Raw genomic sequence first — 72,089 nt, forward strand, 5'->3', positions numbered from 1 at the left:
TTTACTTTGCTCTTTTGCGCTCAGCCAGATCTAGACCATTCCCTGCACTTTTGCGCCTTCTATAAAGTTCAGCCTGGGCCGAAATCCTAAGCCACATACTCTATTAATGAAGATCAGATGTTGACACTAATATTTGGGGGGGTCTCTCCCCCCCCCCCTCCACCTAGATCACATATCAGTAGCTGCTACGACACATTCCCGGCATTCTGAAATAATTCCATCCACGCTCTCGTATGTGAAACCACAAAGATTTATTTACTTTTTTTTTTCGTAAATTTTTTTTTTCGTAATGAAAATATTACTGAGAAGAGTGTGCGCCAGTGTCCACAGTTTTTTTCTTTTTTTTTTTTTTTTAGTACAAACATATGTATTTTGGGACATAAAACTCCAAAAAATATGTAGAAAAATGAATACGGTTTTTAGATTAGAAAAAAAACCATTTCAATAAAAAAAAAAAAAAAAATTATTAGTAAAATTAAATAGAAAAAAAAATAAATGAAGAAAAAACCCCCAGAAAAATAAATTAAATAAAACTATGAGATTTATTAATAATAAGCTAGAATGAGGCTGCGATAGTCTGAAGCTTTTCGTAGTTTTGAATCTGAATACAATCCTACAGTTAATGCGGCTCTCAACTGCGTTCCGGTCGTCTCACGCCGTCGCCGGGCGGTGAAAACGTTGCGTTTGTCTCCCGTAATGCCTAAAAATCACCTAAAAAGATGTTAATGAGGTTAGACTAGTGTTTGGCAAACAGGGTTTCTCCAGCTGTTGCAAAACTACAACTCCCGGCATGCCCGGACAGCCAACGGCTGTCCGGGCATGCTGGGAGTTGTAGTTTTGCAACAGCTGGAGGCACCCTGGCTGCCAAACACTGGGTTAGGCACTCGCATATACATACTACACGCTGTATCAGGCAACTATGGAAATGTCTATTGCTATAATGTATGGAATCAACAGGGGAAAAGGAGGTGGGTTAAAAGGAAATTATGAAAAGAATAAAGTGGTTATCCAGGAATACAAAAACAGAGCTAATTTCTTTAAAAAGAAAATGTCTCCATGTTGGGTGTGGTTCTACAGCTCAATTCCACTTAAGTGAATGGAGCCAAGGTAACTTTTTTTTTTAAATGCACTGGTGCGAGAAAAGTTAATAAACAGATTTGTAAATGACTTCTATTAAAAAATCTTTACCCTTCCAGTACTTATTAGCAAGCAGTATGCTACAGAGGAAATTCTATTATTTTTCAATTTCTTTTTTTGTCTTGTCCACAGTGCTCTCTGCTGACACCTGATGTCCGTATCAGGAACTGTCCAGAGCAGCATAGGTTTGCTATGGGGATTTTCTCCTGCTCTGGACAGTTCCTGACACGGACAGAGGTGTCAGCAGAGAGCAGTGTGGACAAGACAAAAAAGAAATTCAAAAAGAAAAGAAAAAGTACTGGAAGGGTTAAGATTTTTTTTTTTAAATAGAAGTAATTTACAAATCTGTTTAACTTTTTGGCATCAGTTGATATATGTTTTCCACCGGAGTAACCCTTTAAAACCAGATCCAACCTGGAGACAGACGTGGAGCTTTTTTTTTTTTTTTTAATAAAAAGAAATTAGCTCTGTTTTTCCTATTCCTGGATAACCCCTTTAAGGTGCGTTCGAGCAACTAAAACAGAAAACATTCGGACATGCATCCAGGGCCGGAGCCTCCGATGCCTCGTACAGTCTCAGGCGCCTCCTATAGTTCATCTACACCTAGCTTGTCTTCATCGTCCATCTGGCCGTCTTTGTATAAGAACGTCAGCAGGAAGAGCGCCACGTCCATGGAGGACCAGTATGCCGTGTGCGACGTCATGGCTGACCAGTATCTGCTCTCTACCAGTCCTTCTCGTAGCTCAAAGTCAATGCGGTGCTCCAGATCCACTGCAAGATCAGTATAAAGCAAAAAAACAAACAACAATCATATAGTCGCTCTGTATCGTATGTAACACAACCACGTACTGGCACGGGATTAGTCTACACGTATGTACTGCTCACCTATAACGGCGTTGTGATGCGCATTCGCACTTGACACCTTTCTGCTTATATAGTGCAGCGTAGACTATTATAAGAGAATAAAATAGAGGTTCCTGTGTATGCATTGTGTTCACCTGTTTTTTGCTGATGTGGCAGGCGCATTTATTTTTTATTTTTTTTAGCCATAGTCATTGCAATTTCATCACTGAAAAGATTTCTCAATGCTGCCTTCAAGTCCCATTAAAGGGGTACTCCACCCCTAGCCATCTTATCCCCTAAAGGATAGGGTATAAGGTGTGTGATCACGGGGGTCCCGTGGCTGGGAACCAGCGATTTCTCCTGAGGCACCACAGTCATTCGTTGCACGGAGCACACTTCGCTCCGCTCCTGATGACTAGCGAAGAGGTGTTGACGTCACGACCACGCCCCTCCCATAGACTTGCATTGAAGGAGGTGTGGCAGTGATGTCACAACGATTGCCGGGTGCGGCAGGAAGATCACAGAGTGGGGGTGGAGGGGGGTTGTGTCCCAGAGGCGGGACCCCCGCGATCAGACATCTTATCCCCTATCCTTTGGATAGGGGATAAGATGTCCAGGGGCGGAGTACCCCCTTAATACTGTAGATTTGCAAAAAGAGGGTGCGGAGTCTCATCGCTGCACCTGGTCATGTAATTAGGCTGCTAGTACTGGAGAGCACCCAGGTGAATTGATTAGACTCGTAGGTTTGTTGGGGTCACTGCAGTTTTGATGCACTTTAAGTGTTTATTTAGAGAAATATTTCAAGTGAGGCTATCCGGGCATGCTGGGAGTTGTAGTTTTAAAACAGCTGGAGGCAGCATTGGTGAGAAACACGTGCATAAAGTGGTGAATATTGAGTTAACTCCCCTTGCAAAACTACAACTCCCAGCATGCCCGGACAGCCGCTGGCTGTCCGGGCATGCTGGGAGTTGTGGTTTTGCAACAGCTGGAGGCACCCTTGTGGGAATTGGGAACCTGTGTTGATTGGGAACCGGAGCAGGACACCGGAGGCACCATGGGACGCAATCAATGCATCTAGAGGACAAAAAGGTCCATAACAAATTATACAATATAATTAAATGATAACAAAATAGTGTAAGACAGATCCGCACTACAGCCATGTGTCCCTACATTACACTGTAATAGCCCAATAATTAGGAGATGATACATGAGTGGGGGTCAGGGTTAAATATAATAGACCTAGTAACCTTTTATTTTCCTGAAGTTTGACACTTAAGTGCAAGTGGCCCTATAAACCCTATAGGAACCTAAGAGGAAGGAAGCAGGGAATTCAATTCCCCATTTGTCTGTACTTTCTCACACAAGACGTCTCGCACAACGGTCTGGACAAATGACGAGTGTCTTTAATAGAGAGACAATATTGGTGAATGTCCAAGGGCTGAGATCATTTCCTTCACTAGAAGAACAGGCTGAAAATAACAATGGGGAGAAGCCAACGCGTATGTTACGGGAGGACGTAATGCAAACGGCTGCCGCGGCGCCAATGTGAGGAGCGGTAAGAGCATCAAAGGGAAAGAGGAGATTATGTGAATGACATCGGAACTGAGGGGTAAGACCCTAATGTTATCCGCACTGAGGGGTAAGACCCTAATGTTATCTACACTGAGGGGTAAGACCCTAATGTTATCTACACTGAGGGGTAAGACCCTAATGTTATCCACACTGAGGGGTAAGACCCCAATGTTATCTACACTGAGGGGTAAGACCCCAATGTTATCTACACTGAGGGGTAAGACCCTAATGTTATCCACACTGAGGGGTAAGACCCCAATGTTATCTACACTGAGGGGTAAGACCCTAATGTTATCTACACTGAGGGGTAAGACCCTAATGTTATCTACACTGAGGGGTAAGACCCTAATGTTATCCACACTGAGGGGTAAGACCCTAATGTTATCCGCAATGAGGGGTAAGACCCTAATGTTATCCGCACTGAGGGGTAAGACCCTAATGTTATCTACACTGAGGGGTAAGACCCTAATGTTATCTATACTGAGGGGTAAGACCCCAATGTTATCTACACTGAGGGGTAAGACCCTAATGTTATCTACACTGAGGGGTAAGACCCTAATGTTATCCGCAATGAGGGGTAAGACCCTAATGTTATCCGCACTGAGGGGTAAGACCCTAATGTTATCTACACTGAGGGGTAAGACCCTAATGTTATCTGCACTGAGCGGTAAGACCCTAATGTTATCCGCACTAAGGGGTAAGACCCTAATGTTATCTGCACTGAGGGGTAAGACCCCAATGTTATCTACACTGAGGGGTAAGACCCTAATGTTATCCACACAGAGGGGTAAGACCCTAATGTTATCCGCACTGAGGGGTAAGACCCTAATGTTATCCGCACTGAGGGGTAAGATCCTAATGTTATCTACACTGAGGGGTAAGACCCTAATGTTATCTACACTGAGGGGTAAGACCCTAATGTTATCCACACTGAGGGGTAAGACCCTAATGTTATCTACACTGAGGGGTAAGACCCTAATGTTATCTACACTGAGGGGTAAGACCCTAATGTTATCCGCACTGAGGGGTAAGACCCTAATGTTATCTACACTGAGGGGTAAGACCCTAATGTTATCTACACTGAGGGGTAAGACCCTAATGTTATCTACACTGAGGGGTAAGACCCTAATGTTATCCGCACTGAGGGGTAAGACCCTAATGTTATCTACACTGAGGGGTAAGACCCTAATGTTATCTACACTGAGGGGTAAGACCCTAATGTTATCCACACTGAGGGGTAAGACCCTAATGTTATCCGCACTGAGGGGTAAGACCCTAATGTTATCTGCACTGAGGGGTAAGACCCTAATGTTATCCACACTGAGGGGTAAGACCCTAATGTTATCCACACTGAGGGGTAAGACCCTAATGTTATCTACACTGAGGGGTAAGACCCTAATGTTATCTACACTGAGGGGTAAGACCCTAATGTTATCTACACTGAGGGGTAAGACCCTAATGTTATCTACACTGAGGGGTAAGACCCTAATGTTATCTACACAGAGGGGTAAGACCCTAATGTTATCTACACTGAGGGGTAAGACCCCAATGTTATCTACACTGAGGGGTAAGACCCTAATGTTATCTACACTGAGGGGTAAGACCCTAATGTTATCTACTAGGGGTGTGAATCGCCAAGAATTTGGCGATTCGATTCGAATCGCGATACCAGTGTGGCGATTCGATATATCGCGATATATCGCGATACCGTCTAGGTGACGATACATCGCGATATATCGCCCACCTGGGAGCATTCATAGATCCCAATAGACGCCGCTGTCAGCTTTGACAGCGGCGATCTAGTACTCCGGTGCTGCAAAATAAAATAAAACGCACTTTATCTTACCTGCCAACGAGCGCGCGGAGCTCCGGTACACTCCGGTACAGGTGTTCGGTCCCCGGGCTGTATTCTTCTTACTTCCTGTTAGTCCGGCACGTCACATGGAGCTTCAGCCTATCACCAGCCGCAGCGATGTCCCGCCTCCGCTGGTGATAGGCTGAAGCTCCATGTGACGTGCCGGACTAACAGGAAGTAAGAAGAATACAGCCCGGGGACCGAACACCTGTACCGGACTGTACCGGAGCTCCGCGGGCTCGTTGGCAGGTAAGAAAAGTGCGTTTTATTAAAAATTCCACATCCCTAAAAGAAATCGATTCAAAAATATTTTGAATCGATTCTGTATCGGCAAATGAAAAATCGCGATTATCGCGAGAATCGATTTTTTCTTACATCCCTATTATCTACACTGAGGGGTAAGACCCTAATGTTATCCGCACTGAGGGGTAAGACCCTAATGTTATCTACACAGAGGGGTAAGACCCTAATGTTATCCGCACTGAGGGGTAAGACCCTAATGTTATCCGCACTGAGGGGTAAGACCCTAATGTTATCTATACTGAGGGGTAAGACCCCAATGTTATCTACACTGAGGGGTAAGACCCTAATGTTATCTACACTGAGGGGTAAGACCCTAATGTTATCCGCACTGAGGGGTAAGACCCTAATGTTATCCGCACTGAGGGGTAAGACCCCAATGTTATCTACACTGAGGGGTAAGACCCTAATGTTATCTACACTGAGGGGTAAGACCCTAATGTTATCTACATTGAGGGGGTAAGACCCTAATGTTATCTACACTGAGGGGTAAGACCCCAATGTTATCTACACTGAGGGGTAAGACCCTAATGTTATCTACACTGAGGGGTAAGACCCTAATGTTATCTACACTGAGGGGTAAGATCCTAATGTTATCCGCACTGAGGGGTAAGACCCTAATGTTATCCGCACTGAGGGGTAAGACCCTAATGTTATCTACACTGAGGGGTAAGACCCTAATGTTATCTACACTAAGGGGTAAGACCCTAATGTTATCCGCACTGAGGGGTAAGACCCTAATGTTATCTACACTGAGGGGTAAGATCCTAATGTTATCCGCACTGAGGGGTAAGACCCTAATGTTATCTACACTGAGGGGTAAGACCCTAATGTTATCCGCACTGAGGGGTAAGACCCTAATGTTATCTATACTGAGGGGTAAGACCCTAATGTTATCTACACTGAGGGGTAAGACCCTAATGTTATCTACACTGAGGGGTAAGACCCTAATGTTATCTACACTGAGGGGTAAGACCCTAATGTTATCCGCACTGAGGGGTAAGACCCTAATGTTATCCGCACTGAGGGGTAAGACCCCAATGTTATCTACACTGAGGGGTAAGACCCTAATGTTATCTACACTGAGGGGTAAGACCCTAATGTTATCTACATTGAGGGGGTAAGACCCTAATGTTATCTACACTGAGGGGTAAGACCCCAATGTTATCTACACTGAGGGGTAAGACCCTAATGTTATCTACACTGAGGGGTAAGACCCTAATGTTATCTACACTGAGGGGTAAGATCCTAATGTTATCCGCACTGAGGGGTAAGACCCTAATGTTATCCGCACTGAGGGGTAAGACCCTAATGTTATCCGCACTGAGGGGTAAGACCCTAATGTTATCCGCACTGAGGGGTAAGACCCTAATGTTATCTACACTGAGGGGTAAGACCCTAATGTTATCTACACTAAGGGGTAAGACCCTAATGTTATCCGCACTGAGGGGTAAGACCCTAATGTTATCTACACTGAGGGGTAAGACCCTAATGTTATCTACACTAAGGGGTAAGACCCTAATGTTATCCGCACTGAGGGGTAAGACCCTAATGTTATCCGCACTGAGGGGTAAGACCCTAATGTTATTCCAGGAGATCCTCTATTTCATTTCTTACTTTTACTAGTTTAGTATTAACAAGGCTCAGTATGTGTTGTGTTCACCGGCTTCCATTGGAGGGATCGGCCCTTCAGGAGCCTGGGACAGATGCATTATCCACAAGGCTCGATTCTTTATAAAACATACGGCATTATACTTTATCTCCTATTTGAAAGGATAGCAGCCTGACAGAAGAGAAAGGATTAATATACACTAAGGAAACCTGTAAATGTGGCGTCCTCCCAGCCCTACAAATACAACTGCAAGGAATCGGAGGCACAATGGTCATTACCAGTACTTAAATGGGTTATCTACCATTACAAACAAACGGCACCACCCCTGTTCTCAGCTTGTGTGTGGTATTGCAGCTCTGCTTTATTCACTAATGGAACTGAGCTGCAATACCACAAACAAACTGAGGACTAGAGTGGCGCCATTTCTGTTACTAATCAGCTATGTTTTTCTAATATGGATTAAGTGTTTATAACCCTTTAGAGTACACACATAATCTACGATGGAAAATTCTGCTTTGGTGACGTCCAAAAGTATAGGGGACTATATATATGAATACGGGGGTCCGACTGCTGGGAGCCCCTGCACGGCACCACGGCTCTACCTAGGAACGGAGCATGTCAATATCTGCACAAAGCGACGACCCATTCGTGCGGGGGTTGACATGCTTCATTCCTGGGGAGAGTCTGGGTGCCGTGCAGGAGATTATGGGGGGGGGGGGGTCCTTTGGATAGGGGATAAGATGTACGGCACCACAGTACTCCTTTACAATCTGCTGCAAATCAGCACGTGTGAATATATATTTAACAGTGTTATTCCAAGATTAAAGGGGTACTCCGGCCCTGAAACATCTTTGGATAGGGGATAAGATGTCTCACCGCGGGGGTCCCGCAATCTTGCATTCTCCACCCACCTGTTTGAGCTGCACGCCGCGGTGTCAGCTCACAAACAGCCGGGTGGCGACCACGGGGCCGTCTCAGGGCTGGAGTACCCCTTTAAAGGGGCCCCCTTGTCCCCAATAAATGTATCTTGTATGCTGTGCAATCGCTCCATTCATTCCCTATGGGACTTCTTAATACTGGCAAGCACTATACTCCATTATATTCCGGTCCCAAAGAGTTAAATGGGACAACTAATTTTTGCTGTTGAACTCCTTATGGTAAATAAAAAAATCTTTCTAATATACTTTGTTTTAAAAAAAAAATGAAGTTTTCAATGTCTTATTTGTGCCTAAAAAAAGCTGCCACTAGGTGTCTCCCTACTTGTCCAGAACACATCCCCCCCCCCCCCCCATCTCTTGCACAGACTTTGGACTCCTGCTGGCCTGGCAGAAGTCCAAAATCAGGAAATGCAGTCTGGAGTGCTGAGGGGGGTGTGTGCAGCCTTAGCCAATCATAGCTCATCTCACACTGAACTGATCTGGGCTGTATGTAGCAGAGTGAGGGAGGAAGTTCTCTCCTGTATGGCTTCAGATGATGTCACGCCTGCTGGGGAACGCCCCTTCCCAGTCTGGGAATGTGACAGACTGAGCAGAAAATACGGAGCAATATCAAGGTAGAGAACAAACAAATAATATAAATAAAGGCAAGAGGTGGTTTATCATGATGGGGGCAGTGACCTGGGAGGATTATAACATTTAACAAGATCATGAGAGGTACTCTTTAATGGAGTGGTGGCTGAGCAAGCAGTGTGGATCGGGGGCTGATGTTTAATATAGTGTGCTGTATTACACTTTATATTTGGGGACACCTGTCATGACTCTCACCTGGGTCCAGTGAGCCTGAGATGCTGTGTGGAATGGTCTGGGTCGTCCCAGTACTTTGACTCTGGACTGACTTCTTGTCTTCCCCATCCGCCGATTCTTTGACTTCATAACCTTGAGATGAAGTTGCACTAGAACGTGCAAATCTTGAGAACAACATTCCCCCTAGACCTTTCCCGATGCTCGCGGCACCTGAAGAAGAGCGGCGGATACGTTAGAAAGATTATTTAACCTTTGCTGACCTCTAGTGGTTGTTTTTATGTTGACATCTTTAAAGCCAATGTCAAAATCATGCAACATTTACAGTCTTGTGTCTTATTATTTCACCAAAAGTGCACTAGCTTTCATCAGCTGTTGCAAAACTACAACTCCCAGCATGCCCGGACAGCCAACGGCTGTCCGGGCATGCTGGGAGTTGTAGTTTTGCAAAAGATTACCTTGTAGCTGACCCAAAACTACTAATTTTCAGTCTGCTGCAGAGAACTGGGCTGTGTCAGGGAATGTTAGGAGTTTCAATTAGCTACTAACTACAACTCCCAGCATCTCCTGATAAAGCCTATGGCTCTGCAGCTGACCCAAACCAAAACTACAACTCCCAGCCCAGCATGTTGCACGATAAATTATATTGTATTGCCATATAGTGGTGCAACATGCTGGGAGTTGTAGTTCTGGTCTGGGTCAGCTGCAGAGCACTGGGGCTGTGTCAGGGAATGCTGGGAGTTTCAGTTTGCTACTAACTACAACTCCCAACATCTCCTGATACAGACTATGGCTCTGAAGCTGACCCAAACCAAAACTACTACTCCCAGCATGCTACACTATAACTTAAAAGGGGGAGAATTATCAAAACCTGTCTAGAGGAATAGTGGGGCAGTTGCCTAATGCAGATCGCTTTCATTTTTCCCAGGGCTCTCTAAAAATGAAAGAAGCGATCTGATTGGTTGCTATGGGCAACTGCACCACTCTTCCTCTACACCGGCTATGATAAATCTCCCCCCCCCTATATTGTAAATCTATATAATGCAACATGCTGGGAGTTGTAGTTTTCGTTTGGGTCAGCTGCAGAGCCATATGCTGCATCAGGGCATGCTGGGAGTTGCAGTTAGTTACTAACTACCACTCCCAGCATGCCCTGACAGCCTATAGCTCTGCAACTGACCCAGATCTCTATGCACCATGTACTCTGGGGGGAGAGGCCCTGACCCGGGCGTGCAGCAAAATGTAGAAAATATTCCCTCTATAGGAGCTAAACCTAGATAAGGATTTCACAGATGCAATAAAAAGGATAGTAAACATATAGTTTATTCAGCAATGACGCGTTTTGGGTTGGAGCACCCTTCTTCAAATTAGTAACTGAAGAAGGGTGCTCCAACCCGGAACGTGGCTTTGCTTCCTGGACCCCTAGGCTGTAGTGACAGGGCATAAGGCAGACATGAGACAGGAGGAGACGACACAGCTGATTCGATCAGCTGCAGCCATGTCCTGCCCGGATCTTCCACCGTCTGACAAAGCCCCGCCCACTACTGTAAGCCACACCCCCAATAGTATCAGACCGCATTTTCCTTTTGGCAAAAATGAGGGAAGCACAATTTTCGGCTGCCTATACGTTAGAAATTTTCACTCTACACCACTGTTTCCCAACCAGTGTGCTTCTAGCTGTTGCAAAACTACAATTCCCAGCATGCCCGGACAGCCATCGGCTGTCCGGGCATGCTGGGAGTTGTAGTTGTGCAACAGCTGAAGAGTCACAGATTTTCAGGGTGTCAGCCTGTTCGCCCACACAAAACCCAATACACTGGGTGAACAGGAGTCCAGGGAGGGGACACTTCAGTAGATACTGAGATATGTCCCCTAGAAGATCCCCTGTTGAATTCAGTGAATCGTGCGCAGGGGGCGGGGCTTTGTGACTCCACATCCTGGTGAAGTGAAGTAACAGACAATGAAAATGTAAATTGAGCCGGCAAAGCCCCGCCCAATGTGCTCAATTCCCTGAATTCAGCAGAGGATAACTTAAAGGGGTACTCCGGTGGAAATTTTTATTTATTATCATCATTTTTTTATCAACTGGTGCCAGAAAGTTAAACAGATTTGTAAATTACTTCTATTAAAAAAAAATCTTAATCCTTCCAGTACTTATTAGCTGCTGAATACTACAGAGGAAATTATTTTCTTTTCGGAATACAGAGCTCTCTGCTGACATCACGACCACAGTGCTCTCTACTGACATCTCTGTCCATTTTAAGAACTGTCCAGAGCAGCATATGTTTTCTACGGGGATTTTCTCCTACTCTGAACAGTTCTTAAAATGGACAGAGATGTCAGCAGAGAGCACTGTGGTCAAGATGTCAGCAGAGAGCTCTGTGTTCCAAAAAGAAAACAATTTCCTCTGTAGTATTCAGCAGCTAATAAGTACTGGAAGGATTAAGATTTTTTTTAATAGAAGTAATTTACAAATCTGTTAAAACTTTTGCAAAATAAACACAGAAAATCCTGTTAAAAGGTTCTAATAGAACACTCCCCAACTTTTGGGGTTTCTATCTGTTGCAAAACAACAACTACCAGTATGCCTTTAGCTGTCAGTGCAATTGTAGTTTTGCAACAGCCGGAAAGCAATAGGTTGGGGAACATCGCAGACTTTACCTAAGATACTGGCTTTGCCTATATTTGTTATAGACTCTCCATAGTGTCTTCGAGGCAGGACCGGTGAAGTGCTGGGGCTTGGTATGCTTTCGGTATCGGACATTGAGGTAGTATCTTTGGACGGGTTGATGAGACAGGGTCTCATGTGTTTGTACAGGATGGGATTTGTGGTGTTGGACGAGTGGATCTGGACAGGAGCAATGTTGCTGTAGTGCTTCAGTATTAATGGCTCGAGTCTGTAGGCCTAAAAAAAAAAAAAGACAAAAGCAGAGATCGATTTTAAAGGGGTACTTTGCCCCTAAACATCTTATCCCCTATACAAAAGATAGGGGATAAGATATCTGATCGCCGAGGGTCTCCGGCGCAGCACTACAGTCATCTGGTGACCACAGCCGTCACGCCACTTCCATTCATGCCTATGGGAGGAGGCGTGACGGCTGTGTACTAGCAGTAACACCCCTTCCCATAGACATAAATGGAGGGGGCGTGGCGTCACGAACATGAAAGCTGTCCCAGCGGCCAGGCTCCCTGCGATCAGACATCTAGAGGCGGAGTACCCCATTAAGTTCGCTAAATAGTTACTTAGGCTGAGTTCACACCACGTTTTTGCAATACAGTTTCCCGTATCAGGTTTTTAATGAAAAAACGGATTCCTCAAAACCGGACAAAACTGTATCAAAACGTGTGTACAAATATTAACCCGTATACGGTTTGAAAAATGATATTCGGTTGCATCCGTTTTTTAAGAAAAAAAAAAAACGTATACGTTTTTAACTTTTCATTCCATTACGAATAAAGATTCACTTGTTTGATTGAAGTTCAGAGAAAAAGAAACAAAAACAAAAAACGTGCAAAGTCAAAAACCATATGGTGCAAACCGGATGAAACCGTAGGCACATGCGGTTCCCATTGACTCCCATGTTGAAAAAAAAACGTAAACGATTTCAATAGGGTATTTTTTCACCCGGACAAAAAAAAAAAAAAAAAAAAAAAAACTATGGTAGGCTACGGTTTTGGGTACAGGAGAAAAAAAGAAAACAAAACCGTACAAGACGCAAAACGGACACAACCGGATGCATCGTTTGGCGTACGGTTTTCAATGGAGAGTCAATGCATACGGTTTTCAATACGGTTCTTTACGGTTTTTAAATTGAAAACGTATACGAGGACTGTACTGCAAAAACGTGGAGTGAACCCGGCCTATGTTTGGTTTTAAATTTATAATCTTCTTCCTCTAGATAACTGTTTCCCAACCAGGGTGCCTCCAGCTGTTGCAAAACTACAACTCCCGGCAAGCCCGGACAGCCGTTGGCTGTCCGGGCGTGCCGGGAGTTGTAGTTTTGCAACAGCTGGAGGCCCCCTGGTTGGGAAACCCTGCTCTAGATCAACCCGGCCCAGCCTGAACCTCCATGATTGTCTACAGCCCAAGTCTACGTAAGGAGAAGACACTTACCACAGGATCTGCGGGGTGGAATACATTAAACAAATGGTTACAGATAGCTCTAGGTAAAATATGATCTTGAGTCCCGCGATTTCCAGGACGGATTCCACGCAACGCCAAGAATACTGCTAGGGGCGAACCCATGCAGAAAAAATTCTCAACCTAAAGGGTTCAAGCAGGTAAATCAGATTATGTTGGGTTGTGTATCGCCCTTAAAGGGGTACTCCACTGGGAATTTTTTTTTTTTTTTTTTATATATCAACTGATGACAGAAAGTTAAACAGATTTGTAAATTACTTCTATTAAAAAATCTTAATCCTTCCAGTACTTATCAGCTGCTGTATACTAGAGGAAGTTCTTTTCTTTTTGAATTTCCTTTCTGTCTGACCACAGTGCTCTCTGCTGACACCTCTGTCCATGTCAGGAACTAGGGATCGACCGATATCAATTTTTTAGGGCCGATACTCTGTGGAGGTTCGGGCTGATAGCCGATAACTTATACAGATATTGCGGTATAAATTATCGGCTATTTATCCCCCCCCTCTGGCGACACCGCGGCAGATCATTGATTTAAAGCGGGCGCTTTAAATCAATGAACTGCAGCGGCTTTTGCGGTGCCATAGACTGCCGCCGCCGCCACCCGCTTCTCTCCCCCTGCCTGTCCTGGGGTCCTCCTGAGTACTATCACCGACACCACCCCCCCCCCCCACCACCGCGCCGCCCAGAGACCACTGCAGCCGCTGCCCCATTGCCTCCCCGGTTTTATAATCACCTGTTCCCCGGGGTCCGCGCTACTTCTGGCTCCAGCGGCGTCCTCCTGAGCTGTCACTGTGCGCACTCACGGTGACGTAGCGTTGAGGACGTCACTCGTCATTGCCCAGCGCACAGCGTAACACAGGACGCCGCAGGAGCCAGAAGTACCCCGGGCCCCGGGAATGGGTAATTATAAAACCTGGGGGAGGCAATGGGGCAGCGGCGGAGGTGGTCTCTGGCCGGGGCGGTGGGGGTGCGGTGCGGTGGTGGGGGGTGTGGCGGGGTGCGGTGGGGGCAGTGCGGGGGGCATTATCGGATTATCGGCAAGGTAATTGCCGATACTGATAACGTCCAAAATCGTGAAGATCGGCCGAACCGATAATCGGTCGATCCCTATCAGGAACTGTCCAGAGCAGGAGAGGTTTGCTATGGGGATTTGCTAGTTCCTGACATGGACAGAGGTGTCAGTAGAGAGCACTATGGTCAGACAGAAAATAACTAAACAACTTCCTGTGGAGCATACAGCAGCCGATAAGTACTGGAAAGATTAAAGATTTTTTAAAAGAAGTAATTTACAAATCTGTTTAACTTTCTGGCACCAGTTGATTTAAAAAAAATAAAATCCAGCGGAGTACCCCTTTAAGGAGGCACTTTCGTCTTTTCCTCCTCGCCTTCTCATAGACATAACGCTTTAAATTTGCCGTCTACAGGCCCATAGGAGGGCTTGTTTTATTAGCCACCAATTTTACTTTGCAACAACATCACTTTTACCACAAAATGTACACTGAAACCTTGAAAATAATTTTTTGTGGGGCAAAGTTTTTAGAAAAAAACACAACGCCCCCATTTGGCAACTTCTGGAGGCTTCCATTTTTAACGCAGTCCACTTTATGGTAAAAATGACACTGAGGGAGATTTATCAAAACCGGTGCAGAGGAAAAGTTGACCTGTTGCCCATAGCAACCAATCAGATCGCTTCCTGCCCATAGCAACCAATCAGATCGCTTCCTGCCCATAGCAACCAATCACACCCCTTTTCCTCAGCACCGGTTTTGATAAATCTTCCCCATTATCTTTATTCTGTAGGTTGTACGATTAAAATGATGCCCAATTTATAAAGGTTTTGTTTTATTTTAATTTTATACTTTAAATTGTCCTCTTCTAAACCCTATAACACTTTTTTTTTCCATATATGGGGATGTGTGAGGGTCATTTTCTTGGACAAATGTTTTTCCTTTTTTTTATGTTTACACCATTTGGCCATGCAGTTCCATTAATGTTATATTTTAATCGACATCTCCGCACGACTGTACCATAAATCTTTATTTTTGTTTACAATATTTTATTTGAAAAATAAGAAAGGGGGGTAATTCAAAATTTTATTAGGGGAGGGGGTCAAAAGGGTACTCCACTGGGGTAAAGGGGTACTCCACTGCTATACATCTTATCCCCTATCCAAAGAATAGGGGATAAGCTGTCTGATCGTAGGGGTCCCGTCGCTGGGGCCCCCAAGCGACCTCCCGCAGCACCTAAAAAAACGCCGGGTTTCTACGGCAGTGGTCGTGACGTCACACTACGCCCCCAACATTCACGTCTATGGGAGGGGGCGTGTCAGACATGAATGGAGGGGCGTGGTGACACGTCACTAGGGGGCGTGGTCGTGACATCACCATCAAGGCCTCCAGGCTCAGAGCGTTCTGAACAAAAATTCTCATTTATGAACTTTTTAAACCTTTTAATTACTATTTTTTAGCCCCCATAGAGTACAATGACCTTTAATCTTGCAATTGCATACAATGAACAATGTTATGAACTAGCACAGCATTGATCAGTGTCATCGGCTGCCTGCACCGTAGGAGCGCTGATCAGACGGGATGGAGGCAGGTAGGGACCCTTCGCCCGTCCTCTCAGCTGATCGGGACCCTGTGATTTTTTTTGCAGAGGTTTTCATAAGCAAATTAAGCAAACGGGAATTATATGTCTTATTGAGAAGCCACAATCAACTCTGATTGTGACATCTATAGGGTTAATTCTGGACATTAGCCCCATCGGCAAGTGGATCCTGGCTGTTGTACGTGCGCAACTACATAGACGTTCAAGGGAGCTGCGTGCAAAGCACCGCACGATGTTCACACAACCCCTATTAACATTTTTGGGATTTACACAAACTGCACCCAGGTCGGATGAGGTTTGGTTTTGCCCCATTTATATAATATTTGTTATGTTTTACTACTTAAATTATTAAAACAAATAAAAATAATAAATTCTTTGAATCACCATATTCGGACCCCTATAACCCTATAAGGCTGTATGAGGGCTTTTTTTTTTTGCACCGTGACCTGGATTTTTTTTTTATCACTACCATTTTGGTATTGATAGGACTTTTTCATCACTTTTTATTCACATTTTTTTGAGGTGTAATCAAAATTGAGTAATTCTTGCATTTGGTATTTGTTTATGCTGTTCACAGTGCGGTATTATATTTTAATAGTCCAGCCATTTCTGAACATGGTAATATCAAATAAGTCAAAATTATTATTTTTTTTAGTTCGGGAAACAAGGGCTGATATTAATTACAAATTTATTTATACTTTAAAAAAAATTATATATAAAAAAAAACACTTTTTTTTAGTACAATAAAGAGACTACTATAAGCAATCATCAGATTGCTTTTACAGTTGCCTGCCATACTACTGTAAACCCCTTTTCCCCAGAAATGCACTTGCCTTAAATTTTAACACAGGGGTATTGGAATTATTCAGTCCGTACAACCTGTCTTCCAGTTCTTTTAATCTGTAAGAAACAAATAGATTACGGTAATAGATTGACTATTTCTCCCAAGGACAAAAATCTTTTATTGGGCAATGATACTTTCTGACCGAGAGGAGAGTGTTCTGGGTCTGCAGCTTGTTACAATGTCGCCTGAATTACGGAATGCAGATTATGTCGCTTCTCACCCACTGAAAGAGAAACTGCTGACCCGGAAAAAAAACTTTAGCAGGCTACAACTTTGTACTACGTGACCGCAGAGATTTAAAGGAGAACTCTGGCGAGAATAAACGTATTCACTATCCACAGGATAGGGGATAAGTAGCTGCACGGGTCTTTTCGGCATTCCCATAAAAATTAACTGAGCGTGTGCCGGCTATAGCATGAGCTCCTCACTGAGCGCTGGACCCCCCACGATCAGCTACTTATCCCCTATCCTGTAGTTAGAGGATAAGTTAATTGTTTAATATTTTAATACATTTTTTTAAGTTAGATCCTTAATTTATGGCAACCTGTAAAGCAGTGTTTCTGGTTGGTTGCGGAGTGCGGACGATTATAGTAGCTGCTGCTTTTCCCACCCTAGGCTTATACTCGGGTCAATACGTTTTCTCAGTTTTTTTGTAGTAAAATTAGGTGCCTCGGCTTATACTCCAGTACATACGGTAATACTTCACAGTACTATAATAAAGTAAATGAGAAGGTTTTTTTTACCGCTGTTTGGTCGAATAGATCTCTCTTATGAGATGCTCTTCTTCGTAACTAATCCAATGGTCCTCGGGCTCCTCCTCCTCGTCCGGCTGTTCGTGGACATGGACTGGATTCCACCCAGTCATGATATCGTATGTGATCACGCACCCCAGGGAGTGGGACACAATAGATACTTTGCCGCCTCTGTCTTCAAACTCAGGGTTCCGGGAGCAGAACAGGTTGTACAGACGGTTCAGCTCCTGCCGTAATCCTTTCACTAACTGGAAAAAAAAAATAAAGTATAAAATTATCAATGAAACCTGCATAACATAAGACATAGATATGTACTAGGTGTATTCGCAGACGGACGTTCCTAAGCAGACGGAGCAGAACGATGACGCGAGCCGGGGCCACGGCCGCAGCGAACAGAACTGGTAAGTATAAGTCCCAACCCAGGGGACTACTTGCTGGGAGGGACTTTATAACTTAATATGCAAAAAGTTCAAGATAGAGACAAGGCAACGTCCGTTTCGCGCCAAATGACTCTTCTTCACGTCTTTTGACGTGAAGCGGACGTTGCCTTGATCCCACACCTGTTCATTTCATTTGGGGTGAAACGGACGCTGGGCCTTCGACGCGAAACGGACGCCGGTCCTTCGACGCGAAACGGACGCCGGTCCTTCGACGCGAAACGGACGCCGGTCCTTCGACGCGAAACGGACGCCGGTCCTTCGACGCGAAACGGACGCCGGTCCTTCGACGCGAAACGGACGCCGGTCCTTCGACGCGAAACGGACGCCGGTCCTTCGACGCGAAACGGACGCCGGTCCTTCGACGCGAAACGGACGCCGGTCCTTCGACGCGAAACGGACGCCGGTCCTTCGACGCGAAACGGACGCCGGTCCTTCGACGCGAAACGGACGCCGGTCCTTCGACGCGAAACGGACGCCGGTCCTTCGACGCGAAACGGACGCCGGTCCTTCGACGCGAAACGGACGCCGGTCCTTCGACGCGAAACGGACGTTGCCTTGTCCCCTTACCTGTTCCACTCTCCCTCCCCTTCACGATAGCGTGTCAGCATGGACTTGTGATTTCTGCTCAAGCATAATCCAACAAACCACTGCTTTACAGGCATCAGCTTTGGCGAGTTGCCTTGACTCTATCTTGAACTTTTTACATATTATTGTACTATTATAGACATTGAGCACCACACTGACCTGTGCTACCGATCGTTACCTTTACCTCATGTGGCTGTTAAAGTGATTTATAAAGTTGCATACACACTTGCAGTGCCTGGTTACTTTTCTTCTTTGTACGGGACTTTTTATAACTTAATATCTTCACCACCCCTGGGGGGCACAAACGTCCCCCGGGGATGGTGAGGATAAGGATTTTAGCATATAAAACAAACTGCCAACTATATATATATATATATATATATATATATATATATATGCTAAAACATGCTGACTGGTTCCCTTTAAACAAGTAGCTTTATTTTATTTGAGATGCACGCGCTATAGTTTGTTCAGCTGATCCTGAATATAATCTGGGTCTTACTGATGATCTAACATAAATGTTCTTCACCGACAGGATCTATTTTGAATTCCTGCCAATATAGAATAAGATGTCCCCATAGGTGTCTGAAAGTAAAAGTAAGAGCGCTCCACGGTTATATAAAAGATATAAAACAATATAAAAAGGCATGAAAGCCGCTCACCCTAAATAGTTGTGTAACAACATACACAACAATTGTAGACATATGTAAGAAAGTGAGAAATCCGCTGCCCTCCGGCTGTAGTGTTAAGAGGTAAGACTTCAAGCAGGACGCCGGCTCCACTCAAGGAGAGACCATGTAAAATCCAATAGGTAGTTTATTCCCAGGATGCAACGTGTTTCACTGCAGTTCCGCAGCTTCATCAGGCATGGCAAGAAGCAAGTGAGTAGCTTCTTTATAGGGAGAACAATTAACCCTCAATATAGAGACAGGGCAAGAAGCAATACAACTTTTTAATGTATTGTTTGACGTATGTGATGTATTGTATTACTTCTTGCCCTGTCTCTATATTGAGAGGGTTAATTGTTCTCCCTATAAAGAAGCTACTCACCTGCTTCTTGCCATGCCTGATGAAGCTACGGAACTGCAGTGAAACACGTTGCATCCTGGGAATAAACTACCTATTGGATTTTACTTGGTCTCTCCTTGAGTAAATCCTGCGCCTCGTGGAGCCGGCGTCCTGCTTGAAGCCTTATTGATCCCCATAGGTGTCTGGCAGCCTCCCTCATCTTTCTCCCCTTATTGATGCCAGTTTAGTTCTGGGCTGAATCTTCTGTGCATGTATGGAAGAGCCCGCCAATGACGACAGACACGTCTCAGCCGCCCTGCGAGGTCTCTGTGACTCAGTGAGGCTTTTCCCAGCTTTTCAGGCACATGAGGCTTAAAGCTCAATAATTGATGAAGTACACGGCTGGTGATACTGATCCTCTCCTTAATAAGAAACTGCATTGTATTTGTCTATCCAGCAGAACAAGAGCAAACATTATTGACACGGGCTTTCCAGTCCACTTATTATACTCGCCGTGTAGTGAATGTCAGCGCTCTTGTATATAAAAAAATCCAGATCCCTTCTCTGTGCCGGACTCTAGCGGTGACAGTACAAGCCAAGGCCATGTGGACTGAGGGAGCAAATAACTGAAAAACTACATTGTTATAATATAATACATATATCTCATATCTATCTATCTATCTATCTATCTATCTCATATCTATCTATCTATCTATCTCATATCTATCTATCTATCTCATATCTCATATCTATCTATCTCATATCTATCTATCTATCTCATATCTATCTATCTATCTATCTATCTCATATCTATCTATCTCATATCTATCTATCTATCTCATATCTATCTATCTATCTCATATCTATCTATCTATCTCATATCTATCTATCTATCTATCTCATATCTATCTATCTATCTATCTCATATCTATCTCATATCTATCTCATATCTATCTCATATCTATCTATCTATATAGTGTAGGCAGCCAGTAAAGTGGTGGAATGTAGATATGTGCCAAATCGGTTGCAGTATCAGCGAGTTAACGTCTGCTGCTCCTAGACCTCAGGTGAGGAGAGTGTGAACCTGAGGAGTTGATTTCTTGCCATTTCTTCCATTATGCTACAAGCTGGAGCCAGTACAAAGAAGCCCTGGGAATCAGGATGGACATAGGCTGGTGTCAATGCACCAGGACTAACCACCCCTACATGGTTGTGTAAGGACTTTAAGCTGGAGTCAGGTTTTTGTTTGTTCTGAGTTTGTTTTGAAAGCCTGTCTGCCTCCTCCAGAGGATCCACACTGTTGCTGAAAGGTAAATCACAGCTTCCCTCTCATTTCATTCCTTTGTGCAGTGGTCTTCAAACTGCAGTCTTCTAGATGTTGCAAAACTTCAACTCCCAGCATGCTAGGAGTTTATGTTTTGCAGCATCCGGAGGGCGACCGTTTGAGACCACTGCTGTAAGGCATCGGAGGATAAGTGATGTTAAAGGGTAGCTCCCACCAAGTACTATATAATCTAATATGTCCCTACCTAGGTTAGGCCTGGGGCGGCGGAGGATCAGCGTAGCAATGAGTGTGGGCGCTGCCTCCGGACAGGGTAACGGGGGTGGGCGGGCGAGGCCGTGCGCGAGGCCAGTGGAGCTGGCCAATGCGCGCAGCCCCAGCTATCAGCGTGCTCGCTCTCGTCTGTTTGATTGACAGGTGGGGGGAGCGCGCACCGCAGTGACTGAATTTCGACTCATTGCCAGGCTTAAATGAGACGAAATTCTGTAGTGACGTCACTGCCGAATGCATTCGGCCACTAGGAGGGCGACCCCTAGTGGCCGAATTTAAAAGTGATTTTAAACTGGTTTAAAATCACTTTTTTTTTTATTAAAGTATATTAGAGATATGTTGTAGTACTTAAGTACTACAACATATAAATTTTTTGATATCATGACAGTGCCCATTTTAAGCCTTCTGCTAAACTGTTCTGTTCCTGCTGGTTTGTTTTTAATAAACCCTTTTGTTTTTGCCCCAACACCCTGCTTGTTTGCCTACCAATTGTGCAGCTAATTCCCACTATATATATATATATATACACATACATACATACACACACACACACACACACACGGGTGTGTATTTATTTTTCTATATGTATACTACAATAAAAGCAAAAAAAAACTAAAAGAAAAAAAACAAAAAACACAAAACAGAACAAGCTTACTAGATAACGCGTAACTCCTAAGGACAATTTACATACATGTACGTCCTCTCGCCCTGGTACTTAACACACAAAGACGAACAATTACGTCCTGAGCGGCATTCAGTCTATGAAGCGAGTTCAGGAGCTGTCAGCAGCCGTACACTCGGTCAACGAAGAGCAGCATTAAGTGCTGTGATCAAAAGTGATTATGGCACTTAAAGAGCCGCCATCAGTGTCCCCCTAACCGATCGGCACCCCAGTAACATATATGTGGGGGTCCGATCAGCTTGAATGATCGCTCACCTGCTCCGATCTGCTGATAGAGCCTGCCTCAGCGATAGCATCATTTAGTGTTCGGGATCTGAAGAGTGTAAAAGTACCTTGTGGGGGCTTATAAAGTGTAAATAAAATAATGTATTTATTTAATTATTTAAACACACATCAGGCTCCCCCCTCCAATAAAAAAAATGAAAACCACTCATTTTTCCCATACTAAAAAAAAATAAAAATATATATAACAACAACAACCCACCCTGTTTGGTGGGTTGTTATTTTTTAGTCTGAATGTCTGAACTGTTACAATATAATGTTCATGATTCCATCGAGTCCCCCCATAAGTCTAAAATTAGCTGATCGAGGTCCCTTCTAAACATAAGAGTTGTCAAAACCCTTTTACATTAGAGCAGTGGTCTAAAAATGTGACCCTCCAGATGTTGCAAAACTTCAACTCCCAGCGTGCCTGGACAGCTGAAAGCCTGTCTGCCTTCTCCATAGGATCCACACTGTCCCTGATGGTAAATCAAGGCTTCCCTTTCATCCTATTCCTTTGTGCAGTGGTCTTCAAACTGCAGTCCTCCAGATGTTGCAAAACTTCAACTCCCAGCATGCCCGGACAGCCGTTGGCTGTCCGGGCATGCTGGGAGTTGAAGTTTTGCAGCATCTGGAGGGCCACCATTTGAGACCACTGCAGTACAGCATCGGAGGATAACAAATTGAGAGCAAAAGCGCCTCTAACCTACATCTCAGAGAATCCAGCAGACGCTCCCGATCCCCAAACCAATGCAGATTCTAGCCCAATATGAAAATGCAGGATAATCCTCTCAATCCCGATATACATGTATATTTTACAGACACCAGCTCAGTATGCGTGTGCTGCGCCAGCTGTATGTAAGTCACTGCCTCAATGTTATGGAGACCAGGAAGACAGCTGTTACCTAAATCTACAGGGAACGGCCAATGGAGCGACTCAATAAACCGGCTCAGGTGTTCTATAAAATCTATGTACGTTGTTGAGTGTTTGAAGACTTTTCCATAGTGACAAGAAACACAAGCCGGGTGGTGCAGGAGCGGGTATCACTTACCTCATCTCTGTACAGAGGGCTGGTGTAATACATAATGTCCATGGCGCTGCTGTTCAGCATGTCCCGAATACCACGCACCTTATCTGGAGTTATAGAATCTACCGTATCTACACACGGGAAAGAGTATTCTCTGTTTATTATACCTTACATACACAAAAAAAAAAAAAAAAAAAAAGTATATATATATATATATATATATATATATATATATATACACACACACACACACACACACACACATATATATATATACATACATACACACACACACGTGAATGTGTATAGAAAAAAATATAAAAATATACATACATTAATATATGTATACACAAAGATATTTTTTCATTTAGATCTAGTTATATCCGTTTGTGTGAATATATATATATATATATGTGTGTGTGTGTGTGTGTGTGTGTGTGTGTGTGTGTGTGTGATATATATACACACACATATATATATACACACACACATACACGGATATAACTTATAACTAGATCTAAATGAAAAAATATCTATATGTGTCTAACTATATACACACACAAAAAAATTACATACATATATATATATATATATATATATATACATACACATGAAAATAAATATAAAAAATTATATAAAAATATAATATATACAAAAAGTATTATATATATATAAAAAAAATATATAGTTATTAATAAAAAAAATATATACAAACTTAGAGCAGTGTTTCCCAACCAAGGTTTCTCCAGCTGTTGCAAAACTAAAACTCCCAGCATGCCCACTGGGATTTGTAGTTTTGTAACAGCTGGAGGCACACTAGTTGGGAAACACTTTCTTAGAGATTAGACTGCAATACGCCATCACTTACTATGGCAGGAATATCCCTTAAAGGGGTATTCGAGGAAAAAACTTTATATATTATACTGGCTCCAGAAAGCTAAACAGATTTGTAAATTACTTCTATTAAAAAAAATCTTAATCCTTTCAGTACTTATGAGCTTCTGAAGTTAAGGTTGTTCTTTTCTGTCTAAGTGCTCTCTGATGACACCTGTCTAGGGAAACGCCCAGTTTAGAAGCAAATCCCCATAGCAAACCTCTTCTAAACTGGGCGTTTCCCGAGACAGGTGTCATCAGAGAGCACTTAGACAGAAAAGAACAACCTTAACTTCAGAAGCTCATAAGTACTGAAAGGATTAAGATTTTTTAATAGAAGTAATTTACAAATCTGTTTAACTTTCTGGAGCCTTTTTTTTTTATATAAAAAAAGTTTTTGCCTGGATAACCCCCTTTAAGGCTAGGGTGACACAGAGCGCATCCACAGCATATTTCCACTACCCTTAGGGTCTATCTAACGTGCATTTAGGATTAATGCGGCTACATTTTTATAATCCTGTTTTCTTCATGTAGCCGTCAGGACTATAAGCCCTGAAGTTCACTAAGCCTGACGGCAATGAATGCAAAAAAAACGTTTGCCCCTTATATTTAAAAAAATAAATAATAATCTTAAGGATCACAAAATAAAAGCAAAATGAAATAAAAACTCCTGTAGATATGGAAGAGGGGAGCGGTGCACTACAATAACCAGGTAAAACCTTTCTTCTGCTCCACTGGAAACATGAAACCAATGAGCGATAAGCGAGGGCTCCACTAGTTTAACCAGATGAGACCCCATCAAGGATGAACGATTAAAGGGGTACACCGGCTATGTAACACTAATCCCCTTATATACAGGACAGGATATAAGTGCCTGAGTGCGGTGACACCTATATAACACAACAGCAGAAGCCACATGATCGGATGTTATCCACAGGACAGTAGCTACCATGGCAACCCCAGAGCGAGCAGATATTTCCATTATTGCAGCAATAAGGACATTTCCTTCTTTTATTATGTTACCTCCATCCAGAGCAAGTTTGGAACGCCATTCCACAGGAAGGAACTCAACGTGCTCTGAAATCTGATTGGAAAAGTGCTTCTCTTCTATCTTTCTTGCAGTCTCCCGCATCCTGTAACCATATACAGACAAGTATTGGCCTAAGATATACAGTATATACAAATAAATATCAGACTAAGATATACAGTATATACAAATATCAGACTAAGATATACAGTATATACAAATAAATATCAGACTAAGATATAAAAATATCAGACTAAGATATACAGTATATACAAATAAATATCAGACTAAGATATACAGTATATACAAATAAATATCAGACTAAGATATACAGTATATACAAATAAATATCAGACTAAGATATACAGTATATACAAATAAATATCGGACTAAGATATACAAATATCAGACTAAGATATACAGTATATACAAATAAATATCAGACTAAGATATACAGTATATACAAATATCAGACTAAGATATACAGTATATACAAATAAATATCAGACTAAGATATACAGTATATACAAATAAATATCAGACTAAGATATACAGTATATACAAATAAATATCGGACTAAGATATACAAATATCAGACTAAGATATACAGTATATACAAATAAATATCAGACTAAGATATACAGTATATACAAATATCAGACTAAGATATACAGTATATACAAATAAATATCAGACTAAGATATACAGTATATACAAATATCAGACTAAGATATACAGTATATACAAATAAATATCAGACTAAGATATACAGTATATACAAATAAATATCGGACTAAGATATACAAATATCAGACTAAGATATACAGTAGATACAAATAAATATCAGACTAAGATATACAGTAGATACAAATATCAGACTAAGATATACAGTATATACAAATAAATATCAGACTAAGATATACAGTATATACAAATAAATATCAGACTAAGATATACAGTATATACAAATAAATATCAGACTAATATATACAAATATCAGACTAAGATATACAGTATATACAAATAAATAGATATTCACTATATACAGATAAGTATTATCCTAAGATATTCACTATATACAGATAATTGTCCTAAGATATTCACTATATACAGATAAGTATTGTCCTAAGATATTCACTATATACAGATAAATATTATCCTAAGATATTCACTATATACAGATAAGTATTATCCTAAGATATTCACTATATACAGATAAATATTAACCTAAGATATTCACTATATACAGATAAGTATTATCCTAAGATATTCACTATATACAGATAAGTATTATCCTAAGATATTCACTATATACAGATAAGTATTATACTAAGATATTCACTATATACAGATAAGTATTATCCTAAGATATTCACTATATACCGATAAGTATTATCCTAAGATACTCACTATATACAGATAAGTATTATCCTAAGATATTCACTATATACAGATAAGTATTATCCTAAGATATTCACTATATACAGATAAGTATTGTCCTAAGATATTCACTATATACAGATAAGTATTATCCTAAGATATTCACTATATACAGATAAGTATTATCCTAAGATATTCACTATATACAGATAAATATTATCCTAAGATATTCACTATATACAGATAAGTATTATCCTAAGATATTCACTATATACAGATAAGTATTATCCTAAGATATTCACTATATACAGATAAGTATTGTCCTAAGATATTCACTATATACAGATAAGTATTATCCTAAGATATTCATTATATACAGATAAGTATTATACCAAGATACTCACTATATACCGATAAGTATTATCCTAAGATATTCACTATATACAGATAAGTATTATCCTAAGATATTCACTATATACAGATAAGTATTATCCTAAGATATTCACTATATACAGATAAGTATTATCCTAAGATATTCACTATATACAGATAAGTATTATACTAAGATACTTACTATATACAGATAAGTATTATCCTAAGATACTCACTATATACAGATAAGTATTATCCTAAGATATTCACTATATACAGATAAGTATTATACTAAGATACTTACTATATACAGATAAGTGTATATACCAGTGACGTATTTTGTTAACCCAACAATGTCTGTCTGATCTGTCAGCTATCAGGATGGAGGATAGGAAGAGTTTTACTCTTGCCAAATATTACAGATCCTCCAGCACAGGCGTCCACCGGCCAAAATGGCGAATCAGACAAAACCATGAGCTCATGTCTGGACACGATAAGTTCTGACATCAATTATAAGAGTAATCGGAAAAATAAAATACAAAATAAATAAACTTACATGGCTGTATTTTTGATAATTCTCCCTTGATCCATTTTTTGGCCGATACCGTGGACAACAAAGACGATGTGCGTGGTGTCTACAGGTTTGTCCTCGTACGTCGCCTCCTCCACGTAACCTCTATGGAGCCTGGTACCGCTGCTAGAGGCTGCAAAAGATTTAAAAAAGGGGTTAGCCAGTAAAAAAAACTTCATATATCAACTGGCTCCAGAAAGTTAAACAAATTTGTAAATTACTTCTATTAATTTTTTTTAATCATTTCAGTACTTATGAGCTGCTGAAGTTGAGTTGTTCTTTTCTGTCTAAGTGCTCTCTGAAGAAACCTGTCTCGGGAACTGTCCCGAGTAGAAGCAAATCCTCATAGCAAACCTCTTCTACTCTGTGCAGTTCCCGAGACAAGCAGAGATGTCAGCAGAGAGCACTGTTGCCGGACAGAAAAGAACAGCTGGTAAGTACTGGAAGGATTAAGATTTTTTTTAATAGAAGTAATTTACAAATCTGTTTAACTTTATAAAGCCAGTTGATATATAAACATTTTTTTTTTCCTGGGATACCCCTTCATGTGAAAGCATATATGGTTTTATTAGATCAGTGCTCTCCAACCGCTGCAAGACTACATGCTGTCCCGGGCATGCTGGGAGTTGTAGTTTTGCAACAGCTGGAGAGTCACAGGTTGGGGAACACTGGATTAGATCTTGGGCTTGTGCTTTGATTTCCTCCTGCACTGAAGGAGCCACAAGTCTTATATTCTTTCATGGTCTTAGATCAGTGTTTCCCAACCAGTGTGCCTCCAGCTATTCCAAAACTACAACTCCCAGCATGCTCGGACAGCCTTTGGCTGTCCGAGCATGCTGGGAGATGTAGTTTTGAAACAGCCTTCCCATTGATCACATTTTGATATCCTATCCTATAGATCGACGTTTCCCAACCAGGGTGCCTCCAGCTATTGCAAAACTACAACTCCCAGCATGCCCGGACAGCCAACGGCTATCACGCCTCCCCATAGACATGAATGGAGGGGACTGCAGCTGTAGTCGCCAATCATCCAGCACGGAGCGGAGTTAGCTCCGTGCGCGGATGACCGGGGTGCCATGCCAGAGATCGCGGCGGGACCCCCGCGATCAGACATCTTATCCCCTTCGGATTTCGGATAGGGCATGAGATGCTTTTTGCCATACTACTCCTTTAAGGGGGTATTCCAGGGAAATTTTTTTTTATATATATATCAACTGGCTCCAGAAAGTTAAACAGATTTGTAAATTACTTCTATTAAAAAATCTTAATCCTTTCAGTACTTATGAGCTTCTGAAGTTAAGGTTGTTCTTTTCTGTCTAAGTGCTCTCTGATGACACCTGTCTCGGGAAACGCCCAGTTTAGAAGAGGTTTGCTATGGGGATTTACTTCTAAACTGGGCGTTCTCCGAGACAGGTGTCATCAGAGAGCACTTAGACTGAAAAGAACAACCTTAACTTCAGAAGCTCATAAGTACTGAAAGGATTAAGATTTTTTTAATACAAGTAATTTACAAATCTGTTTAACTTTCTGGAGCCAGTTGATATATAAAAAAAAAAGTTAATTCCTGGAATACCCCTTTAAGGACTCAGACAATTTTATTTTTAACATTTTTGTTTTTTCCTCCTCGTCTTCTAAAATCATAACTCTTTTATATTTTCATCCACAGACAGGTATGAGGACTTGTTTTTTGCGCAACCAGTTGTCCGTTGTAATGACATCACTCACTTTACCATAAAATGTATGGTGCAACCAAAAAAATACTATTTGGGAGGGAAAATTGATAAGAAAACCGCAATTTTGCTAATTTTGGAAGGTTTCGTTTTCATGCTGTACACTTTACGGTAAAATAGACCTGTTTTCTTTATTCTGTGGGTCAATACGATTAAAATGATTCCCATGATTACATACTTTTCTATTATCATACCGCAAAAAAAAATAACGCAAACTTTTTAGCCAAATTAGTGTGTTTAAAATCCCTCTATTTTGTTGACCTATAACTTTTCCGTATTAGCGGCGGTATGAGAGCTCATTTTTTGCGCTGTGATATGTAAACTTTTTTGACACCAAATTACCATTTATAAAACTTTTAATACATTTTTCATCAATTTTATTTGGATTAAAAGGTTATAAAAAAAAAAAAGCAGCAATTTTTTACTTTTTTTGCCGTTCACCGTACGGGATAATTAACATTATATTTTAATAGTTCGGATATTTACGCACGCGGCGATACCAAATATGTTTATTAATTTATTTATTTTTTAACACACTTTTTGGGGATAAAATGGGGGGGGAACACAGACAATTTACATTTTTATTGGGGGAGGGGATTTTTCAAATTTTTTTCTTTTATTTTTACACTTTAATAGTCCCCATAGGGGACTACCGGTATCTATAGCAATCATTCGATTGCTAATATTGTTCAGTGCTATGCATATGGCATAGCACTGATCAGTGTTATCGGTGATCTTTTGCTCAATCTCAGACCAGAGCAGAAGACCAGTGGAAGGCAGCGAAGGCAGGTGAATGGGACCTCAGTCTGCCATTCTAGATGATCAGCGGCAGTGCTGCGGGCGATCCGATCATCCATTTTAGTGACCGCAGATTGCGGATGTCGGCCATTACCGGCAAGTCCCTGGCTGCTATCAGCAGCCGGAACCTGCCGTGCATCTCTCCGATGCTCGCGGTCATGTATAGGATGTAAATGTACGCCCTGGTGCGTACATGTGCGGTATCCTGCGCATCTTGGATGCACAGGATTTGAAGCTGCAGATTTTAATGTAAACGAAATTACTTGACACGGCTTTAAATCTGCAGCTTCAAATCCTGCACATCAAATATGCGTAGGATACTGTACGTGTGATTACATCCTTAAAGGGCAATATGTGATGCAGCTGACTAGGTCCCCCATCTCAAAGACGCAGGTTGGGTGCAGGTAGCGCCGCAGCGGACAGCTTACCTTTTGAGAATCCCAACTTTTGGGTAACAGTCCTTGCTATCTTAGAAGTAGTGGCGTCGCTGTACAGATAGACTTCCTCCACGCTGTGCCAATCCACGTGGCTGCGGCTCAGCTTCAGACTGTGGACAGCTGCAAAATGGCATAAAATAGGTCAGAACACAAATCGTCTCTAATAAAACCGTGAAAAAACTACGCTGGTGTGATTCCTTTACACTCGATATATGGAGGAGTAAACGTGCAATGTGCAACCACTAAATATCCTTAAAGGGGTTATCCAGGAACAAACTTTTTTTTACATATCAACTGGCTCCAGAAAGTTAAACAGATCTGTAAATTACTTCTATAAAAAAAATCATAATCCTTTCAGTACTTATGTGCTGCTGAAGTTGAGTTGTTCTTTTCTGTCTAAGTGCTCTCTGATGACACGTGTCTCGGGAACCGCCCAATTTAGAAGCAAATCCCCATAGCAAACCTCTTCTACTCTGTGCAGTTCCCGAGACAAGCAGAGATGTCAGCAGAGAGCACTGTTGCCAGACAGAAAAGAACAACTCAACTTCAGAAGCTAATAATTATTGAAAGGATTAAGATTTTTTTAATAGAAGTAATTTACAAATCTGTTTAACTTTCTGGATCCAGTTGAGATATAGATATAGATATAGATATATATATAAAAATAAAAAGTTTTTTTCCTGGAATACCCCTTTAAATAACACTTATTCTTCACTGGTTCTTTTTCAATGGCCAATGCTCTGCAGGACGTCCTATGATTATAACTGAGGAGTTTACAAATTCCAGCTATATGTATATGTGCATCATGTATGTAGACTAGTGGTTTGTGACCTGTAAAGGTCCACCTTTTGCAGAACCACAAGTCCCATCATGCCCGTAACAGCCTTCGGATGTCATGACATGATGGGAGTAGTAGTTTTGCAATAGCTTGAGACTTACAGGTTGGGTAAGGCAGTGTTTCCTAAAACAGTGTGTCTCCAGCTGTTGCAAAACTACAACTTCCCAGCATGTCACAACAGCCTTCGATAGTCATGGCATGATGGGAGTTGTAGTATTGCAACATCTTAAAGGGGTACTCCGGTAGAAAACCTTTTTTTTTTTTTTAAATCAACTGGTGCCAGAAATTTAATCAGATTTGTAAAATGACTTCTATGAAGAAATCTTAATTCTTCCAGTACTTATTAGCTGCTGAATACTAGAGGAAAATCTTTTCTTTTTTGGAACACAGAGCTCTCTACTGACATAATGAGCACAGTGCTCTCTGCTGACATCTCTGTTCATTTTAAGAACTGTCCAGAGTAGCAGAAAATCCTCATAGCAAACATACGCTGCTCTGGACAGTTCCTAAAATGGACAGAGATGTCAGCAGAGAGCACTGTGGTCATTATGTCAGCAGAGAGCACTGTGTTCCAAAAAGAAAATAATTTCCTCTGTAGTATTCAGCAGCTAATAAGTACAGGAAGGATTAAGATTTTTTAATAGAAGTAATTTACAAATTTGTTTAACTTTCTGGCACCAGTTGATTAAAAAAAGAAAAAAAAAAGTTTTCCACCGGAGTATCCTGGGTAACAATGTTGTAAGGCATTGTTTTCTAAACAGCTTGTCTCCAGCTGTTGCAAAACTACAACTCCCAGCATGCCCGGACAGCCGTTGGCTGTGCGGGCATGCTGGGAGTTGTAGTTTTGCAACAGCTGAAGGCAGAATCTTTGGAAAACACTGCTGCAATATGTCTTCCTAGAGGACTCGTGCGCCGATATCAGACAGACGTCAGGACACAGTCTACAGGCCAGCGCTTTGTAAGTAGCCTCGGGTAAGTGGGTGACTGCAAATACATTTAGTCTATTGAGCAGAAAGCGGTTATTATTAACTAAATAAACAGAAAAGAAGCGATCAGACAAGAGCCAAAAATAGCGTAAGGACACGGTGATACACAGAAAGAACAATGGGGTTATATGAACAATACAATACAAAACCTCGGCCGCCTGCACCTGGGCAGAGAAGGTTGTGGGCTGCCCTGGAACCTGCATAGAAAATAACTCACATAACATGAACCTCGGCACAAGCACCAACTGGGCCGGGTTCACACCAAGTTTTTGCAATACAGTTCCCGATGAAAAACGGATTCCTCAAAACCGGACTAAACTGTATCAAAACGGGTGTACAAATTTTAACCCGTATACAGTTTGAAAAATGATGTCCGGTTGCATCCGTTTTTTTTTTTTTTTTTTTAAAGAAAAAAAAGTATACATTTTTAACTTTTCACTCCATTATGAATAAAGTTTCACTTGTTTGATTAAAATTCCCCCCAAAAGATAAATAAATTAATTTTCGGTGTGCACTGCGCATGTGCAAAGTTAAAAACCATATGGTGCAAACCGGATGGAACCATAGGCACATGCGGTTCTGTATGGTTCCCATTGACTCCCATGTTTAAAAAAAAAAAAAAAAACGTATACGGTTTCAATACGTTTTTTTAACCCAGACCAAAAAACATGGTAGGCTACGATTTTGGGTACGAGGAAAAAAAAAAACGGACAAAACCGTACAAGATGCAAAATGGACACAAACCTGATGCATGGTTTGGCGTACGATTTTCAATGGAGATTCCATGCATACGGTTTTCAATACAGTTCCGTACGGTTTTCACATTGAAAATGTATACGGGAACTGTACTGCAAAATTGTGGTGTGAACCCGGCCTATGTTGGTTTTATATTTATAATCTTCTTCCTCTAGATCACTGTTTCCCAACCAGGGTGCCTCCAGCTGTTGCAAAACTACAACTCCCAGCATGCCCGGACAGCCAACGGCTGTCCGGGCATGCAGGGAGTTGTAGTTTTGCAACAGCTGGAGGCACCCTGGTTAGGAAACACTGCTCAACCCTGCAAAGCCGGAACCTCCATGATAGTCTACAAAATTCCAAGAAAAAAAAAATAAATAAAAAAAATCACTTTCGGAGTGCACTGCGCATGTGCAAAGTTAAAAACCGTATGGTGCAAACCGGATGGAACCGTAGGCACATACGGTTCCCACTGACATATACACACATTATATATATATATATATATATATTTTTTTTTTTTTTTTTTTTTTTTTAAACATACGGTTTTTCACCCAGACCAAAAACCATGGTGGGCTATGGTTTTGGGTACGGGAAAAAAAGAAATTACACAACCGGATGCATGGTTTGGCGTACGGTTTTCAATGGCGAGTCAATGCATACGGTTAACAATGCGGTTCCTTATGGTTTTCAAATTGAAAATGTATACGGGGACTGTATTGCAAAAACGTAGTGTGAACCCGGCCTAAGTCTAATATCAGACACTTATCCCCTTATCCTGTAGATACTAGAGGGGTAGTCAGGAGAACTAAATTTATCTCCTTCTCAGAGGAAAGGGGATAAGTGTTTGATTGCAGTCCGATCGCTGGGGCCCCCCCCGTGACTCTCCTGTACGGGGTCCATCCTACTTACCGCTCCTCGGTGCACTCCGGCCCCCACTTTCCTGGACGCGGGCAAGCGGCGGCCAGCTTAGCCAATCACCAGCCGCAGTGATGTCCCGCCTCAGCTGGTGATTGGCAGAGCGAGCCTTCACTTGCCCACCTCCAGGAAGGTGGGGGCCGGAGCACGCCAAGGACAGATAAGTAGTGGGGTCCACTACAGAAGATCACGGGGCCCCCCCCACAACAGTAGAAACCCCCCCTCCCCCAGTGATCACACTTATCCCCTTACCCAGTGGAGTTTCCCAGAGTACCACTTTAATAAATAAAAGATATCCATAATCTACAGGGAGTCACAGGCTGAGCAAAAGGATCCCCCATCATCAAACCTGAGACTTCATGGGGTTGTTCCAAAATGATAAGGATTTATAAGCCAAAGGCTGTCCGGGCATGCTGGGAGTTGTAGTTTAGCACCAGCTGGAGGCATGCTAGTTGAGAAACAGTGGTCTAATCTGAGAATAGGGGTGGTAATTAAAGGGGTATTCCGCCACTAGACATCTTATCCTCTATCTAAAGGATTGGGGATAAAACGGTCCAATCTCGGGGGTCCCACTGCTGGGGCCCCCCCTGTGATCTCGGCTGGGGCAACCCACACATCCGTGCATGGAGCGAACTTCGCTCCATGCCGGATGACTGGAGAGGTGGGGGAGGAGGCTCGTGACGTCATGGTTACGCCCCTCAATGCTAGTCTATTGGAGGGGCCGTGACTAGAGATGAGCGAACTTACAGTAAATTCGATTCGTCACAAACTTCTCGGCTCGGCAGTTGATGACTTATCCTGCATAAATTAGTTCAGGTGCTCCAGGCTGGAGACTCTTTCCTAGGACTGTATCCACCTTTTCCAGCCAACGGAGCACCTGAAAGCTGAACTAATTTACGCAGGAAAAGTCATCAACAGCCGAGCAGAGAAGTTCGTGACGAATCGAATTTACTGTAAATTCGCTCATCTCTAGCCGTGATGTCACAAGCGTGGCCTGGTAGTGACGTCACGAGCCTCCAGCGCTGCACCCAACACTCTAAACATCGGGTGCAGCAGAAAGATCGCGGGGGTCTTCAGCAGCGGGACCCCCGCGATCATACATCTTATCCCCTATAATTTGGGTAGGGGATAAGATGTCTAGGGGCAGAGTACCCCTTTAAGTATTGCTGACTGCAAAACTGCTAATTTTGATTAATTCCAGATTGTATTGCTGCAGCTCTGTGTCCCCCATTTGATGAAAGCCACAGGGGTCAATATATTCCGGGGTCCCTGTGGTTTAAATACACAAAAAACTACAAAACAATTCATAGAAAACTATACAGATCAGTGCAGGTAAGAAAAATAAATAAATAAAATGAGTGAAGACCACCGTAACCTCAGGATCGGCACAAAGCATATGGCGCTATATCTGCGCTACTTCTATGGAGAGCCTGCCCCTCTAGAGAGAGCGTCTAAAGCCAGAGAGAGTCTCATCTACAAGGGCGCAGCGGGGGTACCGTACCTTCGTAACGCTTTCTCTTGGCGCATGGGGCGCCTGTGCTTTCGTTATATCCTCTCCAATTGAACAGGAAAGGGAGGGAGAAGGGAGCAAGGTGGTGGGTAACTAGCAAAGTGAAGACAGGGAACTTTTTTTACTTTGGCTTTCATATAAAAACAAAACAAACAAACAAAACAACTAAAAAAAAACAACAACAACAACAAATAAACTCAAAATCACAGAGTAAGGCTGGGTTCACACTACGTTTTGTCCCATACGGGAGCGCATACGGCAGGGGGGAGCTAAAAGCTCGCGCTCCCGTATGTGACCGTATGCGCTCCCGTATGTCATTCATTTCAATGAGCCGACCGGAGTGAAACGTTCGGTCGGCTCATTTTTGCGCCGTATGCGCTTTTACAACCGGACCCAAAACCGTGGTTGACCACAGTTTTAGGTCCGGTTGTAAAAGCGCATACGGCGCAAAAATGAGCCGACCGGACCGAACGTTTCACTCCGGTCGGCTCATTGAAATGAATGACATACGGGAGCGCATACGGTGACATACGGGAGCGCATACGGTAACATACGGGAGCGCGAGGTTTTAGCTCCCCCCTGCCGTATGCGCTCCCGTATGGGACAAAACGTAGTGTGAACCCACCCTAAGAATGGTTAGAATCGTGAAAGAGCAAAGCAGCATGCATGTCACATTTAGGGAACCTTTGCATGGGCGTATTTTGCTGCAGATTGGCAAAATGCGCAGCAGAAAATCTGCAGCAAAATACACATATGTGAACATAGCCTTACATTACGGTTTTTCCATCCACTTGTCCTGCAAAGTCTGTATAAATGACTGGCATTCCAAATGCCGGTCGGGTCAGATGCCCCCTCAGCACTACTGGGTCGCTGGTTATTCCCGAGGTTTGCACCGACTAACATTCTGAGTGATTTTCCGGCTATTGATTACTTACTACCGGTGTCCGATCAATAACGACTAATGAAAATCCACAGCGTCTGGTAAGATGGATGGACACGTTTCCATTAGTCAGGAGAGATTGTTCTATGGAAACGCACTCCCCATTAATCTACGTCAGGCCCGGCTGCCTAATGTGTATGGGAAACTAACAAGGAGCACTGACAAGACAGAGACATACTGCATTGTAGTACCTGGCACAGCCACTAGAAAACGTATGGCGCTGGGTGCATCGTACAAATCTGATATTGATGCCTTATCTCATCAGATATCCAGGGTTAAAGAGGTACTCCGCTCCCCAGCGTCTGGGACATTAAGTTCCTGGACGCTGTGTGCGGGCTTCCGTGTTCACGCCCGCCCCCTCGTTACGTCACATCCCGCCCTCTCAATGCAAGTCTATGGGAGGGGGCGTGACGACTGTCGCGCCCCCTTCCCATAGACTTATTGATGGGGCAGGCCATGACATCACGAGGGGGCAGGCATGAACACAGAAGCCCGCACACAGCGTCCAGGAACTCAATGTCCCAGACGCTGGGTAGCGGAGAACCCCTTTAAAGGGATATCTGATCTGTCACGCCTCCTCCCATAGACTTGCATTGAGGGGGCGGGGCTATGACGTGAAGAGCTCCCATCGCCAGCTCCAGCGTTCGGAACAGTTTGTTCCAAACGCTGAGCAGCGGAGTACCGTGGGACCTAATACAGTGGGGCCTAAATCTGTTGCAAAACTACAACTCCCTTTGGCTGTCCGGGCATGCTGAGAGTTGTAATTTTGCAACAGCGAGAGGCACCCTGGTTGGGAAACGGGCATGCTGGGAGTTGTAGTATTGTAATATCTGGGGGGTTTAGCTTGGAGAACACTGCATTAAAGGGGTACTCCGGTGAAATATATATATATTTTTTTTAAATCAACTGGTGCCAGAAAGTTAAAGAGATTTGGAAATTACTTCTATTAAAAAATCTTAATCCTTCCAGTACTTATTAGCTGCTGAATACTACAGTGGAAATTCTTTTCTTTTTGAAACACAGTTCTCTCTGCTGACACCTCTGTCCATTTTAGGAACTGTCCATAACAGCATATGTTTGCTATGGGGATTTCCTTTTACTCTGGACAGTTCCTAAAATGGACAGAGATGTCAGCAGAGAGCACTGTGGTCATGATGTCTGCAGAGAGCTCTGTGTTTCAAACGGAAAAGAATTTCCAATGTAGTATTCAGCAGCTAATAAGTACAGGAAGGATTAAGATTTTTTAATAGAAGTAATTTACAAATCTGTTTAACTTTCTGGCACCAGTTGAAAAAAAAAAAATTTGTTTTTCACCGGAGTACCCCTTTAACCCCTTAAGGACTCAGCCCATTTTGGCCTTAAGGACTCAGACAATTTAATTTTTACGTTTTCATTTTTTCCTCCTCGCCTTCTAAAAATCATAACTCTTTTATATTTTCATCCACAGACTAGTATGAGGGCTTGTTTTTTGCGCGACCAGTTGTCCTTTGTAATGACATCACTCATTATATCATAAAATGTATGGCGCAACCAAAAAACACTATTTTTGTGGGGAAATTAAAACGAAAAACGCAATTTTGCTAATTTTGGAAGGTTTCGTTTTCACGCCGTACAATTTATGGTAAAAATGACGTGTGTTCTTTATTCTGAGGGTCAATACGATTAAAATGATTCCCATTATTATATACTTTTATATTATTGTTGCGCTTAAAAAAAATCACAAACTTTTTAACCAAATTAGTACGTTTATAATCCCTTTATTTTGATGACCTATAACTTTTTTATTTTTCCGTATAAGCGGCGGTATGGGGGCTCATTTTTTGCGCCATGATCTGTACTTTTTTTTGATACCACATTTGCATATAAAAAACTTTTAATACATTTTTTATAATTTTTTTTTAAATAAAATGTATTAAAAAAGTAGGAATTTTGGACTTTTAAAAATTTTTTTCGTTCACGCCGTTCACCGTACGGGATCATTAACATTTTATTTTAATAGTTCGGACATTTACGCACGCGGCGATACCAAATATGTCTATAAAAAATGTTTTTTACGCTTTTTGGGGGTAAAATAGGAAAAAACGGACGTTTTACTTTTTTATTGGGGGAGGGGATTTTTCACTTTTTTTTTACTTTTACTTTTACATTTTTTTTTTTACACTTGAATAGTCCCCATAGGGGACTATTCATAGCAATACCATGATTGCTAATACTGTATAGGACATAGAACAGATCAGTATTATCGGTCATCTTCTGCTCTGGTCTGCTCGATCACAGACCAGAGCAGGAGACGCCGGGAGCCGCATGGAGGAAGGTGAGGGGACCTCCGTGCGGTGTTCTGAATGATCGGATCCCCGCAGCAGCGCTGCGGGCGATCCGATCGTTCATTTTAATCGCGAACTCCCGCAGATGCCGGGATCTGTATTGATCCCGGCACCTGAGGGGTTAATGGCGGACGCCCGCGAGATCGCGGGCGTCGGCCATTGCCGGCGGGTCCCTGGCTGCGATCAGCAGCCGGGATCAGCCGCGCATGACACGGGCATCGCTCCGATGCCCGCGGTTATGCTTAGGACGTAAATGTACGTCCTGGTGCGTTAAGTACCACCTCACCAGGACGTACATTTACGTCCTGCGTCCTTAAGGGGTTAAGCCATCCCCCAGTCCCCATAGGACTGAGTCAGTCAAAATACCTAGATGTCCTATACTTTACAGAAAACAATCAGGGCTCGTCCACCGTGAGTCTACTAAATATTAAAGCCCAAACCTGTCAATTTAGGGCAGTGATCTGGTTCTCCACAGCAGTTACAAAACTGAACGTCAGGGCATGCTGGGAGTTATAGTTCTGAAACTGTTGGAGATGACAGATTTAAGAGACACGTGTGATTTGTAAAAGATTATATCCAAGGTTGTAATTTGTAACATTATAATCAGGTTTTATTTATTTCTCTTATGGGACACAAATGCATTTAAATAATAAACTATGGGCCCATTCTCACTCATAGTCCGTTTGCACACTTGGCGCTTATTTAACGTGGAATTTTTTCCTTGAAAATAACCCTTGGAAAAAAAAAAAATCAAATTGAAGGAATGAGATTCCGCCGAAAGAACATGTTAATTTTTCCAGCAGAATCTGGATTGTGGAATTTCCGCAGTGTCAACAAGTCAGGGAAATCCCATTGACATCAATGTAAGGCCAAGTTCACACCACGTTTATACACTACAGTTCCCGTATCAGGTTTTTGATAAAAAACGGATTCCTCAAAACCGGACTAAACTGTATCAAAAGGTGTGTACAAATTTTAACCCGTATACGGTTTGAAATATGGTGTCCGGTTGCATCCGTTTTTTTAAGAAAAAAAAACATATACGTTATTAACTTTTCACTCCATTATGAATAAAGTTTCACTTGTTAATTGTTTGATTGAAATTCCAAGAAAAAAAAAGTCAAAGTCAAAGTAAAAAAACCGTATGGTGAAAACAGTTCTGTACGGATCCCATTGACTCCCATGTTTAAAAAAAAAAAAACGTATACAGTTTCAATACTATTTTTCACCCAGACGAAAAACCGTGGTAGGGTACGGGAAAATAAAACGGACACAACCGGATGCATCTTTTGGCATACGGTTTTCAATGGTTTTTAATACGGTTCCGTGCGGTTTTCACATTGAAGCCGTATACGGGAACTGTATTGCAAAAACGTGGTGTGAATGCAGCCTTTGTTTCATGCAGAGGAATTCTGTAGGGCGAATGGGGCCAAAGAGTTACTTACCCAATCCGATCCTGTGCCATTTCCCCCCATTCAGGCTCTCATCGGCACCCTTGTCGTCAGGTGACCATCACAGCCAATCAGCAGCCACGAGCTGTACTCAAAGCATCATGGCAAAGTGACAGGTGCCATAAAGGCCGGAGTAAAAGCTGAGGCAAATGATTGGCAGTGGCGGTCATGTGACATCCATTCCAAAAATAAGACCAGGGTGCCGAACAGAGTCTTATCAGGGGGATCAGTGCAGGATCGGAGATGTCGGTAACTGTTAGTTTAGGATTTTTATGCATTTGGGAACAAAAAACCCGGATAACCTCCTATAATTACTGTAAAAAGGTGATGCCCCATCTCATTACTATTGATTTTTCTGGCTCCTCCGGCCTGTTTGCAGGAAGTAATGTAAACAGCGAGGCTTAAAGGGGTACTCCGATGGAAAACATTTTATTTTTTTTTTAAATCAACTGGTGCCAGAAAGTTAAACAGATTTGTAAATTACTTCTATTTAAAAATCTTAACCCTTCCAGCACATATCAGCTGCTGTATGCTCCAGAGGAGTCCTTTTCTGTTAGAATTTTCTTTCTGCCTGACACCTCTGTCCAGGTCAGGAACTGACTGTCCAGAGTAGGAGCTCCAGACAGCTACTGACATGTACAGAGGTGGCAGCAGAGAGCACTGTGGTCAGACAGAAAATAACTACACAACTTACTGTGGAGCATACAGCAGCTGATAAGAACTGGAAGGATTATGATTTTTTAATAAAAGTAATTTACAAATCTGTTTAACTTTCTAGCACCAGTTGATAAAAAAAAATAAAATAAAATAAATTCCACCGGAGTACCCCTTGAAGGAGTAAAGCACTTTGCGCAACTCCCATTGAACTATAAGGGAGTAACCTCATTGCTTAACTTCTCCGCTTCAGCTGCTTTCAGCTTGCCCAACCCCCTCAAACAGGCCAGAGGTGGCTGGAAAACCTGCAAGTAACAAGTTGGGACAACCCCTTCACAACACAAAAAGAACTGGGCTGAAAAACTCGAAAGAATTGGTGGAAACTTTTACTTAAATGGGCGCTGTCAGATACAAAAACTTTAGATATGTTGTAAAGCATGTATAACCAATAGGTTTTGAAATTGCTTTTTTTAGAAAAATTTCAGTATTTCATACAGAAAAATCCAGTCAAACAACTGCCCCCCCTGCCTGCTTGGACACATACTAGTCCTGTTGTGTCCATGAGTCATCACCTATGTCATGGACACACTTCCTTGATTGACAGCTGTGAGCGCAGGGCTCCTCCCACTGTCAGCTTGTGTCCCGCTACGGTCAGTGAGGACAAGCTGGGAGTTGTAGTTTTGCCAATGCTAGGGGAGATGTGAGCAGACAGAATACTGAGGGAGGGGGCGGAGACCTGTACAGTGAGGCCACGCCCCCTCCCTCTGAGAGGAATTCAGACTAGTGAGCTAAATTACAAGTGTAATAAAAAATAAAATAAAGGCGCTGGACACATAAAAATTACATGTACAAGATCTGAGTGATGTATTAAAAAATATGTTTTTTGTGTGATCTGATGGGTACGCTTTATTTTAATTTTAATAACGTTGAAAATTCTAAAAGATTTTCAGAAAACCTAGCAGGACATTCGAGATGATTCTTCAGGATTATCTGTAGTTTCTGCTTTAGTGCATTCTGATAAAGGATACACTTATAAAATATCATTATATATCTGGACCCTTTGTAAAATATTCTATTATTTATAATAATCTATCTATCCATCCACAGGGGTCAAGTCCTGGTAAAAAAAAAAAAAGTGAGAGAACTCACCCAAAATGTATTTCCACCCCGGGGCTGGTCCTGCAGGACTACTGCTAATAGAAACAGACTACCTGCTGTAGAAAAAGTGCAGGAACTCTGTTCCCATGCGTTCCTGCAGGACTTGAGCCATATATATGTGACCAAAAACTAATCTAAAATAAATTCAGCCGAGTTGTTTTTGGAAATGATCTAGGGGGCATGGGCGCTCACCATCCTTGTGGTCCACGGGCTTGGCCACTTCCAGGTCAAAGGTGTCGTGCATCTGATACCCCCTGAAGCAGGAGAGATGTTCCTGTTCTATCAGGTTGCTCTCGTCTTCGTCCAGCGGTTGCCAGGTGCCGTCGATGAACCATTGTCCTCGCATCACGGGGATCTTATCGCTCTCTGAAAGGAGAGAAAACAGCTTGAGAAGCCATGGACGCAAGCAATGACCGGATATACAGTATATACACAATATGTCCTCACACCCCTCTTGACTGTCTAGTTGTTTATTCAAGGGATAGATTACCGTATATACTCGAGTATAAGCCGAGTTTCGTGCTGAAAACACCCCCCCCCCCTTATACTCGAGTGAACTCTCCGCCCTCAGTGGTCTTCAACCTGCGGACCTCCAGATGTTTCAAAACAAACTCCCAGCATGCCCGGACAGCTTATGCGCTTCTTTACCGGTGTGCTATCTGCCCCCGCTGTGAGCCCTTGTTAGGTGACCCATGGGTCCACACTATCCTTTGGTCCTCTGGGTAGCAGTCTCTTCCTAAGGTTCTCTTGTCCTTTATCTTTTACGACTTCCTCAGTCTCTCTTCCTTGACCCCTTTCCTCTTGTGTATTTGTCTGTGAGTGTGTTGTCTATCCTCTTCTTGCTCATAGTTTTATCTTTCCATTGTATCCTTGCTACTAGAGATGAGCGAACTTACAGTAGATTTGATTCGTCACGAACTTCTCGGCTCGGCAGTTGATGACTTTTCCTGCATAAATTAGTTCAGCTTTCAGGTGCTCCGGTGGGCTGGAAAAGGTGGATACAGTCCTAGGAAAGAGTCTCCAGCCCACGGGAGCACCTGAAAGCTGAACTAATTTATGCAGGAAAAGTCATCAACCGCCGAGCCGAGAAGTTTGTGACTAATCGAATTTACTGTAAGTTCGCTCATCTCTACTTGCTACTTACATCTTGTACATCTAGCGAGTCGCCTTTCTACATACTCCCTTTATTTTCTGGTTATTCGAGCAGGATCTAATTGAACCCTATACAATGTACGCTCTTTGCATTTTGCTCATTGTTTTGATGCATTTGGACTCCAATATTCGTATGTATCAGTTTGACTTTATGCCCCTTGTATTTTGGGTCTCTCCAGATCGACGGGCTAGACTGTTGTTGGTTCTTTTTATGTACATTTGTTAATCCTCTGCTAATAAAATATCTTTTGAATTTGAAAAAAATAAAAATAAATAATGAATCCAGTGTTTTCCACCAGGGTGCCTCCAGCAGTTGCAAAACTACAACTTCCAGCATGTCTTGACAGGCAAAGGCTGTCTGGGCCTGCTGAAAGTTGTAGTTTTGCACAGATCCTCACTGAAACATGCACAGAGCCTGAGGTCTTCTATTCATCACAGCTCTGCAACCATGTGAGGGCGGAAGTGGTCCCCCAGCAGGCTTCAGTGATGTCATACCTGCTGGGAAACGCCCACTTTCTCCTGCTGGGAGATTGCACTATGTATCAACTGATCAACAGATTTGTAAATTACTTCTATTTAAAAAATCTTAACCCTTTCAGTGCTTATGAGCTTCTGAAGTTAAGGTTGTTCTTTTCTGTCTAAGTGCTCTCTGATGACACCTGTCTCGGGAACCGCTCAGTTTAGAAGCAAATCCCCATAGCAAACCTCTTCTAAACCGGGCGGTTCCTGAGACAGGTGTCATCAGAGAGCACTTAGACAGAAAAGAACAACCTTAACTTCAGAAGCTCATAAGTACTGAAAGGATTAAGATTTTTTAATAGAAGTAATTTACAAATCTGTTTAACTTTCTGGAGCCAGTTGATATGACAGTATATAAAAAAAAAAAAAAAAGTTTTTTTTCCTGGATAACCCCTTTAAAGGAGTACTCCCCTGCCCCAGCGTTCGGAACATTTTGTTGACGCCCCCTCTCATAGACTTGCGTTGAAAAGGGGGTGGCCGTGACGTCACGATCCCCGTAGCCAGCGCTCGGAACAAAATGTTCCAAACACTGGGGCAGTGGAGTACCCCTTTAAAAATGTTTTATATAGAAGTAATTTACAACTATATATATATATATATATATATATATATGTATATATAATCTTTCTGCCACCGGTTAATTTCAAAAACTTTTTTTTTCTTCACAGGAGCACCCCTTTAAGGGGTTAACATATACATAAATGTCGCTTCTATATACAGCACTATGCTGGCTGGACCTGATTGCGGTGGTTTTATCCATCCCGTAATTAAGCACATTAAGAAGGAAAACATAAAAAACACTCATTTCATCATGGCGACCGATTTCCAAAATGAAGCGTAGCGTGGGAGGAACAAAGGACGCAAGATTGTGGTCGAACGCGGCGTTCACGTCACATGACAGTCAGAAGATTATGTATCATCAGGGACATGGTGTCATTCTAAGCCAGTGCTTCCCAACATGAGGCTCTCCACCTGTAGCAAAACTACAACTCCCAGCATGCTCAGCTGTAAGAGATAATAGAATCAGCCACAGGCTGTCTGGGCCTGCTGGGAATTGTAGTTTTGCAACAGCTGGAGACACACTGGTTGGGAAACACTGTATTAGATGGTTGGTTAATTCAGTGTGTCTCCAGCTGTTGCAAAACTACAACTCCCAGCATGCTCAGCTGCAAGAGATAATAGAATCAGCCAACGGCTGTCCGGGCATGCTGGGAATTGTAGTTTTGCAACAGCTGGAGACACACTGGTTGGGAAACACTGTATTAGATGGTTGGCTAATCTTTCCATTAGCCAGGAGGCATCTAGATACACTGTAATGCTGCCAATGACTGTCCAGGCATGCTGGGAGTTGTAGTTTTGCAACAGCTGGAGACACACTGGTTAGGAAACACTATATTAGATGGTTGGCTAATCTTCCCATTAGCCAAGAGACATCTAGATACACTGTAATGCCATGTTTCCTAAACCAGTACGTCTCCAGCTGTTGCAAAACTACAACTCCCAGCATGCCAGGACAGCAAACAGCTGTCTAGGCATGCTGGGAGTTGTAGTGTTGCAACAGCTAAAAGTACACTGGTTAGGAAACACTGACCTAGGGGAATAAGGAATAAGCCACAGGCTGTCAGTGCATGATGGGAGTTGTAGTTTTGCAGCATCTGTAAAGCAACAGGTTGGGGAACCCGGCTGTAAGAGGTCAAAGATTCAGCCTAAGGCTGACAGGCCATGCTGGGAGTTGTAGTTTTGCAATAGAGGCAGACGTTGTGAAACAGATTAAGCCCTGATTTCAGGTACCTGGGCAGCTGACGGAGCAAAGTGATAAAGTCCAAGGACATTATACAAGTAACATGAACGTCAAGACATCTGACTGTCAAATCCCATAAATTACAGGAGGACGCAGATTAATATCCAGCACAACTACCACTCCCATCTATATGTAAGGATCCAATTATAGGGACGACCCTCTATATGTAAGGATCCAATTATAGGGACGACCCTCTATATGTAAGGATCCAATTATAGGGACGACCCTCTATATGTAAGGATCCAATTATAGGGACGACCCTCTATATGTAAGGATCCAATTATAGGGACGACCCTCTATATGTAAGGATCCAATTATAGGGACGACCCTCTATATGTAAGGACCCAATTATAGGGACGACCCTCTATAAGTAAGGATCCAATTATAGGGACGACCCTCTATATGTAAGGACCCAATTATAGGGACGACCCTCTATATGTAAGGACCCAATTATAGGGACGACCCTCTATATGTAAGGATCCAATTATAGGGACGACCCTCTATATGTAAGGATCCAATTATAGGGACGACCCTCTATATGTAAGGATCCAATTATAGGGACGACCCTCTATATGTAAGGATCCAATTATAGGGACGACCCTCTATATGTAAGGATCCAATTATAGGGACGACCCTCTATATGTAAGGATCCAATTATAGGGACGACCCTTTATATGCAAGGATCCAGTTATAGGGACGACCCTCTAAATGTAAGGATCCAATTATAGGGACGACCTTCTACATGTAAGGATCCAATTATAGGGACGTCCCTCTACATGTAAGGATCCAATTATAGGGACGACCCTCTATATGTAAGGATCCAATTATAGGGACGACCCTCTATATGTAAGGATCCAGTTATAGGGACGACCCTCTACATGTAAGGATCCAGTTATAGGGACGACCCTCTACATGTAAGGACCCAATTATAGGGACGATCCTCTACATGTAAGGACCCAATTATAGGGACGACCCTCTACATGTAAGGATCCAATTATAGGGACGACCCTCTATATGTAAGGATCCACTTATAGGGACGACCCTCTATATGTAAGGATCCAATTATAGGGACAACCCTCTATATGTAAGGATCCAATTATAGGGACGACCCTCTATATGTAAGGATCCAATTATAGGGACGACCCTCTATATGTAAGGATCCAGTTATAGGGACGACCCTCTATATGTAAGGATCCAATTATAGGGACGACCCTCTATATGTAAGGATCCAATTATAGGGACGACCCTCTATATGTAAGGATCCAATTATAGGGACGACCCTCTATATGTAAGGATCCAATTATAGGGACGACCCTCTATATGTAAGGATCCAGTTATAGGGACGACCCTCTATATGTAAGGATCCAATTATAGGGACGACCCTCTATATGTAAGGACCCTATTATAGGGACGACCCTCTATATGTAAGGATCCAATTATAGGGACGACCCTCTATATGTAAGGATCCAGTTATAGGGACGACCCTCTATATGTAAGGACCCAATTATAGGGACGACCCTCTATATGTAAGGATCCAATTATAGGGACGACCCTCTTTATATGTAAGGACCCAATTATAGGGACGACCCTCTATATGTAAGGACCCAATTATAGGGACGACCCTCTATATGTAAGGATCCAATTATAGGGACGACCCTCTATATGTAAGGACCCAATTATAGGGACGACCCTCTATATGTAAGGACCCAATTATAGGGACGACCCTCTATATGTAAGGACCCAATTATAGGGACGACCCTCTATATGTAAGGATCCAGTTATAGGGACGATCCTCTATATGTAAGGATCCAGTTATAGGGACGACCCTCTATATGTAAGGATCCAATTATAGGGACGACCCTCTATATGTAAGGATCCAATTATAGGGACGACCCTCTATATGTAAGGATCCAATTATAGGGACGACCCTCTACATGTAAGGATCCAGTTATAGGGACGATCCTCTATATGTAAGGATCCAGTTATAGGGACGACCCTCTATATGTAAGGATGCAGTTATAGGGACGACCCTCTATATGTAAGGACCCAATTATAGGGACGACCCTCTATATGTATAGGATCCAATTATAGGGACGACCCTCTATATGTAAGGATCCAGTTATAGGGACGACCCTCTATATGTAAGGATCCAATTATAGGGACGACCCTCTATATGTAAGGATCCAGTTATAGGGACGACCCTCTATATGTAAGGATCCAGCTATAGGGACGACCCTCTATATGTATGCATTTGTTTCCCCATTAAATATAATCCTCGAATAAGAGGATATGGGCTGCCGGCACTTTCTGTGTTAATCCTCGACATATGGCGCAAAAGTGAATTCTACGTAACCTGTGTAAATAAAGGGACTCCGACGCTGCAGTCCTATATATAAAAAGGATGGTTAAAGGATCTGAGGCTAAAGGGATTAAAGCTTAGGGGATAAAGCGGCTCAGAGAACGGCCAGAGCAGGGGAAGGGCTAAACCCGCTGATCTACGGCCGCCGCTGCCTGACGTGTGTCCCCGTCTTATCACTGAAACTATCAAAGCATCATGGCGTCCGCGCTGCATAGATGATGCCATGGGACAGCGTTTTCTAACCAGAGTGCCTCCCGCTGTTGCAAAACTACAACTCCCAGCATGCCCGGACAGCCTTCGCCCGCTCCCCCGGTAGCCCTGCCTACGCCCGCTCCCCCGGTAGCCCTGCCTACGCCCGCTCCCCCGGTAGCCCTGCCTACGCCCGCTCCCCCGGTAGCCCTGCCTACGCCCGCTCCCCCGGTAGCCCTGCCTACGCCCGCTCCCCCGGTAGCCCTGCCTACGCTCGCTCCCCCCCCCCCCCCCCGAAGTTCTCCCTATGCCCGCTCTCCCCGGTAGTTCTCCCTACGCCCGCTCCCCCCGGTAGTTCTCCCTACGCCCGCTCCCCCCGGTAGTTCTCCCTACGGCCCGCTCTCCCTGGAGTTCTCCCTACGCCTGCTCCCCCCGGAGTTCTCCCTATGGTGTATGCTCACCTAGCTGTAATAGGATCTAACACAGATGCTGATAAAGCTGCAGACAGAGCGCAGCAGCGTCACCCACAGCAGGGAGACATTTCCTTCACTGCCCCTGACTGGTTCAATGAGGTTTTATTGGCACAGGGCATCTACTGGAAATTTCCACCCTACGCCACCTGCCGCTAATGGAACAAGATTTTATATATTCTGTAATATAAGGCTATGTCTGGGTGAAGCATTTCATGAGGATCAGCATGACATGTCGGCCCCTTCATTGTAGAACTGGCACAGCGCTGCCCCCTTGTCTACATGGATCTGTCTGGTACTGCAGCTGAGTCTCCCCCAACCCCCCCCCCCCCCCCAATCCTGTTGCAAAACTACAACTCCCAATAATCCTGACAGCTGACGGTTGTCAAACAACTGCTGTTGAGCCACACTACGAGCTGTCAAAGCATGATGGGAGTTGTAGTTGGGCCACGGTTCTATGGATCCTTCAACCACTATTGGCCATATGCATTGTTTCCCAACTAGTGTTCCTCCAACTATTGCAAAACTACAACTCCCAGCATACCCTATCCTAAGGATAGGGGATAAGTTTCAGATCGCAGGGGCCCATACAGGGCCCCCAACCGCTGGGACCCCCCCGCGATCTCCCATACAGGGCCCCCGACCACTGGGACCCCCCCCGCGATCTCCCATACAGGGCCCCCGACCACTGGGACCCCCCCGCGATCTCCCATACAGGGCCCCCGACCTCCCATAGAGTTGTATTGAGGGGGAGCTTCAGCAGCTGCCTCATGCTGTGGTCGACACCGCCCCCTTTCCACAGGCTGCCGGGGCCCTGTACTGGAGAGCGCGGGGAGTCCCAGCAGTCGGACCCCCTCTGATCTGAAACGTATCCCTTATCCTTAGGACAGGGGGTAAGTTTTCCAGTGTTGTAATACTTATTTTAAGGTGAACTCCAGTACATAAGTTGTTATCCCCTCTCACAGGATAGATAATAAGTGTCTGATGGTAGCGGGGGTGGTGGTCTTCTGCGGGGCACCCCGGCTCCCCTCATGCACAAAGCGGTGGCTGACATGCCCTCTCCATGTATCTCTAAATTTCCCCTTTAAAGGAGTTGTATAGTGAAATATAACGTATCCTGTATCCAAAGCCTAGGGGATAAGTTATAGAATATAAAAATAACTGATCCCCTATCCAGCGCTCGGACCCCTCGCGATCTCCTGAACAGGGCCCTGGAAGTTGGCTGGAAGGGGGCGTGCCAACCCCCCCAATAGAGATACATGGAGGCGGTGTGCTGGCTGCAGCTTCCCATGGGGGTCGGACGGCCGCTTCCGGCAAACTCCTGGGGCCCCGTGCAGGAGATCGCGAGGGGTCCGAGCGCTGGATAGGGGATCAGTTATTTTTGACTAGACTACTCCTTTAATCCGAGTAATGAACGTATGCAGGGTGGGGTCTATGATAGCTATCCCTGGCCACATCAGACGATCATTTTGGGGTTAGAGACCCCTCCCCCACAAGACACACTGGACAACTCCTTTATATACAGTAATATCCGTGAAGAGATTACAGCAGGATGCGGAGAGCGGGGGCAGGGCAGCCTTGGCATATGATGTCATCGCTGTGTAACAGATGCCAGGGCTGCCCACCCAGCCGCGGGTCACATAAGATCACTAAGATCTGCCAACACGTCTGTGTCCTGTGAGAAGGAGGAGACGGAACCGGGGACAACAAGGGGACAAAAGGGAAGCGAAGGAACAACCATAAAAGTCCAAAGTATCGATGTGACGGGTTATCGAGGGTTTAGATTTATAACCAGCACGAGATGAGGAGGGCACTGTGGTATACGGGCCGGCGAGCACTGGGTGGAGTGGGCAGACATACTGGGGGGCACTGTACTGGGGAACCTGTGGGTATAAGGGGTAGTGAGTTGTGGGGGCAGTAGACATTAGGGGCACTCAATATTGGGGAAGAGACATTGGGGGGCACTGTGTTTATAGGGGTGTCCTCATAGGGGCACTGTAGGAATTGGGCGGCAATGTGTATTAGTGGGCTGCTAGATACATTGGGGGGCACTATATAAATATTGGGGGGCACTATATATATTATATAGTGGGGGGCACTCACGGTTCCAGTAGACTGGGTAGCACTCCCCTCAGGCCCTGAATATAGTGGGGGGGGGGGGGGCACTGTGTGTGTGTATATATATATATATATATATATATTGGGGGGCACTGTATATATAGTGGGGGGCACTGTATATATTGGGGGGGGGGCACTCACGGTTCCAGTAGACCGGGTAGCACTCCCCCTCAGGATCTGTATATATAGTGGGGGGCACTGCATATAGTGGGGGGGGGGCTTGTATATATATTGGGGGGCACTGTATATATGGGGGGGCTTGTATATAGTGGGGGGCACTCACGGTTCCAGTAGACCGGGTAGCACTCCCCCTCAGGATCTGTATATATATATTGGGGGGCACTGTATATATAGTGGGGGGTGCACTGTGTATATATTGGGGGGCACTGTATATATAGTGGGGGGCACTGTGTATATATTGGGGGGCACTCACGGTTCCAGTAGACCGGGTAGCACTTCCCCTCAGGATCTGTATATATAGTGGGGGGCACTATATATATGGGGGGCACTCACGGTTCCAGTAGACCGGGTAGCACGCCCCCTCAGGCCCTGTATATATATTGGGGGGCACTGTATATATAGTGGGGGGGCACTGTATATATAGTGCGGGCACTGTATATATTGGGGGGCACTCACGGTTCCAGTAGACCGGGTAGCACCCCCCTCAGGATCTGTATATATTGGGGGGCACTATCGGTTCCAGTAGACCGGATAGCACTCCCCCTCAGGATCTGTATATATTGGGGGGCACTGTATATATTGGGGGGCACTCACGGTTCCAGTAGACCGGGTAGCACTCCACCTCAGGATCTGTATATATTGGGGGGCCCTGTATATATTAGGGGGCACTCACGGTTCCAGTAGACCGGGTAGCACTCCCCCTCAGGATCTGTATATATAGTGGGGGGCACTGCATATAGTGGGGGGCACTGTATATATATTAGGGGGGCCAGTATATAGTGGGGGGCACTCACGGTTACAGTAGACCGGGTAGCACTCCCCTTCAGGATCTGTATATATATTGGGGGCCCTGTATATATTTGGGGGAGCACTCACGGTTCCAGTAGACCGGGTAGCACTCCCCCTCAGGATCTGTATATATTGGGGGGCACTGTGTATATATATTGGGGGCCCTGTATATATATTGGGGGCACTGTATATATTGGGGGGCACTCACGGTTCCAGTAGACCGGGTAGCACTCCCCCTCAGGATCTGTATATATTGGGGGGCCCTGTATATATTTGGGGGGCACTCACGGTTCCAGTAGACCAGGTAGCACTCTCCCTCAGGATCTGTATATATTGTGGGGCACTGTGTATATATATTGGGGGCCCTGTATATATATTGGGGGGCCCTGTTTATATTGGGGGGCACTCACGGTTCCAGTAGACCGGGTAGCACTCCCCCTCAGGATCTGTATATATTGGGGGGCCCTGTATATATTTGGGGGGCACTCACGGTTCCAGTAGACCAGGTAGCACTCTCCCTCAGGATCTGTATATATTGTGGGGGCACTGTGTATATATATTGGGGGCCCTGTATATATTGGGGGGCACTCACGGTTCCAGTTGACCGGGTAGCACTCCCCCTCAGGATCTGTATATATTGGGGGGCACTGTGTATATATATATTGGGGGGCCCTGTATATATTTGGGGGGCACTCACGGTTCCAGTAGACCGGGTAGCACTCCCCCTCAGGATCTGTATATATTGGGGGCACTGTGTATATATATATATTGGGGGGCCCTGTGTATATATATATTTGGGGGGGCACTCACGGTTCCAGTAGACCGGGTAGCACTCCCCCTCAGGATCTGTATATATTGGGGGCACTGTGTATATATATATATTGGGGGGCCCTGTGTACATATATATTTGGGGGGCACTCACGGTTCCAGTAGACCGGGTAGCACTCCCCCTCAGGATCTGTATATATTGGGGGGCCCTGTATATATTTGGGGGGCACTCACGGTTCCAGTAGACCAGGTAGCACTCCCCCTCAGGATCTGTATATATTGTGGGGCACTGTGTATATATATTGGGGGGCACTCACGGTTCCAGTAGACCGGGTAGCACTCCCCCTCAGGATCTGTATATATTGGGGGCACTGTGTATATATATATATTGGGGGGCCCTGTGTATATATATATTTGGGGGGCACTCACGGTTCCAGTAGACCGGGTAGCACTCCCCCTCAGGATCTGTATATATTGGGGGCCCTGTATATATATTGGGGGGCACTCACGGTTCCAGTAGACCGGGTAGCACTCCCCCTCAGGATCTGTATATATTGGGGGGCACTGTGTATATATATATTGGGGGGCCCTGTATATATTTGGGGGGCACTCACGGTTCCAGTAGACCGGGTAGCACTCCCCTCAGGATCTGTATATATTGGGGGGCCCTGTATATATATATATATATTTGGGGGGGCACTCACGGTTCCAGTAGACCGGGTAGCACTCCCCCTCAGGATCTGTATATATTGGGGGGCACTGTGTATATATATTGGGGGCCCTGTATATATATTGGGGGGCACTCACGGTTCCAGTAGACCGGGTAGCACTCCCCCTCAGGATCTGTATATATTGGGGGGCACTGTGTATATATATTGGGGGCCCTGTGTATATATATTGGGGGGCACTGTATATATTTGGGGGGGGCACTCACGGTTCCAGTAGACCGGGTAGCACTCCCCCTCAGGATCTGTATATATTGGGGGGCACTGTGTATATATATTGGGGGCCCTGTATATATATTGGGGGGCACTGTATATATTTGGGGGGGGGCACTCACGGTTCCAGTAGACCGGGTAGCACTCCCCCTCAGGATCTGTATATATTGGGGGGCACTGTGTATATATTGGGGGGCACTGTATATATAGTGGGGGGCACTGTATATATAGTGGGGGGCACTCACGGTTCCAGTAGACCGGGTAGCACTCCCCCTCAGGATCTGTATATATTGGGGGCACTGTGTATATATAGTGGGGGGCACTGTATATATTGGGGGGCACTGTATATATTGGGTGGCCTGTGTATATATTGGGGGCCCTGTGTATATATTGGGGGGGCCCTGTATATATAGTGGGGGGGCCCTGTATATATAGTGGGGGGCCCTGTATATATAGTGGGGGGCCCTGTATATATAGTGGGGGGCCCTGTATATATAGTGGGGGGCACTGTATATATAGTGGGGGGCACTGTATATATAGTGGGGGGCACTGTATATATAGTGGGGGGCACTGTATATATAGTGGGGGGCACTGTATATATAGTGGGGGGCACTGTATATATAGTGGGGGGCACTGTATATATAGTGGGGGGCACTCACGGTTCCAGTAGACCGGGTAGCACTCCCCCTCAGGATCTGTATATATTGGGGGGCACTGTGTATATATATTGAGGGGCACTGTGTGTATATATTGGGGGGCACTGTGTATATATTGGGGGGCCCTGTGTACATATATATTTGGGGGGGGCACTCACGGTTCCAGTAGACCGGGTAGCACTCCTCCTCAGGATCTGTATATATTGGGGGCACTGTGTATATATATATTGGGGGCACTGTGTATATATATTGGCGGGGGGGCACTGTGTATATATAGTGGGGGGCACTCACGGTTCCAGTAGACCGGGTAGCACCCCCCCTCAGGATCTGTATATATTGGGGGGCCCTGTGTATATATAGTGGGGGGCACTGTATATATTGGGGGGCACTCACGGTTCCAGTAGACCGGGTAGCACTCCTCCTCAGGATCTGTATATATTGGGGGCACTGTGTATATATATTGGGGGGGGGGGGCACTGTGTATATATAGTGGGGGGCACTCACGGTTCCAGTAGACCGGGTAGCACTCCCCCTCAGGATCTGTATATATTGGGGGGCCCTGTGTATATATAGTGGGGGGCACTGTATATATTGGGGGGCACTCACGGTTCCAGTAGACCGGGTAGCACTCCCCCTCAGGATCTGTATATATTGGGGGCCCTGTATATATATTGGGGGGCCCTGTATATATTGGGGGGCACTGTATATATTGGGGGGGGGCACTCACGGTTCCAGTAGACCGGGTAGCACTCCCCCTCAGGATCTGTATATATTGGGGGCCCTGTATATATATTGGGGGGCACTGTATATATTTGGGGGGGGGGCACTCACGGTTCCAGTAGACCGGGTAGCACTCCCCCTCAGGATCTGTATATATTGGGGGCACTGTGTATATATATATTGGGGGGCCCTGTGTATATATATATTTGGGGGGGGCACTCACGGTTCCAGTAGACCGGGTAGCACTCCCCCTCAGGATCTGTATATATTGGGGGCCCTGTATATATATTGGGGGGCACTGTATATATTGGGGGGGCACTCACGGTTCCAGTAGACCGGGTAGCACTCCCCCTCAGGATCTGTATATATTGGGGGGGGCACTCACGGTTCCAGTAGACCGGGTAGCACTCCCCCTCAGGATCTGTATATATTGGGGGCCCTGTATATATATATTGGGGGGCCCTGTGTATATATAGTGGGGGGCACTCACGGTTCCAGTAGACCGGGTAGCACTCCTCCTCAGGATCTGTATATATTGGGGGCACTGTGTATATATATATTGGGGGCACTGTGTATATATATTGGCGGGGGGGCACTGTGTATATATAGTGGGGGGCACTCACGGTTCCAGTAGACCGGGTAGCACCCCCCCTCAGGATCTGTATATATTGGGGGGCCCTGTGTATATATAGTGGGGGGCACTGTATATATTGGGGGGCACTCACGGTTCCAGTAGACCGGGTAGCACTCCTCCTCAGGATCTGTATATATTGGGGGCCCTGTATATATATTGGGGGGCCCTGTATATATTGGGGGGCACTGTATATATTGGGGGGGGGCACTCACGGTTCCAGTAGACCGGGTAGCACTCCCCCTCAGGATCTGTATATATTGGGGGCCCTGTATATATATTGGGGGGCACTGTATATATTTGGGGGGGGGGGGGCACTCACGGTTCCAGTAGACCGGGTAGCACTCCCCCTCAGGATCTGTATATATTGGGGGCACTGTGTATATATATATTGGGGGGCCCTGTGTATATATATATTTGGGGGGGGCACTCACGGTTCCAGTAGACCGGGTAGCACTCCCCCTCAGGATCTGTATATATTGGGGGCCCTGTATATATATTGGGGGGCACTGTATATATTGGGGGGGCACTCACGGTTCCAGTAGACCGGGTAGCACTCCCCCTCAGGATCTGTATATATTGGGGGCCCTGTATATATATATTGGGGGGCCCTGTGTATATATAGTGGGGGGCCCTGTGTATATATAGTGGGGGGCCCTGTATATATTGGGGGGGCACTCACGGTTCCAGTAGACCGGGTAGCACTCCCCCTCAGGATCTGTATATATTGGGGGCCCTGTATATATATTGGGGGGCCCAGTGTATATATATATTTGGGGGGGCACTCACGGTTCCAGTAGACCGGGTAGCACTCCCCCTCAGGATCTGTATATATTGGGGGCCCTGTATATATATTGGGGGGCCCAGTGTATATATATATTTGGGGGGGCACTCACGGTTCCAGTAGACCGGGTAGCACTCCCCCTCGGTGACGTCCACCTCGTACAGGCCGCTCCGCACACACACCGGCTCGATCTTCGCCACCTCCCCGATGTGCACCAGGTCCAGGCCGCCCGCCGGCTCCGCCGTGTCCCCCGGTTCCCCGTCCTCCGGGGCGCTGAGCTCCAGCAGGCGGCGGTAGGCCAGCTCGATGCGCAGGGAGTCGTAGCCTATGAACGGTTTCCAGCTCTTCTTCTCCTCCCGGTAGAACCAGCGAACCTCCTCCGCTCCCAGCTCGGTGACGATCTCATAACGGGGCCGGGAGCTGCTGGAGCGCGTCCTCCGCCGGCCCGGGAGCTGCAGGCTGCTGTCCTCCGCCTCCTCCCCCTCAGACGGGGACCCGGCCAGCCCCGGGGGGAAGTCATGTCCGCTCAGGTGCAGCTCCAGGGACATAGGAGAGCGGCGGCGGCGGCGGGAGGAGGAGGAGGTGGGGCCCCGGGGATCGTGCCCTTCCTCTCCCCCGGCCTCCCCGTCCTCCTCTTCTTCCTCTTCCTCCTCCTCCCAGTCGCACTCGCCGTTCTTCTCCGGTGACCGGTGTCCGGAGTGACTCATGCCGCCGGCGATGTCCCGCTTCTCTCTGTGCTCATGAATCCTCGGGGCCCCGGCATGGAGGCCGCTGACTCCGTTATCTCCTGAGCCGGTCACACACCGGGCGCGTCCCCGCAGCCGCCTTCACGAGTCCCCCTGACGTGCGCGCCACCCTACCCTCCAACCGGCCGCTCAGCTCGGGAACCGCGTCACGTGATGCACAGCGGGGTCATGTGACTCCAGGGATGCTGCTGCGGCTGTCAGGGAGGGGACAGGCGACATCTTGGAGCTGCGGCTCCTGCAAAACTACAACTCCCAGCCAGGGGCGTAGCTATAGGGCAGTGTTTCCAAACCAGTGTGCCTCCAGCTGTTGCAAAACTACATCTCCCAGCCAGGGGCGTAGCTATAGGGCAGTGTTTCCCAACCAGTGTGCCTCCAGCTGTTGCAAAACTACATCTCCCAGCCAGGGGCATAGCTGTAGGGCAGTGTGCCTCCAGCTGTTGCAAAACTACAATTCCCAGCCAGTGGTGTAGCTATAGGGCAGTGTTTCCCAACCAGTGTGCCTCCAGCTGTTGCAAAACTACATCTCCCAGCCAGGGGCGTAGCTATAGGGCAGTGTTTGCCAACCAGTGTGCTTCCAGCTGTTGCAAAACTACATCTCCCAGCCAGGGGCGTAGCTATAGGGCAGTGTTTCCCAACCAGTGTGCCTCCAGCTGTTGCAAAACTACATCTCCCAGCCAGGGGCATAGCTGTAGGGCAGTGTGCCTCCAGCTGTTGCAAAACTACAACTCCCAGCCAGTGGTGTAGCTATAGGGCAGTGTTTCCCAACCAGTGTGCCTCCAGCTGTTGAAAAACTACAACTCCCACCCAGTCTCCAATAGACTGCAATGTGTTCCGCGAGTATTTCCGCCTGAAGAATGAGCAACGCACAAATTCTGCTTCACAAATTCCGAAGTGTGAATTCGTGAGCGGAAACCCATTCACTATACTATAAGCGGAATTTTTGCCTGCAATTTCAAAGCGGGATTGCAGGCGGAAATTCCGTAGTGTGAACCTGGCCTAAGGGTCTATTCACACGGCAGAATTTCCGCTTGCGGAATTCAGCCTCAAATTAAAGCCCATAGACTTCTATGGGATTCCGCACTCCCATTCACACTTCTGAATTTCCGCTAGCGGAAATTCAGAAGTGTGAATGGGAGTGCGGAATTCCATAGAAGTCTATGGGTTTTAATTTGAGGCGGAATTCTGCAAGCGGAAATTCTGCCGTGTGAACGGACCCTCAGGCTATGTCAACACGGAGAATCTCCGCGCGGACATTGCCTCGGATACGCTAGGACCGCTCGCGAATGCGCCGTCTCATAGACGGCAATGCATTGCGTGCATTGTTCGCAGTAAGAATAGACATGTCTATTGTTTCTGCAGACAGCGGAATTTGAACTTCCGTTCCAGATAGGATTCTGCTGCTGCGGAATCTCCTTGCAGAATTCCGAGGGGAAATTCCGCTGTGCGAACATAGCATAAGCCCATGTTCACACCTCAGAATGTCAGAACGGAAAATCTTAGTGCGGACATCCCGCAAACTGCGCAGTCTCATTGACGACCATGCATTCTGTGCGGAGTCCGCAGAAAGAATGTACGTGTTCATTCTTTCTGCGGACACAGAAAACGGAATTTCCGTGCTGGAAACATCTGGCACGGAAATCCCACTGTGTGCACAGCGCAGCAGAATCCCCTTGAATTCAATGGTTCTCTCCTGCAGCGGAATCTCTGTGCTGAGTTACAATCCGGCACAGAAATTCCGACATGTGAACATAGCCTAGGAGTACATGTTGCGCTAATGTAGTATGGGGGAGATTTATCAAAATCTGTGTAAAGGAAAAGTTGCTGAGTTGCCCATAGCAACCAATCAGATCGCTTCTTTCATTTTGTAGAGGCCTTGTTAAAAGTGAAAGAAGCGATCTGATTGGTTGCTATGGGCAACTGGGCAACTTTTCCTCTGGGCAGGTTTAAATCTCCCCCTATGAGCTTAGGCCTCGTTCACATTGCCGTCAGACTTCGCTATTCTGAGTTCCGTCGGAAATCCGGCCAGAAGGAGGGGAGTTTAGTGGAGAAAAAAATAGCACAAGCTCTATTTTTTTCTCCGCTAAAATCCTGTTAAATTACCGGGTCACAGACAGACCCAATGCAATTAAATGGGGTCCGCCATGACCCGCTAGTAGCTGTTTGCATCCGACCCGTTTCAGGGTCTGATTGGCTGGTCTTTTTTTTTTTGCCGATCGGACCCTGAAACTGGTCGGATGCAATGACCCTTTAAGGGGTACTCCGCCCCTAGACATCTTATCCCCTAAACGAACGCTGGGTGCTGCAGGGAGATCGCAGGGGGTCGCAGCGGTGGGAACCCCGCGATCAGACATCTTATTCCCTATCCTTTGAAGATATCTAGGGGTGGAGTACTCCTTTAACGTGTCGGATGCAAACAGTCGTGTGAGCCTAGCCTTACCCCAACCGGGGGCCCTCATTTACTATTTCAAACCCTACATGCTTTGTCGGCTCGTGCGGCAGAAATTCTGTCTGTGCCAGAATTTTCACCAGAATTGGAAAAAAAAACAGACTAACTCCCCAAGAAAACCTGGAAAGGGGGCGTGGCCATCTGGGGCGTGGTCACCGCAAAGGGGCGTGTTCCCGACATTTTCACAAAAACCCAACATATTCTAAACCCGACTTGTTTTGTCGGGTTTTTTTGGCGCATCTTTGTCTGCGACATGTCGCAGACATCGTGCGCCAGTCTGCGACAGGATGCAACATTTTTTCCCAAAGGACCCGATGTGGATTCTCCCAAACCCGAAAAAGGGGCGTAACCCGACATTTCTGAGCTTTCCCACGTATTTATTAAGGTTTCCAACCCGAATTTGTTGAATTGTTGTGGATTTTTTCTCGACAGCTCAGAGGAGTTGGAAACCAAAACCGACAAAACCCACGAGCGACAAACAGGATGCGACATAATAATAAATACCAGGGGAAAAAAGCAACATAGACTTACAACCCGATTTTCTAAGTAAATGAGGGCCATTGACTAAGGTTTCCACAGAAAATGTGGTGGATTTCAGCTGAGGAAAACCCTACAGATCAGAGCAGGTGTTAAAAAAATAAAAAATAAAATAAAATGTAGGGAAACATTAGTAAATACCGTGGAAAAAAAATTGTAGGGCAGTGGTCTTCAACCTGCGGACCTCCAGATGTTGCAAAACTACAATTCCCAGCATGCCCGGACAGCCAACGGCTGTCCGGGCATGCTGGGAGTTGTAGTTTTGCAACATCTGGAGGTCCGCAGGTTGAAGACCACTGATGTAGGGTATTAATACCCACAAAGAAACCTACACTCCACTCTAAAGCTGCATTCACACCACGTTTATACAATACAGTTTCCCGTATCAGGTTTTTGATGAAAAACGGATTCCTCAAAACCGGACTAATCTTTGTCAAAATGTGTGTACAAATTTTAACCTGTATACGGTTTAAAAAATGATGTCCGGTTGTATCCGTTTTTTAAGAAAAAAAATGTATACGTTTTTAACTTTTCCCTCCATTATGAATAAAGTTTCACTTGTTTGATAAAAAATTCCAAGAAAAAAAACTGTGCAACTTTAAAAACCGTATGGTGCAAACTGGTTGGAACCGTACGCATATACGGTTCTGTACGGTTCCCATTGACTCCCATGTTATAAAAATAATGTATACGGTTTAATGCGTTTTTTCACCCGGACCAAAAACCGTGGTAGATTACGATTTCGGGTACGGGGAAAAAAACTGACAAAACCGTACAAGATGCAAAACGGACACAAACCGGATGCATCGTTTGGCATATGGTTTTCAATGGAGAGTCAATGCATACGGTTTTCAATACGGTTCCGTACGGTTTTCACATTGAAGCCGTATACGGGAACTGTACTGCAAAAACGTAGTGTGAATGCAGCCTTAGGGTACGTTCACACGCGCGGGTTTTCCGCAGCGTATTTGAAAGTGGGCGGGCTCTTCTCGGCTGTCCGCAGCAGATTTTCAGCGGCGGAATGTACACTGCGGAAAATCCGCCGCAAGCCCTATTGAAGTCAGTAGGGACTTGAAGTCAGTAGGGATTTTCAGCAGCATAAATTCCACTGCGGAAAATCTGCTGCGGACAGCCGAGAAGAGCCCGCCCACTTTCAAATACGCAGCGGAAAACCCGCTAAAAAATCCGCGTGTGTGAACGTACCCTAAGGCTGCATTCACGCCACGTTTTTGCAATACAGTTCCCATATACAGTTTCAAGTTAAAAACCATATGGAACCGTATAGAAAACCGTATACATTGACTTAACATTGTAAACCCTATGTCAAACGCATCATCCGGTTTAGTCCGTTTTGCATCTTATACAGTTTTGTCCGTTTTTTTTTACCCGTACCCAAAACCTTAGTCTACCATGTTTTTTGGTCCGGGTGAAAAACCCTATTAAACTGTATTTGTTTTTTTTTTTTAACATGGGAGTCAATGGGAACCGTACAGAACTGTATGTGCGTACAGCTCCATCCGGTTTACACCAAAGGGTTCTTTGACTTTGCACAGTTTTTTTTTCTTGGAATTTCAATAAAACAAGTGAAACTTTATTCAAAATGGAGTGAAAAGTTGAAAAAAACTTATACATTTTTTCTTAAAAAACGGATGCAACCGGACATAATTTTTCGAGCCGTATACGGTTTTTAACTGTATACGAGTTGAAATTTGTATACACGTTTTGATACAGTTTAGTCAGGTTTTGAAGAATCAGTTTTTCATCAAAAACCTGATACGGGAAACTGTACTGAAAAAACGTGGTGTGAATGCAGTCTTAGTAAATCCGTGCCTGCGCGTACACATCCCTTCAGGCATCATCAATTGGTGATTTCAGGCACCTGGCTACATGGCTGGAGGTGGAGCTGCGGGGTCACTACTCATCTCTATGTTGTCAGGTTAGGACAACATGTCCCAGCGGATTCAGTGACACGACCATCAATGGCTGCCGCTGACATCTACCTTGAGGTAACACAGTGCTGTGCGTAATGGTCACCACCTCCAGGTGACCGATTGTTAGTTTTATTTCATGACAGAAAGGAGATCAATAGCTGCACATAAGAAAAACTAATAAAACCACGGTGTGAAACATCCTAGGGCTCTGTTCACACTGACGCCTGTTTACACTGAAGCCATAATGGCAGCGACCGCACTCCGCAAACCCCACTGACTTGTAATGGAGTCCATCCTTCTATTTTGTGGTGTTTGACAGGAAGAGTGGCGCAGCACATTATGACCAGTGATGAGCAGCATTACCCATATTCGAATTCATGCGAATATGCGCACATGAGGAAAAAGCGAATATTCGCAATTTTGAATATATAGCGAATATATTTGCAATATTCGGGAATTTGCGATAAAAATTCGAAATGCGAATATTCGCGCCCAACACTAATTATGACGGCCGTGTATATGGAGCCTAAGGGACTATTCACACGGCAGAGTTTCCTCATGCGGAATTCCGCGTAAGATGAAAGCCCAATAGGCTTCTTTGGGATTCCGCACTCCCATTCACGCTTCTGAATTTCCGCTTGCGGAAATTCAGAAGTGTGAATGGGAGTGCGGAATCACATACAAGTCTATGGGCTTTAATTTGAGGGGAAATTCCGCAAGCGGAAATTCAGAAGTGTGAATGGGAGTGTGGAATCCCTTAGAAGCCTATTGGGCTTTCATCTAAGGCGGAATTCCGCATGAGGAAATTCTGCCGTGTGAATAGTCCCTTAGGGGGAGATTTATCAATCTCTGTGCAGAGGAAAAGTGGTGTCGTTGCCCATGGCAACCTATCAGCTTGCGTCTTTCATTTTTAAACAGACATGTGAAAAATGAAAGAAGCGATCTGATTGGTTGCCATGGGCAACTGCAACGCTCTTCCTCTACACAGGTTTTGATAAATCTCCCCCTTAGGCTCCATATACACGGCCGTCCCAATGTGCTGCGCGACTCTTTCTGCCAAACACCACAAAAGAGAAGAATGGACTCCATTACCCTTAGGCTGGACTCGCACATGGTATTTTGGTCAGTATTTGGAGCCAACTTTTTCTGTGTTTTGGACCCTTTCTTGGTTTTGATTAAAAGGCCGGGTTCACACCACATTTTTGCAATACAGTTCCCCTATCAGGTTTTCGATAAAAAAAAAAATAATAATAATAATTCCTCAAAACCTGACTAAACTGTATCAAAATGTGTGTATAAATTTGAATCCGTATATGGTTAAAAACCATATACAGTTTGAAAAATGATGTCCGGTTGCATCCGTTATTTAAGAAAAAAACGTATACGTTTTTAACTTTTCATACCATTATGAATAAAGTTTCACCTGTTTGAAGTTCCAAGAAAAAAAACTGCAAAGTCAAAAACTGTATGTTGAAAACCGGATGTAACCGTACGCACATACGGTTCTGTATTGTTCCTATTGACTCCCATGTTTAAAAAAAAATGTATACGTTTTTTTACTCGGACCAAAAATGTGGTAGGCTAAGGTTTTGGGTGCGGGAAAAAAACTGACAAAACCTTACAGGATGCAAAACGGACACAACCTTTACATGTGCCTGCTCGGAGCAGCAATACGCCGCTACGTGCAGACACACTGAAGCGATGTGCGAGTCGCCGCGCATGGGTGGTGTACTCGCACACATCGCGGCCGCTCTCCCAGCTCAATGAGCTAGGCCGAGAGCTACCATGATGTGCGAGTATACTGCGCATGCGCACGGCGACTCGCACATGTGTGTCTGCTTGTAGCGGCGTATTGCCGCTCAGAGCAGGCACACGTAAAGGCAGCATATAGAGGTCCTTCAGCGGCAGATCCTCAGCGAAATACGCGCGGAAAATCCGCTCGTCATAGGGTACCTATGGTCAGAAAATGTGCAGAATGTCTGCGCAGAAAACAAGAGCGGACATTTTGCACATTTGACTAACCGACGGGCTCTAGGACTGCTCGGAAATGGGCCGTCTCATAGATGGCAATGCATTTCCTTGCAGACTCCCCAGAAAGAATAGACTTGACTATTCTTTGTGCGGATGCCGGATTCTGAATTTCGGCGCCAGAAACATCTGGCTTGGAAGTTTTGCCGTGTGAACAGTGCAGCAGAATCCCATTGATATCAGTAAAAACACCCAGAAAACCCTTTTTTAACCTGGAAAAAAAAATCCTCGCCCCCTCCCCCCCCCCTTCAAAAAAAAGAGGGGCTTTTAATATAGCCATTTTTTTCTTTGACATTTTTTTTGTGTCTTTTTAAAGTTATGCGCTTCACTTATGCGTCTCAAGGATTTTTATTGAAGAATTGGGGGGGAAAAAATGTATCAGTTCTGCATCAGAAGTGCATAAAAAAAAATTGTGTATGGCGCAATTTCCGAGCGGAAACCGGTATTCTGCTGCACCGAGCATACGGCGTAATTTTGGAGGGGACAAACATCTGCTGCAGAAATTCCGATTTTTAGCAATGTAAATGGTTTTATGCGGAATCCACTCAGAAATGTATTGCCGTCCATGGAGAGGGCGCATTTCCGAGCGGTCCTAGCGCCGGCATGTTCTGCCGGTGCTTGTTGTCTGAGTAATGTCCTCTCTGAAATCTTCCGGTGAACACAGCCTAAGGGTAGGGTCACACGTAACAGTTCTGCATCGTATTTTACGCTGCGGATCTAGCGGTTACCCAACCCATAGAGTGCCTCCAGCTGTTGACAGTTTCCCTATTATATTTCTGCTAACATCTGGCCCCAATGTTTTTGGCCCTAAAAAAACGCCTTACAGCAACTATAGCGTTTTTTTTGTAAAAAAAATGTTTTTTAAAAATAAAGTATACAAAGTATATACATTCTATATACTCATATTGTTACCCCAATGTACGTCATATGTACATGTGTATACCCAGGGCTCAGGTCCTGCAGGAACGCATGGGAACGAAGTTCCTGCACTTTTTCCACAGCAGGAACCCTGTTCCCATTATCAAGAGTCCTGCAAAACTAGTCCTCGAGTGGAAATCTTGGGTTCCCACACTTTTTCTCCCAGGACTTGACCCCTGTGTATACCTCATTGTGTTCTGACAATAATGCGTGCCATGGCGGACACCATCGCCAGATTACTGCCGCACGCTATTAGTCATGTGATTTGTCCGTGTACACCCCTCTAGGGATTGTTGGGGGTCCCCAGATGCAAATAAGGCCTCCACCCCCCATTATAGTTGCCCCCTTAGATGCGCTCAACTGAACTACAAGATGGGGGAGACTAGAAACTGCACGGGGGAGTCTGAAACCTGTTCAAAATGGAGGGAAACAGGAGACAAAATGGTGACTGAAAGACTCTGAGGTAAAATTCCGCCTTCAGCTCGAAGACAAGGGAATTATACGATGTTCTGAGGTAAATAGTGTTGCTTACACCACAGACAGGAAGATGGAGGTATATTTGTGATATTTTATGGGCTATAATGGTCATTGGATACAATTTCAGTCAGAATTGTAGATTAAAATGGTGGAAAATGTTTTTAAAATTTTTTTTTTCTTCATTAGAAAATTGTCAGAAAATGCTGAAAAATCACTTCCTGTGCGTCTGATCAACATACAACGGCAAAATTACCCATCATCTTGTGGAGCATTTTGAAGGGGAACATGGTAGGTTACATTCTTAGCCTGTTTCGGTCTTCTACTTCTCACAGCTGATGGTTTGTTACAATATGTTTGTCTATGCAATCCTCTATGACAGTGCTTCCCAAACGGGGAGCCTCCAGCTGTTGCAAAACTACAACTCTCAGCATGCCCGGACAGCCGTTGGCTGTCCGGGCATGCTGGGAGTTGTAGTTTTGCAACAGCTGTAGGTGCACAGTTCAGAGACCACTGCTGTTTGGCTGTCCAGGCATGCTGGAAGTTGTATTCTTGCAACAGCTGGAGGCCCCACTAGGTTTTACTCTTTAAAAATGCCACACAATGGTGGAGCTATATCAATACCTGTGTAGGGGTAAAATGGTGCAGTTGCCTATAGCAACCAATCAGATTGCTTTTTTTTTTCATTTTTAAGATGCTTTTTAAAAATGAAAGAAGTAATATGATTGGTTGCCATGGGTAACTGTGTCACTCTTCCCTAACACAGGTTTTGATAAATATCCCCTAATGTTTTTTGGGTGAAAAAAAATGCTGCGTCCAGATGCTGGCTAAAAGTCAATAGGGATTTAGGAAACACCAAACCCATTTTTTTTTTCACTCACCTATGGAGTTTTTCTGCGCTTTTGGATTTGTGGTAGTTTTCTAAAATCACAGCATATTGAGACTATAAAGTGCTTTATTTATTTTTTTTTATTTTTTTTATGCCACAAAAAATGCATTTTGGGAGTACAAAATGACAGGGCAGATTTTGTGATTTTTTTTTTTTTCAGTAAAAAAAAAAATGGGGGGGGGGGGGGGAGAATGAAAACTTAGCCTAAGGGCCCATTCACAGTACATATTGGCCCTGATTTACTTAGTGTTGTGTATTTTTATCAACTGGTGCCAGAAAGTTAAACAGATTTGTAAATTACTTCTATAAAAAAAATATTAATCCTTCCAGTACTTATCAGTTGCTGTATACTACAGAGGAAGTTCTTTACTTTTTGAATTTCCTTTCTGCCTGACCACAGTGCTCTCTGCTGACACCTGTTCTGCTGAACTGTCCAGAGTAGGAGCAAATCCCCATAGCAAACCTCTCCTGCTCTGGACAGTTCCTGACATGGACAGAGGTGTCAGCAGAGAGCACTGTGGTCACTGTGTCACGCCCCCTCCCGTAGGCTTGCATTGAGGGGCAGAGCGTGACGTCACACGCCGCCGGCCCGGTGGTCGCCAGTAATCAGACCCGGAGCGAACACGCTCCAGGGACTGATTACAAACTGGGTGCCACGTGCAAGATCACGGGGTCCCCAGCGGCGGGACTCCCGCGATCAGGCATCTTATCCCCTATCCTTTGGATTGTTAAAATAGTTTTTTTCGTAATATATTCTATCTCGGAATCAGAATGATAAGTAAAAGCATTCTAGAGTTATTAATGTTTAAAGTGACAGTGGTCAGATGTGCAAAAAACACTCTGGTCGTAAGGTGTAAAATGGCCTGGTCCTTAAGGGGTTAAAACATTACTATCATTTGAGAAAAACTTTTGACACCCATGTAAGGCTGGGTTCACACTATTTTTGCGCCGTATGCGCTTTTACAACCGGACCTAAAACTGTGGTCAACCACGGTTTTAGGTCCAGTTGTAAAAGCGCATACGGCGCAAAAATGAGCCGACCGGACCGAACGTTTCACTCCGGTCGGCTCATTGAAATGAATGACATACGGGAGCGCATACGGTCACATACGGGAGCGCGAGCTTTTAGCTCCCCCCTGCCGTATGCGCTCCCGTATGGGACAAAACGTAGTGTGAACCCAGCCTAAGACTCACTATTAACATCCACTGTGATTGCTAGTTATAAGCCAAGGAAGTTCAAGGCAGCGTGCGCTTCACTCCCTGACTGTCAATTAACTCCGACCTTTCTGCTATATAAATCTGTGCAGCAAAAAGGTCAGATTTGGCAGCTGGCTGGGGAGTGGATGCCCTGCACTTCTTTGGCTTATAATCTGCAATGGTAGCGGGGCTCAGGAGGAACCCCCTCCACAATTTGACACTTAACCCCTATCCTGTTGATAAGGGATAGCTGTTTTAAGTTGTAATTCCTTTTTAAGACCTTTATGATGCATGAGGGCCATGTGGCAAGGAGTGACAGGTGTATAGGATGAGGACGCAGATCTCTTATCTTATGAATAATTTACTCTCCATCCTCTGTGTTACCTCATAGATATAGATATATACCCAGCAAGTAATTTAGAAGCATCACCATTTATTTCTAGTCCCAGGAGCACTGATCTATGTGTCTACAAAGAGTCCTAAATTTATGACCCCATGAAGTCATTGCAGGATCAATACGTGTAGCTCTTCCTGCAGCGGAAATGTGGTAGAAGGGTGTGTGGTGCAGGACAGATGTTGTTACCCTAGGGGCAGACGGCATTAACCCCTTGTCTTTGTGATGCCTAAAACCACCCGAAGGTATACCGCTGGATCCTGGGCTAGGCACAGGACAGCAAGGGTACGGGGCAACATCTCCCATACTGGGCCACCACAGAAACATACAATGATTTTACCCAGTGCACAGGGAGGAAAATATGTTAAAAAGCTGCTGTGATAGAACCTGTAGACTTAATGACATTTATCCATAATTTACATATAGATCTAAATAAGTAAAATAATAACATTTTTTATTTAGCACCTTCTGTACAACACTTGTTCTCACTCAAATCAGTCCCCATCCCTATCAGTATGTTTTGGAGGTGGGGAGAACATACAAACTCCCTGCTGGTATTGTCTATGGTGGGATTTGAACCTAGGACCCCAGTGCTGCAAGGCAACAGTTAGAGGTGTAACTTTAGCTTCAGAGCACTAGTGTAAAATCTGTAACCCCTGCCCCTGGCCCCCATGGCAATTATAATACTGGGGTCTTCTTATGTGGCAGAGGTGCCTTGTAGCCCCCTTTTAAGAAGATGTATAAGAAACTAATTCCCTACCTGCAGGATGGGGGATAAGTGTCTGATCGCGAGACGCCCTGCGATGTCCCTTTCTAGGCCCCAGCTTGGCGAAGCTCTGTTCTGTTAGAGCGCGTCGCATCCAGCACGTCAGCTGGTCGAAACATGCGCCCCCTTCATTCATCTCACTACAGCGTTTGTGTGTCTCCACCTCTCCCATAGAGATGAATGGAAGAGGCATGTTTGGACCAGCTGATCCGAGTGTGCGAAACGTCACACACAGGAGCCGAGCCAAGGCCAAGCCGGGGCCCCATACTGGAGATCACGGGGTGTCCCACTGGTCAGAACCCCCCCACCCCACGATCAGACACTTATACCTTACCCTGCGTATAGGGTTTACGTTTATTACCGCTGGACATCTTCTTTAAGTACCAGGGCCCTTGTGCAACTGCTATCTTTGCACCCCTTAGGCTATGTTCACATGCCAGAATGTCCGCGTGGAAAATCTCTGTGCAGACATTTTGCAGACTGCAGGCGCTGGCATGACTGGGGCTAGAACCCCTCAGAAATGCACTGGGAATGCGCCTTCTCAGACATGTCCATTCTTTCTGCAGGAAACAAATTCTACATTTTTGTGCCAGATGTTTCCAGATGTGCGCAGTGCAGCAGAATCCTGTTGAACTCAATGGGATTCTACTGCTGCGGATTTTCGGATAGAACCGTCCAGGCATGCTGGGAGTTGTAGTTTTGCAACAGCTGGAGAGTCACAGGTTGCAGACCACAACCTTATAGGCTGCATGACAAGCAGTTGGCTGTCCAGGCATGCTGGGAGTTGTAGTTTTGCAATAGCAGGCAGTAAACTGGTTCGGATACATTGCCCCTATTATATTCCTAAACGCACACACAGTACCAAGGGCGTACATACCATAGTGGCAGACTATGCAGCTGCTATGGGGCCCTTGGAGAGAGAGGGGCCCTGTTCTGGTTGGACCCATTCCTTTCTATTGGTAAAAAACATTTTTTTTTTTTGCAGAACTCTTCTCCCCAGTTATCTGCATTGTCAGCAAATTAATTCAAGGGGGTATTGACCAATGGGATAAGGAAAGGGAAATATACACCAGAGCTTTCTGTCCTTGGGGCCAAAATCAGACACAATAATAGGAGGCCCACTCCAATATATGGAACACTAAGATAACACATCCTAGACATGAATGAATGAGCCAGGGCGTGGTTTAGCCTTAACCACCCGAAGGTAATACCGCTAGTCCTGGGCTAGGCACAGGGGGATAATGAAGACACTGACGCCAAGTTACGGACAACGGTAGCTTTACTGAGGGGTAGACAGATGACACAGTCTATGCAGTACAGCCAATATCCCAAGGAGGTGACCAGTGACACAGGGGGACCTTGCAGGCTTGCTGGGACCTATGGGACCCCCTAGTCTCCCTCATATAAGCCCTGGGAGGAGCTAGCTCGCTCTCTTGATTTCTAGTTAAGTATTTCGTGAGGTCCAGTCCTAGGGTTGTGTGTTGAGTCCGGAGGAGGCCTCAAGTCAACCACCCAGCCACAAGTCTACAAGTCCACTACCCCCAGGTCCCAGTATGGTAAGCTACAAATGGGGTATAGTCAGTCTCAATCAAGTCAGTCAAAGTCAACCTGTCTCAAGTCAGCGTGGCCTGCATCAAATTGTCCCAGTCCACTACAAGTCCCAGCAAGCCCTAAGGTCTCTGAGTCACTGGTCACCTCCGTGGGCCTGGCTAAGCTGAATAGACTGTTCCACCTGTCTAACAGTAAAGATTCCGTTGTTCCGTAACTTGGCGTCAGAGTCATTATTGCCCCCGCGCCTAGCCCAGGATCAGTGGTATACTTTCGGGTGGTATTGAGGATAAACCACGCCCTGGCATCACGAATACAAGGGGTTAAATGCCATCTGCCCCTTGTACAGTTTTATTTTATTTTTTTTCCCATATAGGAGGCATTTCATTGCATGGCCACCTCTGCAGTGACTTGAAAAAACAAGGATGCCAAGTAAGCAAGTAAGTTATCTTTATACATCAATGTGGTTTCCCAATAAATGCATTCCTGGACTGCAAACCCATAATTAACCCCCTATAGAAGATTCGGTAAGGTTTTGTGTAAAACACTTGGTCATACATGGCAGCAAGGAGCACAGGAGTGAAGTTTAAAGGGGTACTCCGGTCCTAATACATCTTATCCCCTATCCAAAGCATAGGGGATAAGATGTATGATCTCTCGGGTTCCGTTGCTGGGGAACCTTGCAAGCTGTCATTCCGCACCCAACTTTGTAAGCTCTCTGCAGCGCTGGAGGCACCGAGTGTGTAACATGGGGCCGGAGTATCGTGACGTCACGACTCTGCCTCTGTGTGACGTCAAGCTCCGCCTCCTCAATGCAAGTCTATGGGAGGGGGCGTGATGGCCGTCATGCCCCCTCCCATAGACTTGCTCACAAAGGTGAGTGTGCAATGACAGATTGCGAGGGTCCCCAGCAGCGGGACCCCTGCGATCATACATCTTATCTCCTATCCTTTGGATAGGGGATAAGATGTATTAGGGCCGGAGTACCCCTATAATCTCCTGTTCGTTTTGTATATCATTTATACACTTAAAATACACATTTTATAGGGCTGCATTTAGGCTCAGTTGGCTGTGCGTGCATGCTGGGAGTTGTAGTTTTGCAACAGTTGGAGGTCCACAGTTTGGAGACCACTGCTGTAGATATCACTGTCAATAACATAATAATTCATGTCATGTACGCTGTTATGTAACAGGTGCCGCAGCTGTCAGGGTTCTGATTGGCATCTCCACAATGCATTCTCGGGGTGCCAAACCGTTGCCATGATAAGTTTTTTTTTTAATGTTCAAACTCCTAATAGGTCTAGACGCCCCCCAAAAAAATTATACATAATTGGGATCACTGCAAGCAGGAATCCCAATTATGTATTTCTTGTCATGTCACATCCCAGAAAAAGATTAAATAAAAAGCAATCACAAAAACCCAATGTACCCCAAAGTGGTACTTTAAAAAACTGCAGATCTAGGCAGTAAAAATAAGAATGTAGTTTCGTAATTGGGGAAAAAGAAATTAATTATAGGGGTTAGAAAAGGTCAATGCAGAACATTTTGTTGTTGTTGTTGTTTGGCTCTGTAGATGGCTTTTAAAAGCTGAGTAAGAAACAATAAAAAGGCAAAAATTTTATTGGGCTTGGTCATTAAAGGGTAAAAAAAAAAAACCTGTACATTTATATTCCTTTCAAACATTTTTTAACCTAACCATACCGTTTAATTTCACTTCTGACATTTGTTATTTGCAGCCATTGAGGCAAAATTCCAGTTGCAGCCACAGTGTGGCAGTATTGGCCCACTGAAAAAGCTATAAGCAAAAAGTGTGTGTTCCTGAAAACCACAAAAACTAGAGGTACCATAAAATTTTACTTAATTAATTAATATCTTCTAAAATACACTGATATCAGTGATTATAGTAAATTCTTCACCAGATAACACAGTACATCCTTGTACTCAAAATGTCCCAAAAGTACTGGTAAGCTCAATTGCACCCGAATTTGGTATTCGTGTTCTAATTACCTATATGGACAAATTACGTCTATCTCCAGACACCAAATAAACATTGTTGGTATATACAATAGATAGTAAACCTCATGATCTGGGGTGGATATGTTCCCTTGTAAAATACAGGGTATGTTTTGTTCCCTACTAAAGAATAGTGATGAGCTGCAGGGGCCACATTCGAATTTGCGATATTTCGCGAATATATGGATGAATATTCATCCTACGTTTTTGCAAAATTCGCATATTCGCTATGTTCGTTCCCTTTTTTTTTTTCATGTGAAAATCGTAATGAAATTCGCATTGTGAGCATGCGCGATTATATCCTTCACCTAAAAGAAGGGGGAGGGATCAGTGTCCTCTGGAAGTGACGATATTCGCGAATATTTGCATATACGAAATATTAGCGCTAAACACAGACTCACACAGTAAACAATATGGGAGCCTTCTTTGGACCTCAAGCTGGAAGCAGGGAGGGATGATCACTTATTT

At 44.6% G+C, this 72,089-nt stretch overlaps 1 protein-coding gene across 1 annotated transcript; it reads right to left on the bottom strand.

Moving 5' to 3' along the window:
* Positions 1 to 428: 428 nt before the first annotated feature.
* On the bottom strand, positions 429 to 56,637 carry DDHD1 (DDHD domain containing 1). The gene is made up of 14 exons (XM_056545991.1): positions 55,847 to 56,637; positions 41,853 to 42,026; positions 35,125 to 35,226; positions 30,138 to 30,266; positions 27,167 to 27,314; positions 24,855 to 24,964; positions 22,983 to 23,089; positions 17,394 to 17,650; positions 16,640 to 16,706; positions 13,173 to 13,322; positions 11,720 to 11,963; positions 9,083 to 9,271; positions 1,739 to 1,908; positions 429 to 711 (listed from the first exon to the last, which is right to left on the bottom strand). Exons 1-14 carry the CDS (start codon positions 56,439 to 56,441, stop codon positions 652 to 654), a joined length of 2,502 nt encoding a protein of 833 aa, XP_056401966.1. The 5' UTR covers positions 56,442 to 56,637; the 3' UTR covers positions 429 to 651.
* Positions 56,638 to 72,089: the final 15,452 nt, after the last annotated feature.

Source organism: Hyla sarda, chromosome 11 (assembly GCF_029499605.1).
Source record: "Hyla sarda isolate aHylSar1 chromosome 11, aHylSar1.hap1, whole genome shotgun sequence".
In the NCBI taxonomy this organism is placed as follows: domain Eukaryota; kingdom Metazoa; phylum Chordata; class Amphibia; order Anura; family Hylidae; genus Hyla; species Hyla sarda.

Coding starts and splice junctions, on each gene's coding strand:
- DDHD1 (XM_056545991.1), bottom strand. CDS start 56,441: ATGAGTCACTCCGGACACCGGTCACCGGAGAAGAACGGCGAGTGCGAC. Junction 17,651..22,982: donor GCCCTCTGTACAGAGATGAG/GTAAGTGATACC, acceptor TTTTTTTTCCAG/TTAGTGAAAGGATTACGGCA. Junction 9,272..11,719: donor AGGCAAAGCCAGTATCTTAG/GTAAAGTCTGCG, acceptor GCTCTTCTTCAG/GTGCCGCGAGCATCGGGAAA.